At 42.0% G+C, this 72,089-nt stretch overlaps 1 long non-coding RNA gene across 2 annotated transcripts; it reads right to left on the minus strand.

Annotated features, from left to right (window-relative positions):
- Positions 1 to 368: 368 nt before the first annotated feature.
- On the minus strand, positions 369 to 39,052 carry LOC142826549 (uncharacterized). 2 transcript variants are annotated; one of them, XR_012900754.1, is made up of 3 exons: positions 38,957 to 39,052; positions 33,124 to 33,260; positions 369 to 495 (listed from the first exon to the last, which is right to left on the minus strand). It is a non-coding gene; the product is annotated as an uncharacterized LOC142826549 (long non-coding RNA). The 2 variants fall into 2 exon arrangements; XR_012900752.1 differs by lacking the exon at positions 369 to 495 and adding an exon at positions 29,575 to 30,822.
- Between the last annotated feature and the right edge of the window lie 33,037 nt (positions 39,053 to 72,089).

A 72,089-nucleotide genomic window follows, 5' to 3' on the forward strand; every position in this document is an offset into this window, starting at 1 on the left:
CTGTGGGTTGCCTTGCTCGAAGCACACCGCCTTCGTCTGACCCGTGGCTTCTAGTCTTGGCTCAGAGATGAGGGCCAAGCTTCATGCATTCTGTCTTCCAAGGTGACTCCTCTTTGTTCTTCACATCTGGACCAGCTGCATTAGGGGAGCGGTCGACATCTCCTGGGCCATCTTCCCAACCCCATGTAACCCACCGACACAGGAGAGCCCACAAGGACCTCCAGTCTCTAAGGAGCCACAGAACTACTTGTTTTTATTAGAGCAGTATGTGTAATCACCCCTGTAGTTTATCATCTAATTAAACAACAATACAGGGATCACAGAGTATTCTTTTAATTCAGACACATTTTAAAGCTAATTACATGATGTGATGGGATTGTATAAATACTTTTTTTTTAAGGTAGAACGTAGTTCATAAACTCCATTTCTGCTGTTAGGATAAAAAAAAATTGTACTTCCTCCAGCAACACATTCCTCTTCAGGCCTCCTCTTTTCCTGTAGTAACAGGAGAAAAAGAATAATGTCATTTAAATTTTATCATTTAAATTCTGTCACAGTCACCAGCCCCAATGTAACTCATTTCATGCATTTTTAGGAATGGTCTCAATAAGATGGCCTGCTGTTTTTTCTAAGAATTACGTTTTGTAAAGTCCCAACTAACAGTAACTAAATACAGTTCATCCACACAATTACTTTTATTAAGTGGAAACTCGGATATAAATCTTTTCTATTTAACCACTAACCTCAAATGAATACAGCATACTGGAAAAATCTGGCTATTTTATTTGAGTGACTTACTTTCCACTGGCTTCAGTATGCCCTTCAACATTTACTCTTCTGCTCAGTTTAGCCACAAGCAACTTTTGGTCGATTTATTTTTTCTATTAATACAGAAGAGATCAGAACTCACTGCCACAGTGTATTGAAGTTTGCCTCATCTTGATTTGTTTAATCTGGAATGGAATTGATCTGCTCCAGCTCCAGGCTAAGGCACTTTGTAAGTCGTACACAATAGACACTACATTGGGGCAATGCATTGTCACGGCAGATCATAAGAAGGGTCCTAAAATGTGTTTGTGTGCAGAGATGAGAGGAAAGAGATTAGGGAGGAAAGATATTGTCATACTATTATGCAAAGCCTGCTGAGAGAGAAAAAAGGGATTCTCTGAACAAATAGACCAAAACTGCAAAATATTTATAAGAAGTCAGCTGCATGCAATAAGGAAAAGAATGTTCATTTTTATAAATGCATGGCCAATATTAGAGATGAGTGTGTCTTTTTATGAAAATGCAGTGCTCAAGACAAATGTTATATTTATTTTCATTTATCCTCTCTTTCTTGGGTGTTAAGAAGAGAAATGTTTTTTTTCCAGATAAGAACAACTCCCACCTCAAAAAACAACCCCACAGTTACCAAACATGCAGAATATGTAATAGAATTTATATGGTAATTCATTTTGTGTTTACTTTCCATACTTTTGTCTGGAAAATTAATTGATGGGCAGGAATATTTGCTGAGACAGTGACTTTCAAATGAATAGTGCAGAACATTTTGGAAAGTGTATTTTAAATGTGTAATTATGAGTATTTGCACCAGAAACCTGATCCAAAAGCACAGATTTTCTACTGTGCCTACCATCCACTTGACGTAATTGAGGGAGATCACAAAGCCGTTGCTTGTGACTCCCTGATTCTTGGGTTAGTTCTACAGCACACCGATTTAGCATTCCTTAAGACAGTCTTGGGGACTGCTATAAATTATGGCTTCAGAAAAGGGAGAGTGGTCCCAATGGAGTATCTTCCACCTGGAGATCATTGAAGCTTCCCCCTTCAGAGCCCTGGCATAGGAGGCAAGTCAGGACAAGAAGATGGGGTGGCATAGCAACTGGCAATGCCGGGTCTATGTCATCTGGAGATACCACCTCATTCCCGTATCAGGGGAATCCCCTGCTCTAGAGCTCTAGCTGCTTTCCAGATGTCCTCCTCTCTTCTGCTGCCAAAGAGGCCAGATTGTTCATCGGAATCTGACCATAAGAATTCATGACCAGAAACAAGAGATATGATGTGTGTGTCCCACACACTATTTGCAGACCAAGAAAAAGAGATATTATTCAATTGAATAATTGAGGCTAACCATCTGAAAAAATGGTGTGACCCAACAATTAAGGATTTTGGCTACCTATGAGGGGCAAAGGTCAAGGCTGAGAATATCCGATTGCCTCTAGAGAAATCCATCCACATCTTGAATACTGCATGCCTCATCTCAAAAAAAGATATCTCAACACTGGAAAATGTTCAGAAAAGGACAACAAAAATTATTAGGGGTTTGGAACGGCTGACATGAGAAGAGATTAATAAGGCTGCGACTTTTAAGCTTAGAAAAGAGGAGACTAAGGGGGGGATATGATAGAGGTACATGAAATCATGACTGGTGCTGAGTCAGTAAGTAAGGAAGTGTTATTTACTTGTTCCCGTAAGACAAGAAGTAGGGATCATGGAATGAAATAAAGAATTAGCAAGTTTAAAACCAACAAAAGAAAGTATTTCTTCATATAACACACAGTCAACCTGTAGAACTCCCTCCCAGAGGGCGTTGGGAGACCAGGACTTTAACAGGGTTCAAAAGAACTAGATAAATACTGGGTGGATAAGTTCATCAATGGCTATTAGCTGGGATGAGCAGGAATGGTATCCCTAGCTTCTATTTGTCAGAAGCTGAGAAGGGGCAACATCAAAGCTCCTGAGCACCAGAGATGTCTGGCACAAGTTAAGGGGAGTGATTTATGACAGACAGATGCCCAGACTAATTTAGAGAGAACTACACAAAACTGTGGCAAGGCCAGCTTTTCTGTGTGGATCAGAGATATTGGCAACCAAAGAGAGGCACTTGAGATAAAGTGAAGCTATTGACATGACATATTTGAGGGCAGTGAAAGAGGTGATTTTGCCGTATCACATAAAGAATGGTGTCTTCAGGAATGAGACCAAGTTCTGCATTAACCAGGAGAGCTGACAGATTTGACAAGCTCCTGTGCAAGGTGTAGGCTCCAGTTCTGTGCTCCTGGAAGGGGTGAGGTCTCAGGCGGAAGGGGCAGGGCTGGGACAGCTAGCCCTCAGCTCCACCTAGAGCATGCCACACTATGCCCCCCCCCATCAGTCAGCCCTCATAGTTGCACAGAGCATGTCATGGCAACACTCCAGCATTGATTTAAAGGGCACCAGGGCTGCTGCAACTGCTGCAGTACTAGTAGCCACAACTGGAGCCATGGGCCTCTTTGAATCAATGGGACATTGGGCCATTGCCCCCTTGGCCTGCCTCCATCAGTGGACCTGGCCTTATCAGAGAGAAGCTGCAAGAGAGGAGCTGAGATGGTATGGTCATGTATGAAGGATGGATTAAGGGAATCCTGATAGGGAAGCATTTGAGACTAGAGTTTATGGGTGAAGAACAAGAGGAAAACCAAGAATTTGTGGACTATGTATCGGAGGATTGAATTGATATGGAGCGGCCACTCGACCAGCAAGCTTGGAAAACAGTGACGGTGTGACCTAATCCCAACTAATTGGGAAAGGGAAGGAAGATTTGAGAAAATTTTGAAAACAGTTTGAAGAAAAAAAAATGGCCTACTTCATCAAATATATTTGCTGGGAACTGTTTATTTAGCTCTAATCCAACCTTCTGAACACCAGAGTGTCAGGAGTTGTTTTCAGTATTTATTAGAGAAGGACGGGGTCTATACTCTGTGAAATTCAATAGTCACTAGTCAATTTGACTGTCCATGTTGTTTAAAATATTTGAAAGTACGTAACAGTGAATATATTTGAGGAGTCCTGTGGCACCTATAGACTAACTGAAGTGTAGGAGCATAAGCTTTCGTGGGCAAAGACCCACTTCGTCAGATGCATGTCACATCTGACGTGCACAGGACTCCTCATCGCTTTTGCAGATTCAGACTAACACGGCTACCCCTCTGATACTTGACAATATATTTGAGATATTATTTTTATTATTCATATTGCCTTGTAAATGTACATGGTATATTACATAGTTTGGACAGCTGCCGGAGGAACAATTTAAATTGGACAGATGCAATAGAAGGAATTTCACAATGAGACACGAGTGTGGAAGCAAACAGAGGCATTGTCACTTAGGATGGAAGGCAAGGCACAATATACGAGTTGATGATTAATAGCAATAAAGATTAGGAAGGAGGAGAGGTGTCAAAGACAGGTCATATTAAACACAAATAACTTCTCAAACAACAGGAAAAAGCAAGATTTTGTAAAGTTGACAGTGTGTTCACTAATTCAGATAGCCATTGCTTCTTTAATAATAATACTTAGCACTATGCATCTTCAAAGTACTATGTTAACATTGGCCAATTAAAGTTACACTACCGTAGGTATGTTATTTCAGTTTTAGTGGTGGGAAAACTGCGAAACAAAGTGATTAAAGGCCTAATCAATGGCACAGCTGCCATTTATTTCACTGGGGGCAGGCTCCAAAACTAAATGATTTACGCAAGGCCACAAGTAAATTGGTAGCCAAAGTGAGGTTAGACCTGAGGAATTCCTGGAAATCCTATGGATAGACAATTAAAGCATGCTGCCTTTTGGGGCCCTGATCCTACTTCTATTGAACTGATGGCTCAAATTCCAGTTGTCTACAATGGTGCGGTACGAGGCCCCGCGGACCTGATTTTCCAAGATATGCAACATGGGGAATTTTCAAAAGGAGGTAACAAGGTAAAGTGCCCAATTCCCATTTAAATCAATGGCATTTAGTTACCTAACCTTCTAAAAAATTCCAGTAGGTGCCTACCTGCATCTTTAGACACACATATCCATGAAAATCTGGCCCTAAGAGGCTAAGCCTAGAAACTCTTACTCATATGAATACCTCTAATGGAAGTACTCCATTGAAGTAAATGAAACTATTTGGCTGAATAATAATTAATCACACAGATAAAAGTTTTCAGGACTGGCTCATGCATCCTCTTTTTTCTGCCTTTCTGAAATGTATATCACAGTCTGATCTCAAATAGCTTACCTGGTGCCAGCTACTCAAGCACTGGGATGTCTATCACACTGACACTTGAAAAATCTTAATTTGGTTCCCCATTACGTTTGCAAAATAAAAATTACTTTACAGTAGAACTCTATTCAGCACCATGCTTTTGAATGGTATATCATAAGAGAGTGCTCCCTAAAAGGTTTAATACTTGACTGTAAAACATATTTAATAAAATTATAGAAGACAGTAATATTGAATTATTACCTGTCTTTTCCAGGGTCATAAAACATTTTTCTCTGCACTCTAAGAACACATTATTTCTTTCACTATGAATTCGATTAAAGTATTTAAAAAAAGTATGCATAGGGGAGAGTGTGACGTTATGATGTAGTGACTAAATTCAGCATACTCTAGCTACCAGGCACATTGCTAGAATCTATTTCACCTGGTTCAGAAATTTCAGCAATGGCTAATGTCCTCTTTACCTCTAGTAAACTCAACAAAGCCTATTGGTGTCTAAAATGAATGGTTAATTATCTTTTTATTACCTAGTCATCGCATAAAGTTACATGGCATGCTAGTTTGAAATAAACTCAAGTTGTATTGCAAATTAAAGGATGTTTAGGTCAAACCAATATGTCTTGTAAGCAGCCAGACTTAATTACAATGAATTAATTAACTATTGATTTTCAATAGCAATAGATTAATGTTTTTTAAAAAAACATTCGAAATCCTGATCATTCCCCATCCTCCATGGCACTGTGCATTTAGGACCAGATCCTCCAATGACATCCATACTGGCAACCCCCCTGCACCTTATCAAAGCCCCAAGGAGTGGGGATCAGCCACATCAGTCACTAGCACAGGGAACTAAAGCCAGTCCTGGATTAAAGAATTTTGGGGCCCTGTTCACCTTCTACCCACACACCCTCTATAAACTAGATGGCTCCTGTCCAGTATAGACCCTACCCCACACAGACTCCACAATGTTTTTTTTCTATCCGCCCTACACAGACCCCAGAGTGTCCCCAACCCTCCCATACCTCACCCCACACAGACCTCAAAACAACCCTCATACCCATAGACCCAGAAGCTCTGAGATACACACACACACACACACACACACACACACACACACACACACACAATATATATATATATATCTGTTCACCATAGCTCCACCGCCCAAACATCACTCACTCATGGCTAATGCCACAATTCTTGATTTCTTGCATGCCTCCCTTAGCCTTCACAACTCAGTTCACTGTCCCCCCAAATACTCACTCTCCACCAGTGCTTTCTATTCCCAGCACCCTCCACTTACTCCATAGCTCACAAGCAACTCATCCCCAGACCCTCACCCATCACACGCTGGACCCATGACACTTTGGCCATTCAGGGTACGTCTAAACTACATGGCTCCGTCGACGGAGCCATGTAGATTTGTTTGGCAAAAGAAAATGAAGCCGCGATTTAAATAATCGCGGCTTCATTTAAATTTACATGGCTGCCGCGCTGAGCCGACAAACAGCTGATCAGCTGTTTGTCGGCTCAGCACGCTAGTCTGGACGCTCCCCTGTCGAAATGAAAGCCTTTTATCGACATCCCCGGTAAACCTCATCCTACGAGGCATAACGGGGGATGTCGATAAAAGGCTTTCAGTTAGGCATGGAGCGTTCAGACTAGTGTGCTGAGCCGACAAACAGCTGATCAGCCATGTAAATTTAAAATTTAAATGAAGCCGCGATTATTTAAATTGTGGCTTCATTTCCCTTTGCCGATCTGTCTAATCTACATGGCTACATCGATGGAGTCATGTAGTCTAGACACACCCTCAGTGATGCTTTCCCATCTTAGCATTCCATCCTGTCCCAGGCTAGGGTAACCCATTCCAGTCCTCTTTGTGATCCCAGCTACCCAGCTCTTCACTCACATGCTCTTATGCCATCATGATGGAGGGACACAGAGTCACAGTACAGATCAGGTTTGGTAAAAGCACAGCCAGGTCAAATTCGAGTGAGTGGCATGGCACTGCCACACTGCTCAGTTGTTTTTTTCTCTTGAGTTTCTCTCCTCAGTTGCTGTAGCCTCCTGAGATGGGGAACCTGTGCAAGTACACAGAGTGCACATTGGTCAGGCCCTGGTTGGCTACAGACTCTATTCACCAATCTATCCCTTTGAGCAAATCACTTAAGCCTATGCTTTGGTAGTATTGATTTCAATGGGAAACAAGTTTGAATGCTTGGATGTTTTGGGACATATATCTGTCAAGGCTCATGGACTGGCCTTGGACTCATGGACCAGCTTGTGCTAGGAAAATTGTCATCACTGTTGGTTTGGGAGTCTTTTTAAAACATTTGTTTACAGACCATGTCCTGCTTTCTACTCAATTCACACTCTCCAAATGCAGCTCATCTGTCATCCCACTAGAATCTAGCCTTTAAGGTCATGTCTGCACTAGGAAACTACTTTGAAGTTAGTAAATTCAACTTCATAACTCCTGATTTAACAAATTCGAACTAGTGTGTCCCCACTACGGGGAAGCCTCAAAATTAGTCTAAGGCAGGCTCTGTTAATATGGATGTGCTACCTTGGAGTTCCAGGAAACATTGGGGAGTAATTAGTTTGAATTACTCTGGGGAGTAGTTATTCTGAAATAGCAGCACTGGAGCATCCACACTACTGTTATTTCAAAATAGCTATTTTGAAATTACCTTTTTTCTTGCTTTTCATCAGGAGTACAGATTTCAAATTCCATGGCCCATTATTTCAAAATAATGGGCTTGTTAGTGTGGATGCTCTGCTTATAAATTCAATCTTGGGGAACAGGAAGATTATTTCACAATAAAATCCTAGTGTAGACCAGGGCTAAATGTTATACTTTCAACTCAGTATAAATTGTCTTGAAATTCAGATTAGATCTACATGGGTGGACCCATCTGTGCAGACCTGATAGTAGGACTCAAGCCACAGTTTTGTAAATCTATACTGTGTATGGTTCAAATTTTGCTCTCTGATACAAATTCATACACATGCATGCCCTTGGCAGGGGGACTTGTGGGAAGAATTTGGTTAGCTATGTAATAAACACAAACCTGCTCACATTTAAGCCAATGGCAAGACTCCCAAATAAGAAAAAACATCATTGCTAATTTTCTGTTTTGCAGAATATTATTAAAAGCTATGCTGTGGTTCCCACTGAATAATAAAGCAAACTAGATGCAAAATATTATAAATAATAATAATATAGCTCAGAACAGAGAATAAAAATGAATAGCCTCCATCTCCCAGCACTCTGTCTTTAAATCAGCCGTCAGAAAACTCATCTGTTTACAATGAATTTATAATGTTTGGTTCCAATCATCTTCCCACTGAAGTCAATGGCAATTTTGCCACTGACATCCAGTAGAAAAGCTCTGTGTCCTATGGCTGGACATTCATGAGAATGTTACAGCATGACAAATGGCCTTTCAGTAGAACTGTCAGATTCCAAAGGATTCTCACGATAGACTATAGAATGGTTTTATGTTTCACCAGCTGTTTGCAGTGCTCATTCTCTTGAATGCCATTTTTCTAATTAAGCATAATTTGATTCATGGAAATGTACATGGACAATAAATTGCTATGTAAATCCCTTATGAAGTACACATCTTCTCATTCCATGCTGTATTTTGTATTGACCAGATTGTCTTCTGTTCTTGCACTGTTCTCAGGGAACACCCCTTTCTCTGCGCAGAGTTCACTTATAGAAAGAGTAAAAGGTATTTCTATGTGACTAGAAAGTAAACTTTACTCCACCATTTCTTCTATGAGAAAAATAATGTTCAGGTTTTATTATTATTAAATAGTAACCTGCAATATGAACATAGTGCTTAATAGCATCAAAATGTTCTTCCAGCATTAGTAAAAGCATTATGGAAATAAATTTTATTTAAATACTAAAGACCAAATTCTGATATACTTCATGGGGATTACCAGTACAATTGATTTAAATATGTACGACAAAGTATCAGAATCTGATCCTAGATTAAAAAAAACTATGATAACATAACATGGGATGCCTAAATTGTTTTGAAAACTTTGGCCTTGTTGTGAGTAGGAAAATACTCTAGATGTGATTTTCAGCCTTACCTATTGAGTCTACATCGAACTGGATGGGACATTGCTTTTCCTGGCCCATGAAAATCTGGTATTTTACCCATATTGGGAAAAAAATGTGCAAATCTCAAAAGTTTTCACATAAGAAAATAAAAAATAAAATATCTTGGTTTTAATATTTTAATTTTGTTTTTTTAAACATATATGATTATTTGTTTAAATTTGCAAAAAAAAGCAGTTTCAAACTAGAAAACTGGAATTGTTGATGGATCAGCATTTTTTGATGGAAAAAGTGTTTAGCTGAAACATTCCAGATCAGCTCTGGCTTTAGAAGTTAATTCCCATCATATATATAGTAGCCAAATGTCTGTGACTCTGTAATGCTGAAACATTGGCTGTTCCCTCTGGGCGGCGCTGTTGCCTCCCACCGTGGCTCTCAGCTGACTTCTGTGCCGCTCAGCTGGGCCGCCGAACGGGAGCAAGCAGCTCAAGCAGCTGTTTGGGCTCTGCGCTCCCCATGCAGCACCCCATAGACATAAATGCCATAGACATAAATGGTGGAGACAGGTCAGAGTGCTCACCGCGCAGTGGACCACCACAGGGAAAACAAGGTTTAGGATTTGAAATGTTTTTCCTTGATTAGTGAAAACTTAGTGGATTGCATGATAATTTTAAGTTAAGGAATTCTAGCGAAAACAGGCTTTAAACCCCTGACAGTAGAAAGCATGTCTGGACTTTAGATATGGCAACACAAGATGCTACATACAACTCCTGCTCCCCGTTAGGATTAGTGCCCATCACAAGGGTCCCTTCTGACTTTGGAATCAATGAACATATGAGTTGGTGCAGCTTCAAAAGTGGGCAGACCAGGTCCAGGAAGAATGAAGGCCAAAGTAGAAAGGAAACAAACTGATTCCATTCCTCTCCTAGACAGCCATTGCCAGCAGGGCCCCCTGGAGTTCTGACATGACTTTAAATCTGCCCTCCCTTGATAGCATATACAGGCAGTACTGACCCCATCCTTCACTGAGTAGAATCATTCCTTATGCTGCCATAGGGAAATGCTGTTTGCATCCATCCCACAGCCCTCCCCCTAAATGCTGACGCCATGGGTGCTCCATGGAAAAATATATAGTGGGTTCTCAGTACCCATAAGCAACCCTGCAGATCATTCCTTTCTTCTCCCTCCTTGTACCTCCTGTTCAGTGGTGTGCAGGAGGCACTGGGGTAGGGGGAGGATCTAAGGCAGGAAGAGGCAGGGGAGGGGGCCAGAAGGAGTGGGATAGGGCAGAATGGGAGCAAGAAGAGGCAGAGTGGAAGGTTGGGGTAGGGGTGAAGCTTGGAGCAGAGCAGGAATTGAGCAAACCCCAGAGAAAAAGGAAGTTGGCACCTATGATTCCCTCCTTTTGACTACTGAATTGAGTATGACATATGACATTTGTTCAAGACATCACCCGATCTAAGTATTATTTGTCTGAGTTGATGACCCATTTCAAGGTTACTTTGATGAGGATATAAATGCCATTGGATATTTCATTAATGTTTTACAAATTTCTATTCCACTGATCGAGTCCTGTTGGGTACTAAGGGGCTGGACCTAAAGTATAGCTCTACTTGTTACAAAATCAAAGATGTATTTGTGGAATTCAAAGGATAGAGGCAAAAGGAAATCACACAAAACTTTCCAGGCAATTGATTGAAGTGAAAATGCATGCATGAAGTAAATGGTAACACATAATATAGAAAAATATTTAGGAAATGGAAAAAAACATTTCCCGACTGAGGAGCTATTGACTATTACATTATGGTTCGCCATATGTTTATTCAGTTCAAACATGGTTCCAGATAAAAAAGTTTCTAACTCAATATGCCTGGGATTAAACTACATTTTAGGCCAGTCTGTAACTAAACTTCATCTACACTAATCCAGAATATGAATTGTATAGTGTTTCCTCCCATCTGCACCAGTCTAGATTCATTTTATAACTTGTAAAATAGTAAGACTAGAAGGTCTAGAATTGATAGTAATTCCAATATGGGAAAGATCAAGCATAAATAAAAATTTGTGTTCCATTCTTTTGAATCAATGTTATAATCCAAAGGAAAAACATTAGAAGGTACAGAGACATCTGTCTATGTATCCATAAACAACATACTGGGCCTTCTTTTAAACAAATCATTTTATATAAACAAAGTACCTATTGGATATTTGAAATTCTGACACTATTTCCTGGAGCTCTGGGTTAAAGCTCTGAGAAGAGTGATCTGTCTGGATTTTAGCCAAGGAGCTGTGGGACAACATGGCTTAGAGCTTTAGATGTGAGGACAAGGGTACCACAGCTTGGGTCTTGAGCCCCATGGGTAGATACTGAGACATGGGGCTTCTTCCCTGTGGAAGTCACCAAAGATCCTACCGGTTTAAAAATATTTACTGGAGCTCTGCTCTGGACAGCTTATGCTGAATTAAAACCCTGGCTATGAAGTAAGAACATGGTTATTCATCTACATAGAGAAGCTTCATTGCTTGATCCGTTAGATCTTGATCCTACTGTAATTTTGTAATTGTAACACAATTTTCATTGGCTTAAATAGATAAAGGATCAGATTCTTAGACAGCAGCTGGAATATCAGTCTCAGTCTAACACGCCTGCAAGGAAATCACAAATTTGGGACTAAACATCTATAACATGAGGCAATTTCAGAAACAATGAAAGTCTCTCTGGATTGTGCACTGAGAACACATTTGGGTATCTATAAACATTTATTGAGAGAAGCTATTACCATGTTTCCCTGCGATCACTTGAAATAGATTTATTATATAGAACAAAAATACTTTTTCCTAATTCCTAGCTGTAGTCCAGTTTTTACATGTTTTCCACACTCTATTTTAAGGCTTTCCAGCTTGAGTATTATGAAGCTATAACAAATCTGAGAGAGAAGAGAAAATGACATAGAATTTGTCATATAAATCAGCTAAGGGAAACTCATGGGTGGATTTTTCTATAAGGTCTGATAGAATCAATAAACCTTGATCTTCCCAAGTAAAATTATTATCTATAATACCTGAAAAGCACTCCAGATTACCTCTGACAAGAGTTCAAAGGGGAGACACTGGGTTTATTTTAGGTTTTTAATGGACTAAACAAAGGAAAGTCACACTTAAAATTGCATCCAGGAGGTCATACCAATTACTGTGTGGCAGAAAAGAGGGACGGTTAGAACCAGGTGTTTGTATGTTTGTTTAAAGGGGGAAGTGATTAGACAAGCATATGAACAGGCTGTTAAATCCTTTAATATCTTTTGTATACTAAAAATTGGGACCATACGAAGATCATACATTTTCAGTACTAAAGGCTGCCCGTTTACATCTAAATAAACACACACCAATCAGTAATGTAGTTTTATTGTTTAATTGTTAACATATCCCTAGATGACTTAGGTGAATGGAGATGGCATTCACTTTCAAATAATATCATTTAAGCTCCTCATAAATAGTGAGATCTATTCTAATTTGGCCTCCTGAGACCAATCTGGTGGAGCCATTTTAATGAGCAATGAGTTTGAGTCTTAATAGTTAAACATTTACATATTGGGATTAGGAAATACATTTGAATTCTAATGCACACATATATACAAAACAGCTTAAGCTAAGGGTATGTCTAGACTGCATCCCTCTGTTGAGATCTGTCGAGAAAGAAAGCCTTTTTCAACAGCTCCCTTATGCCTCCTTATGCAAAAAGGCTTTCTTTCTCGACAGTTCCCCCTCTATACTGCCTCGTTTTGCCGACAAAGTGCTGAGTCGGCAAAATGCGGTGGCCATATTTATGCAAATTAAGCATGAGATATTTAAATCCCTGCCTCATTTGCAATGTCGACCTGCCTAATCTGCATACCTCTGCTGACAGAGGGATGCAGTCTAGACATACCCTGAGATGTTTTTGTCAGAAATGTAGGTGGCAAATAATCTACTTATTTATTTTTCTTTAATGGAAACTATTTAAACGATTGTAATGTATTCTTCTTGGTATAGCTGTAGTGAATAAATTTAATTATTTAAAATATTATATTTCTTGTAGAGATAAATATACTTGCCAATAATAATAAACCACAATGATTGTTAATCTGCTGTATCCTTTAGTCGGACACAGTTCAGTGACACTTTCACTGATATGAATAGCTTTATTGTTCCTAGTTATTAAGAGAATAATTAATCTATGGACCAACAAAGGCTGGAAATGAAGCATAAAAGATATTATGACATTAAGCAAGCATTTTATACCTGAAAATGGACTGGAATGGATATAGGCCACTCATTTTTTTTATACTTGCATCTGCAGATATCATAATGAGCTTGTAATCAAAATAGAAAGGCAAAGAATGCTCACAGAGAACCCAACTAATCTGAATGTAAACAGGGAAGATCTTTTGGGAAAGCATCTGAGAAAAATCAGTTAACCACTGAAAAGATATGAATGAATGAGAAATATAGCATGACTGATCTTGAGATACAGAGACTTTTCTAAATATATTTAGTATCCCTTGAAAAAAGTTTATTGAGGATTTGGCAGTGTGTGAGGATCAGATTTCTCAAGGCATTTAGGTACCTGAAGACGTGGGCAAGTGCCTAATGAGATTTTCAAAAGCCATTAGGCACTTGCCTATACACATGAGTGCCTATACACTTGCCTATACACATGAGTGCCTATACACATCTTCTAACACTGAAATACCTTTATAAAAGGCTGTATTTATGCACTGGGTTTATCACAGACTTTTAATCTGAGAGATACAGTGAGTGAAAGTGTTATAGGCCTACTGAACACCAGAAGAGTAGGAAGAGGTGTAGAGAAGTTGGTGCCCTGCTTACACATACAACAAAGTATACATACCTTTAACTAATCAGATTGCTTTAATTAATCTGTCACATGAAGGAACCTTGAAACAAAGTGAGAGTAATTGAAATAAAAGGGTGGAAGCTTGGCACTACTGTAATATTTTTGTTTACTGGGATTAACTGTTATTGTTATACTGGGTTCATTTACATAGCTATGTAGATGTATCAGGCACTTTACAGACACATGCAAACACAGGAAAAGGCGTTTATAATTTATTTTCTATCTGATGATTTTGCCTTTTATGTTTTTAACCAGCCAATTACCCGTCATAAGATGGGATTTTCAGGTTTCTCCTCCATGTCGGTCTTTTATCCTGAGACTCCAGTATCTTGCTCCATGTCTCCTTCTCTCTCTCTCTTCTCCTCCTACTGCTTCTCCCCCTCTCTCTCTCAGCTCTCCTCCGCCTTCTGCCTATCTCTCCGTCTCTCTCTTTCTCTTCTCCCCCTCCTGCCTCTCACTCTCTCTCTGCTCTCCTGTCTCCGTCGGGGATGAAGGAACGTCCTGGCCCCACCCCCTGGCCATGTACATCACCACCCCGTCCCCCTTCACCTCCCGCCGTGGTGCTCGGCTGACTTCTGTGCCACTCAGCCAGGCTTGACTTTTGTGCCACTCAGCCAGGCTTTTTCAGGGGAGCAAGCAGAGCAAGCGGCCGTTTGGGCTCCCCCACGGTAGCCCGGCTGTGCGGCGCAGAAGTCAGCCGAGCAACATGGCAGGAGGCGAAGGAGGATGTGAAGGGGGGCAGGGTGGTGACATACATGGCCAGGCCCTGCCCCCTGGCATGTATATCACTGCCCCACCCCCTTCACCTCCCGCCATGGCGCTTGGCTGACTTCTGCGCCGCTCAGTCGGGCTGCCACGGGGGAGCAGGCAGTGCAAGCGGCCATTTGGGTCCCGTGCTGGGAACTGCGGCACCCAAACAGCCACTTGCGCTGCTTGCTCCCCCACGGCGGCCCACCTGAGTGGCGCAGAAGTCAGCCGAGCACCAAGGTGGGGGTTGAAGAACGTGACTCAGGCAACAGCGTTGCCCAGAGGGAACAGCCAGCATTTCGGCGTTACAGACTCTCAGACACTGGGGATATGTCTACACTACCCCCCTAGTTCAAACTAGGGTGGTTAATGTAGTCATACGAACTTGCAAATGAAGCCCGGGATTTGAATTTCCCGGGCTTCATTTGCATGTTGCCGGGCGCCACCATTTTTAAATGTCCGCTAGTGCAGACTCCGTGCCCGCGGCTACACGCGGCACTAACTAGATACACGCGCCACGAGGCGTACAGATAGTTCGGAGTAGGAAGCCTAGTTCGAACTATCTAGTTCGTGCCGCGTGTAGCCGTGGGCACGGCGTCCGCACTAGAGGACATTTAAAAATGGCGGCGCCCGGCAACATGCAAATGAAGCCCGAGAAATTCAAATCCCGGGCTTCATTTGCAAGTTCGTATGACTACATTACACCCTAGTTCGAACTAGGGTGATAGTGTAGACATACCCTGGGCTACTATATATATGATATAGGGAAGGTTTATGGCACTATAGGGTTTGGTAGACAAAACTAAAGTAATTTTTACACTTTTCAGTGATAGGATTTTTCATTTCCACTAGAACATGATAATTGAGTTAATTTTCCCACATTCATAGCTCCTTTATAGAGTTTGTTCTTCATCTGAAGTCTCTTTCTGTCTGTTTCTTGTCCAGCCTCCTGTAGTCCTCTTGTTCTGACACTAGTTTATTATTTGAAAATAGAGGTGCAAACCATGGGGTAGACTAGAGCATGAGAAAGACATGTTGTTGGTTTCCCCCCCTGTAAATATTCCCCTTGCAGTGGCTGCAGACTTCATCCTTGTCAATGCAACCTGTTTTTCTACATGCTTGCACCTCTGCCTCAAAATCCTCTGCTGTTCTTGGGAATGTCTGGGAGACTGATGAGTTTTCTTCTATTAGGTTAACATAATTCTCTGTCTGAGATGGAAGGGGATAAAGGACAGAGTGTTTGAAACTCAACACTGCTTCCAAATTAGCTTCTCTCTTGCATATGAAACTGGCTAATCCCAACCTTTTTTCATCCGAAAGAAGTCTCTCTCTTAGCTCAGAAAATATTTCTTCCCAAAAAGCTGTGTTCTGCCCTTCTATAAATTCACACAGCTCTCACAGAAATCATTAATTTTCGGGACAAACTTTGAATTTTGCATAACCATTTTAACAAAATAAAAGTGAGATTATAAACATTCTTAAGAACCTTCTTTTGTTTGAAGCAAACCACAGTATCTTCACTGAAACAACTATTACAGGCTGTTCACCTCACTCAGGTCCCCTGCAGCTTGGTTTACTTGAGAAAGGCTGAAACATTTGGAAGAAAGAGGTGGGGTGTTCCACTCACTAATCAGATTGTTTTGAAAAATGGATGAAATACATATGGGGTAGGGGATAAAAATAAGATAGAAACATTCATACTAATTCCATGTCAAAATTCAGACAGTTCACAATGTCTACTCTATAGCGTAATGGAAGCAAACAAACAGAGGAGTATTATAAAGTGGCATCTATTTGTAGGTAGTCCCCTGGTAGTCCCCTGTGGCAGGCATAGTATTTTAGATAACATAGTGTGATCTTGCTTGCTTGCCACCAAAATCCTTTGGTATTTGTGGGTGTGTGCATATGTATGTGATTTTATTACGTATTTGTGTCTTTGCCAAAATAAGAACTTCTTGTATTGCTATTACATAGAGATGTTTATACCCTGTCTCTACCATCTTAAGATAAACCTTTTACACTGTAGCTATGGATTTATTCAGAAGTGACTGTAAAATTGGCCTTGACTTTAAAGTCTGGGTTTAAATCTATCTTGTGACAGTGGTTGAACAATACAGGCACATCACCTGAGTCCTCAAAATAAGGTTTAGGTGATACATAGATCTAGTGCTAGCCTTCTGCACAGGAGTTAGTTTTACCCAGCATATTACCCAGCTGAATGGGGACTTCCTTCCTATCAGGGCCAGGTCAATGATTAGACCAAACACAAGATCCTGTCCAGTACTGTATTAAGAAATTGATGGGTTGATGGGATCCAGACAGTCTTAATTTGGTCATGAAGTCCACAAGGGCTTCAAAACTTAGACACTCTTACATTGGATGTTAAGGTCAGAAAGGACCACTGAGATCATGTAGTCTGCTCTCCTGCATGGCACAGGATATAGGACTTCACTGATTTCATTCTTCTTTGAACTAGAGCCTCTCTCTAAGAAAAACATCCATTCTTGATTTAAAAAGTATTGGAGTGGACAGCTGCCTATAGGTCACTTTGACACTGTGGCTCATAACTTCAACTTCAGCCTTATTCATTAACAGGGATGATTCAAAGTGATACAGAAACAGAGCTCGTCAACTCAAATTTAACTGTCTCTGGACATTTTTTAGAACCTAAGGGTGAGCCTACACAGCAGTGTTATTTTTCAATATTGGTCGTTATTCTGAAATAACAATGAGTCTACACAGAAATTCTATTATTTTGAAATAAATTTAAAAAACTGACAGCTTATTCCAACTTCTGTAAACCTCATTCCACAAGGAATAACACCTCTTCTGAAATAGCAGTTTTGAAATAGCTATAGTGTGGGTGCCTCACTGCTGCTATTTTGAAATAGCTCTTCCCCAGGGCCATTCAAAGTAATTACTCCCCAGTGCTTCCTGGGGCTATACATCGAGGTAGTGCATCCACATTAGGGAAGCCTGTCTCAACTTATTTCAAGGCTTTCCTGAAGGATAGATACGCTATTTCAAAATAAGCTGTTTCGGAGTATTTCTTCCAGAATAGCTTATTCTGAAATAAGTGTGGACGTAGCCTAGCAGGCAAACTAAACGAGTCCAATGAAAGGGTGGAATATCACTCCATTTTCACTCTCATGAATCTTTGATGCCCAAAATGTGTGCACTCCAAGGGCCTATCTCCATTACAATCTTAAATCTACCTTTGTTAGATTGACTTATAGTCACTACAGCAATTACAGGACTGACTGATGTCCACACTACCCTCTTTCTCTCCATGGTGCGTATGCTCACCAAGAGCACTTCCACTGACTGAAGAGGAGCTGAGTGGGGGCTCAGAGCCAGGGTACGGCTTTCTGCAGGAAGTCCAGCTGCTCCCTGGGCTTCTTGCCTGAGGCTCCTCACCTTCCCATAGTCAGTCAGGAGTGGAGCATGGGGGGAAGCAGCGCAGGACTTCTTGCCTCTGACAGGGAGATCTGTACTTGGAGTGAAGTCAGCTGCTATGCTCCTGGCAGGGAGCAGGGATCCCTGGTCCTGGAGGGCAGCAGATCTCTGAGTAGGGTGCCTGTGCAATAACCCAAACCTGGATGGCAGTGGAAACCTGTTCAATCTGCTTGGGGAGCTGGGAATTGTCCACATGGGCACTGAGGTGCCCTAACTACACCGATATAAGCCCTATAGCTCTTGTGGAGCTGAAGTTATGATATCAGTGTAGCAGAGTACTTACATTAGCAGGAGCAATGCTGTAGTATAGGCTACGTCTAGACTGCAAGAGTCTAGACTTCTAGGCTACGTCTAGACTGCAAGCGTCTAGACTTCTAGGCTACGTATAGACTGCAAAAGATCTTCTGAAAAAACTTCTTCCGAAAGAGATCATCCACACTGCAAAAGCACATCGAAAAAGCGATCTGCTTTTTTGAAAGATAGCGTCCACTCTGAATGGACGCTATCTCACATGTAAGCTGTGATTATTATGGATGGAGTGGCCACCAGGGCACCTGTGCTTTTTCCTCTTTCCTCTTCTTCCAAAAGAACTCCCTCTTCCCCGTCCACATACACCTTTTTCCAAAAGAGCTCTTTCTCAAAAAGGCTTCTTCCTCATAGAACGAGAATTACCAATGTTGGAAAACCTCCTCCATTATTTCAATTTTCTTTTAAAAGAACGTGATTGCAATGTGCATGTAACTGAAGATTTTTTTGGAAAAACAGTCGTTTTTTTGAAAAAACTCTGTAATGTAGACTTACCCATAGACACTGACAAAATTTGGTCAACAAAGGTGCCTGATGTAAATTTAACTGTGTAATGCAGACCATGCCTGTCTCTGTTTTGAAGGGCTTTTTCCTTCTCACTCATTAAACAGTAAAGAAATAAATCTTGAACAGGCTAAATATCCTTTGCACCAAAAAGGAAAAAAAAATCCACAGGCTGCTAATAACTGGGATCTTTGTTTGATATAATGTCACTTGCTCTCAAACAATTATAGGCTGATAATTTGCTTCCTTTTTGATATATTGATCCATTTCTCTCAAAGCCGTTAGAGAAGATTATCCCCAAATGATCTGAGAATTTAATCATCTGTCTCAGGTGTCACTGACAACCTAAATAAGCCATGCTGTTCTCAGATCAATGCAGCAGAAAGGGCTTTAGTTTGGTAACTCTCCAAACTATTCTGCTTTATTCTCTTCTATAGACCCATTTTGTGGTGCTTTATGGTGAATAAATAAATAACAACAAATTAATTAAGTATAATAATAAATGCATTAAACAAATCAGTAACAAACCAAACAGCAATGGAACAAAGTAATGAAAAGTTAACTAGATTAGCACAAAGATTACATGGGGCTTTGCACCTCCCTTATGTCAATGTACAGGTGAAACCTTCTGTTTGTCGAGCTTCATTTTGTTTTCACAGAAAGCAGCACTGCCTCTTACTACATCATTCTTCCTCCTTAGCCTTCTCAGATGCTCTGCTAAGATTTGGACATGTAACCAGTGGCTGAATAGAGAGAGGCAGGGAAACTGCTCACCAAATTTCTAAACAGAAAACTGCCTATTAGCTATATTAAACCTCCTTCATTATGCTTCATGATCATCACTGAACAGCTGTGGGAGGACCCACCCAATGGCAACAGAACTAGAAAGTATGAGCTTCACTCTTTCTGTCAAACAAACACCATTAGAAATGCAGTGTAACACACCATAAGAGTCTGCTAGAGTTTGTCACTGTGGGAAGCTCATGCCACAATCTATAGCAGGCGTGACCAACCCTTGGCTCATGAGCTGCATGCGGCTCTTACCTCCTCCTCCCCCCCCCCCATCAGTGCAGATGGTGAACATGGCCCACACCTCCCAGCTCCCCTGTGCTCACCAGAGCAGAGAAGCCACCCAGATCAAAATGGCAGATCCAATATGGCAGCTATGGCTGCTGACAGGAGCATACTGAGGCCAAAATACCTCAAAAAGACTTCTTAAAGGGCCAGGTTTTTTTTGTGGGTTTTTTTTTGGCTCTTCAACATTTTGGGGGCTCCTTTTCTTCTTTTGGGGGACTTTTTTTTTTTGCTTTACAACTTTTTGCCCTGGCTCTTTGCACTGGATCTAGGCTCTTTGTCTGGAACAGGTTGGCTACCCCTGATCTATAGTGACTAAAATCAGGGGTTGGCAACCTTTTCAAAATAATGAGTAAAACTACATCAAAATTCAGAACAAGTGGTCAACAAAGAGAAGTATAAGAATGCCCATTTGTATGACTGAAAATGTACAATTTAATATAATTGATAATTGACATGATGATTAATAATAGCATAAATGAAACATTGTACTCACAGACTTTAGTTAATGGAACTTCTGCTGCTGGGGGTGCAGTTTGTGGATGTGGGAGTGAAGGAGTCAGGGTTGGGGTTTATGAGGTGCTCAAGGAAGGGGTTGGGGTGTGTGGGAGGTGCAGGAGGCGGGGTAGGGAGCTGGGGGTGTTAAGTAGAGTATGTGGCAGGTGGGATTTGGGACTAGATTACCTTAACTGTCTGGGGCTTGGTTGCTGCATCTGGGAAGCAGTGTCTGGACAAGCAGCCAGGCCAGGATCACTGCAACCAGATCATGATCTCCCATCCTACATGTGCCACAGTAGGAGGGGGGCCGGTGCCGGCCCTTCCTGGGTCCAGATGGGGATCAGATCACAAGATCTGCTGCAGGATCAGGGCCAGGTTAGGGTTAGGGTCATTTTGCTAGTGCTGCAGCTACAGAGAACAGTTCAATTTGACCAGTAAGAAAGGAAATATTAATCAAATTTATTAAACAGATTAAGCACTTTAACTTTCTCATGTTAGTTTACCAAACTTCATTTTAAATAAAGTGAAATATTATGTTCAACACAAAAGATTTTAAGATTGTCTTTATTTATGGTAGGGGTATGGAATCTTTTTTGAGTTGGGGCCACTGACCCACAGAAAAAATAGTCAATTTAACCAAGAAGTCTGAAGCAAGCAACGGCTTGTCTGTACATGGAAGAAGGAGAAATCATTTTTCCAACCAAGAAGACTGGTCATTTTTCTATGCAATTCTGCATTTGCACAAAAATCATTTCCCCATACCTGATACTGCAGGAAATAAGGAAACTTTGGCTGCCCTGTGCTGATCTGTCTTTCTGCAAAAGCATCAGAGTGTTGGCACTCGCTCTTGGCTAGGAATTCAAATACTTAGACTTTCTAAACTTGCTATGATAAATCCTGCAATAAAACCCTATGAATTGATAAATCATTATCAATGTTCACCTTTCAGCTTAGGATGTAAAGGAAGAATGAAATTTGCTACCAGATGTTGTTTATTTTGTTGCATTTAATACCAACAATTGTTGGGAGAAAAAGAGAAAGAGAAAGAGGATACGTCTACACTAGCTCCCTAGATCAATCTATTGAGGGCAACTAGAATTGCAAATCAAGCCCGGGATTTAAATATCCCGCACTTGATTTGCATGTTCCTGGCCGGTTGCCATTTTAAAAATTGATTAGCCTGAAGTAACTGCCCGTGTCTACACACGGCAGTAAAACGGAATTCCGGAATAAAGCCCTAAATTGAATTAGGTGGGATTCCTCGTGGAATGAGGTTTATCACCTAATTCGATTTACGGGCTTTAATCCGGAATCCCGTTTCACTGCTGTGTGTAGATGCGGGCAGTTATTTTGGGCTAGTCAATTTCTAAAATGGCGACCGGCCGGGAACATGCAAATCAAGCGTGGGATATTTAAATCCCGGGCTTGATTTGTAATTCCAGTCACCCTCATTAGCCTCCCTAGATCGATCTAGGGGGCTAGTGTAGACGTACCCAGAGAGAGAACCTATACAATTTCAGAGAAAGAGTAATAAGGCAAATTCATTGTATTGTAACTTGTATCTGGAGTGTAAACAGGTGAGGAAAAGAAGTAAATTTAGCCCATGATGTTTAAGAGCTAAGTTTCTTTGAGAAAGGAAAGAATTGCTTCTTTGTGTTTGATGTATTTCATAATAATTCAGAAAAAGCAAAAAGTGATCAGTAAATATTCCTCTTTGGTATTTGGAAAGAAGCCAGTATTCATACCCTCTGAGGTTGATGATGAAATACTTTAAAGGCAATGTTAAACAGCAGTGACTAAAGTTAGGCAGGTTAAAATCAAGTGGTCCATATAACTTGTATTCAATGATTTTAAAAGAGGTGGCTAAGGTCCTCACTGGATCCTTAATTAAGAAGTTTTAAATGTATTTTTAAGACATCTTGGAACACTGGTGAAGTTCCAAAAGATTGGAAGAAAGTTAATTGTAGCTAAAAAAAGTATTTTAAAAGGGCAAATGAGATGACCCAAGTAATTACAGGCCTGTCAGTCTTTGATCATGGGCAAAATAATGGAAAGGCTGATCTGGGATACTTTTAACGAATAATTAAAAGAGGGTAATTGCATTAATGCCAATCAGCAAGAATTTGTGGTAAATAGATCTTGAAAACTAGCATGATATAATTTATTGATGAAATTACAAATTTGGTTAATAAATGAAATAATGTAATGCAATAGACTTCTGTAAGGCATTTGCCTTGTTACCACATGAAGTTTTGATTAAGAAACTAGAACACTGCAGAATAAACACAGGGCATATTAAATGGATTATATTATAAACTGGCTAACTGAGGTCTCAAAGTATAATTGTAAATGAGGAATCTTCATCAAGGAGATCTGTTTCTAATGGGTCTTGCAGGGGCTGGATCTTGGCCTGATTCCATTAATATTTTGGTCAATAACCTAAAAGGACGTATATAATCACCAATGATTTAGCAGATGCTCCAAAGATTAGGGGATTGGTAAATAATAAAGCAGATAGGTCACTGACACAGAGTGGTCTGGATAGCTTGGTAAGCAACATACAAACAAACAATATGTGTTTCAGTATAACAAGGTCATAAATCAAGGAACAAAGAATGAAGGCTATGCTTGCAAGTGGGGAGACTATCCCAGGAAACAGTGAAAATGACTTGTGGGTCATGATGGATAATCAGCTGAACATGAACTCCCAGTGTTGCTGTGGCTATGTCTAGACTACATCCCTCTTTTGAAAGAGGGATGTAAATGAGACATATCAAAATTGCAAATGAAGCCGGCTTTTTTCGGAAGAACCTGTACTCCTCAAAAAATAACAACCCTTTTTTGAAAGATCCTGTACTCCTCAAAAAATTAAGTTTACAGGATCTTTCGAAAAAGGGTAGTTTTTTTGAAAGACCCACGTCTAGGTGGCGGTTTCACTCTCGAATTACCCATTTTTGAAAGAACACGTCGCCGCCATTATGCAAATGAAGTGTGGGAAATTCAAATCCCGGCTTCATTTACAATTTTGATATGTCTAATTTACATCCCTGTTTCGAAAGAGGGATGTAGTTTAGACATGCCCATTGTGACTAAAAGGGATACTGTGATCTTTGGATGCATAAGCAGGGGAATACTGATTAGGAACAGAGCTGTTATATTACCTCTGTATTTGGCATTGGTGCAGCTGCTACTGGAATACTGTGTTTATTTCTGGCATCCACATTTCAAAGAGGATGTTGAAAAAATTGGAGCTGGCTCAGAAAAGAACTGTATGAATGACTAAAGTACTGGAGAACGTGCCTGACAGCGAGAGTCTATGAATCTGTTGATATGATTATGATAGCTTTCTCCCAAGTGAGAACTGTATTTAAGGCTGCTCAATACTTCTGTATTGTAAAAGACCCTCATCTAGGCTCATTTTTGCCTAAAGTCTAAGGTATGGCTGTTCATATGGAGTTAGGTGCAATGACACTAAGCATCACAGGTGCCTCAGACTGTAACTCACAGACTAGGAGGGGAGCCACCTGAGGTAACTGGTGGGAGATTCTGATAGGAGTGATGTGTGCTGAGACTCACCCATCCCATGGATATAACAGACCTCTTCTGTGGGAGGGAGCAGGGAAATCAACTCCAGCCGGTTGGAACATGGGAGGCTGGGGCAACACTCCACCCCAGCCTCGCTTACTTGGAGGATCATGGGGAGGTGCATTCACACCTCCCACCCTGCATACAGGCCTGTATAAGCACCTAAGTCCAAGCTGCAGAGAGGATCCTGTTTGTGGTATTGTTTTATAGTTGGGAAACCTCCTTGGAGTTAGGCACTTATGTCATTTTTGCAAGAATCTGGGCACGTGGAAGAGGAGGACTTCCCTCAGAACTTTTAGCTCAGTGGTTGGAGTACTCACCTGGGCTTCAAGAGCCTCCCAGTTCCCATCCACCTGAAAGAAGGAATTTGAACAAGCCCCCTCCCCTCTGCTAGTTCTCCTAGATGCCCAGGGACTCTGTCCCTACTTCCTGTGGATGAACTCTTGCCCTTCCCCCCCCCCCCCCCCCCACCATGTTGCTTTGGAAGGTGCTTGCCCCCTCATTTCCCCTGCATCACTTCTGAACATAAGGTAGAGGTGGTAGGTGACTGTTATGAGAAAGATGGAGGCAACCATCTGTAACTAACAAAATCATCGAAAGTACAGGACTTTGGTCAGGATTGGGGATTTCAGCTACTCAAACATCTGTACATGATTACTTTTGTCCAACTTTGCCTTCCACTTTCATATTCTGAACCACAACAGCCTCTCCCTTAGTACATTTCTCCACCTTCTGTAATAAAAAAGAAATGTCTCCAACACATTCCAAGAAGTTATTGGATAATCTGCACCCTGCTGTGTTATTTTCCCAAAAGATGTGCCATTAGCGATTAGCCTTTACCAATTAGCTGATGTATCTCCTCAGTCAGCTCCTTGAGTATTCTAGGACGCATGTCATCAGGCTCTTGTGATTTTCTATTATTGTTTCCCCTCTCCCTCTCAGTTAATAATGGGCCTACTCTGTTATTGGTGTTCCTTTTGCTTCCAATATATTTGTAAAATCAACAATGTTATTACAGGCAGTCCCCGGGTTACGTACAAGATAGGGACTGTAGGTTTGTTCTTAAGTTGAATCTGTATGTAAGTCGGAACTGGCGTCAGCCGCTGCTGAAACTGATCAGTTTCAACCGCGGCTGAATCTGGATGCTAGTTCTGACTTATATACAGATTCAACTTAAGAAACCCAGGCGTCCCCAAGTCAGCTGCTGCTGAACCTGATCAGCGGGTGATTCCAGGAAGCCTGGGGCAGAGCAACTCTGCCTGGGGCTTCCTGTAGTCAGCCGCTGGTCAGTTTCAGCGCGGGTCCTCGGCTCTACTGGAGCAACCCAGCAGCACCCCAGCTGCTCTGCCCCAGGCGTCCTGATTCCGCCGCTGCTGAAACTGACCAGCAGCGGCTGAATCAGGATGCCTGGGGCAGAGCAGCTGGGGTGCTGCTGGGTTGGTCCGGAGCAGCGCTGCGGGACCAACCCGGCAGCCCCCAGCTGCTCTACCCCAGGGGTAGGCAAGAAAAGCCTGGTCTGCTGGGGGGGGGGGCACTAGCTGCACCCCCCCAGCAGACCAGGGGGACAGGAGCAAAGCCGAGGAGCACCCCCGCAGCGGGACAGCCCAAGCGCGCCCGGGCTGTCCCGCTGCGGGCGTGCTCCGCGTCTTTGCTCCTACTTTGAAGTAGGAATAAGAGATCCTCCGGAAAAGGGCTTTTTTTTAAATCCCCCGCGGATTTCCCTATTATGACCTGGAAAATTAGCATGCCCCTTTTGGAAAAGGGGCCAGTGTAGACGTAGCCTTTATGTCTCTAGCTAGTTTGAACTTGTTTTTTGTCTTGGCTTTTCTAATTTTCTCCCTATGTACTTGTGTTATTTTTTATATTCATTGTCATTTGTTGTTGGTTTCCATTTTTTGCAGAACTCTTTTTTTTTTTTAGATCATTGAACATCTCCTGGTTAAGTGAAGGTGGTCTTTCAACATACTTCCTATATTTCTTACATAGAAGGGAAGTTTGTTCTTTTGTCATTAATCATTTCTCTTTGAAAAACTACCAACTGTCTTCAATTGTTTTTCCTCTTAGATTTGCTTGCATGGGATCTTACCTAACAACTTTCTGAGTTTGCTGAAGTCTAGTGTCTTTAAAGTCATTCTTTTGTTGTTGTCCCTCCTGACATACCTAAGAATCATGAACACTTATTATTTCATGATCACTTTTACCTAAGCTGCCTTCCACTTTCAAATTCTCAACCAGAATAGACTCTTCCGTGGTATATTTCTCCATCTTCTGAAATAATAATAATAAAACAGAGTCCAATGCTTTCCAAGAATTTGCTAGATAATCTGTAAACTGCTATGTTATTTTTTCAACAGATATGCCATCAGTGATTACTCTTTAGTGGTTATCTTTAAAAAGTCATGGAAATCAGAAAAGGTTCCAAAAGACTGGAGAAGGGCAAATATAGTGCCAATCAATAAAAAGGGAAACAAAGACAACCCAGGGAATTACAGACCAGTCAGTTTAACTTTTGTACCTGGAAAGATAATGGAGCAAATGATTAGACAATCAATTTGCAAACCTCTAGAAGATAATAAGGTGAGAAGTAACAGTCAGTATGGATTTGTCAAGAACAAATTGTGACAAACCAACTTGATAGCTGTCTTTGACAGGGTAACAAAGCTTGTGGCTATGGGGAGCAGTAAATGTTGTATATCTTGACTATAGCAAGACTTTTGATACTGTCTTGCATGATCATCTTATAAACAAATTAGAAAAATACAATCTAGACAGAACTACTATAAAATGGATGCATACCTGGTTGGAAAATAATTCCCAGAGAGTATTTATCAATGATTCACAGTCATGCTAGAAGGGTATAGTGAATGGGATACCAAAGGGATCAGTTTTGGGGGAAATTCTGTTCAATATCTTCATCAGTGATTTAGATAATAGAAAAGAGAGTATACTTATAAAGATTGAGGATGATACCAAGCTTTGAGGTGTAACAAGTTCTTTGGAGCAGTGTTTTTCAACCTTTTTTTATAAAGTACCTCTTTTTAAAAAAAATATATAAGTACCCCTAGTACCTACAGTTTTTAGACACACACATTTTTTTTCTATCATTGCAACACATTTGTTTAAACAACTTCATCGTAGCTGGGCAGGCATTGAAATTTGGGTGTGAAAGTACAAAACTGATAAAGCGCTGTAAAACTTAAAACCAAAATTCAGTTCTCTCCAAATTTCAGTTGTGTTGATGTACCTCCCAGACTTCTCTTGAGTACACATGAGGGTACTCGTACCATTGGTTGAGAAACACTGCTTTGGAGGATAGAATGAAAATTCAAAATGATGTGGACACACTGGAGAAATGGTCTGAAGTAAACAGGATGACATTCAATAAGGACAAATGCAGTAAGGACAAATGCAAAGTATTCTACTTATTCACACATAAAGAATGGGAAATGGCATTCTAGGAAGGAGAACAGCAGAAATGGATTTGGGAGTCATAGAAGATCACAATCTAAATAGAAGTCAAGAGTGTAATGTTGATATAAAACCACCAAATATTGCTCTGGGATGTATTAGGAGAAGTGAAGTAAGTAAGAAACTAGAAGTAATTCTTCTGCTCTACTCCATGGTGATGTGGCCTCAACTGTAATATTCTGTCCAGTACTGGATGCCACATCTTAGAAAAATGTGAAGAAATTCTAAAAAAATGCAGAGAAGAGCAACAAAAATAATTAAAGGTCTAGAAAACATGCCCTTTGAGGGAAGACTGAAAAAATGGGTTTGTTTAGTGTGGAGAGGAGAAGACAGAGAGGATATAATAACATTTTTCAAGTGCACAAAAGGTCGTTACAGGGAGAAGGGAGAAAATTAGTTTTCTTTTTAAACTGAGTATAGGACAAGAACCAATGGGACTGAATTGTAGCAGGGGAGATTTAGATTGGAAATTAGGAAAAAGCTTCCTAACTGTCAAGGTGGTTAAGCACTGGCATAAATTGCCTAGGGAGGCAATGGAATATCCATCACTGGAAATTTTTAAGAGCAGATTAGACAAAAACACCACTGTCAGGGGTAGTTCAGATAACAGAGGATTACCATGAGTGCAGGGACTGGACCCAGATGACCTTTCAAGATCCCTTCCAATCATATGATTCATATCAACCTTGAAGCACTCCATGTGCATTGACTTCAATGGTTCTATGCACCCAAGATGGAATTCATCTATGCAAGAGGGTTAGTGGAAGGCTTATCACAATTTATATCTCATGTCGGCCATTGCATTAGCCCTCTGCATAAAGTGAATTTCACCTCCAAGAAAAGGATCCATGTCATGAAAACTATATATTTCAGACTACAGGAGTGAGGTGTGGAATGTGCTTTTGTGGCACTATTGTCTAGTCATATAGTTCAGGATTATGGAATTTCTTCTCTTTTTTATTCCCCCCTCCAAAAACAAACAAACAAACAAACAAACAAACAAACAAACAAACAAACCATCCCCCCCCCAAAAAAAACCCAAACACTTCCCACCAACAAATCAAACAACAAAAAGCAGGAAAGACCATTTGAAAATAAGCAACCAAAACCCCATGTTAAAACAACATGAAAATTGCAATTGTTAGAGTACTAAAAAAAATTAAGATATGTTCAAATGTGCATTCCTAACTCTGTTTCCTTATGCATATGGATTATAGAATAATTTTAACTAATATTCCTATCATGTCACATAGTGGTTCTCAAAGTGTGGTCCATGGCAGACTAGTGGTCCGTGATCCTCTTGCAGGTGGGCGATGGGCTTGGAGCTCATTCCGCCCCTCTACCCTGGAGCAGGGAGCCTGTACTGGTGCTCCAGGCCTGCCCCCCACATGAAGTTGGAGCACCAGTGGCCAGCGCCAGTGGAGTGCCACTAGGGGCAAGGAAAAGAGGTGAGCCTTGTGGGCGAAAACTGGTTTGCAGGGAAAGGAAGTGGTTCCTTGAGCAGCACAGGAAACTGCTCATCTAGAGGTTTTTCCCACTGTTCCCATTGGTGGGAATCAGCCAATGGGAGTAATGGGAAGGGGCAGTTCCTGGGAGTGGCAGGAGGCACAGAGCCAGACAAGTGCCTCCCATTCCCCTCATGCCCAGACACCACACTTCTAGCTTGTTTCTGCACCTTTCCTTCCACTCTGACCCCTCCCCCACTCCTGCAGCCAACCTCTCTCCCTCCCAGGCACTCATACTCCCACCCCATTCTACACCCAATTTGTCATCATGAGTGGCTAGCTGGTGGTCGCAGAAAGGTCTGCATTGAGTGTGGAGGGCTGTGGGCCTGAAAGTTTAAGAACCATTGATGTAGCATGTCTGGTGTGGTAATTTATCTTTTTCTAAAAGTGAGTTTTAAAAAGTAAAAGTAAGTTGTGTAAAACTGTTTACTAAATAATGACACTTTCCAATTCCATAATTGCACATCTTAATTACATAATTAGAGTACGTACATGTAATTGGGCAATAAGGATATTTAATTTAATGTTGATTACCATGCATAAATTACAAACTAAATAATCTTAGGAAATTGCAGTGGAAAAAAACTGGCATACCAGCATAACAACTGCTTTTCATATCTGTTGTACTAATTTTATTTTTTGGAGATATTTCCTAGGTGGTACAGTGAGTGAATGCTCTCAGATTTCACCTCAGATCCTGTATTGTATAAACAGGGACTGAGGAACTGTGTATGAGTGGAGGAATGGTGTAGGGAGGGGGTGGGGAACCTTCTGTTGGGGGTTGCATGCAAGCGAGAAGCCTGTGACTGACAAGCACAAAGACAACTCTCCACATTGCCCTTGAACACCAGAGTTTATGGGGGTGGGGGCAGGCTAATAGATTTTATGTGCACCAGCCCTGCAGGTAGGTGGCAGAGGGACTGGAGTGCTATCATGGGCTCCCCAATGTTGAGCCTCAGGAGCAGACCCAGGTGAGCCAGGCCTGGCCTAAGGTTCCCCACCTCTGGTGAAGGGGGCATACAGCTGTGGGATGGGACACAATATGAATTTAGTGGTCCAAATTGGACGTTAGGATGGAGCACTAGGTCACATCTATAGTAGCAACCATGAAACAGCCTTCCACTGCTGAGCTGTGCATTCCTCTGAGTGCACAATGCATTTATTCAGGCTGTCATATCCAATTTCTGTATAGAAATCTGACTGCAAGTTACATTAACTGCCCCATGGCTCTATACTCTGCTCCAGAAACTGGCCCAAACTATGGTGATCTAAAGGTGAGAGGTTTCCCTCTTGTTGATATACTTGAGTAATTCCAAGGAAATGTTATCAGACCTACAGGAAAGTTAGGTCTCGTCTGCTCACCACCTTCATTTAAAACAAAAATAAGGCTAAGCTAAGAGGGGTGATGGTTGGACCTAGCTGGGAAAACCACTTGGGGTATAGGCCCTTTTAGAAATAAGGGCTTGATCCCACCACTGGCAAACAGGTTACAGCTACCAGCTGAATAGAATCTTCAGTAGCTCTAAGCACGGTCTGTAGTGCAGCTCTCCAGTTGCTTCCAGTGATCTGAGTTCTGCACCAAATGGCTGGCATGGAGTCCAGCAGTGTAGGAGAGTACAACGGACACAAAAGATATACTCATCAACTCAGTCAAGGCATCGGGTCACAACACCTGTGAACACAAGATATAGCAAGCAATGGAAGACACCAAGACCCTACAATATTCCCCTATAACTTCTGGATGTAAGAGCAGAGGGACTGGATAAGGACCTAAATTGACCTGACACTCACTTGATCACCATGTTCTTGAACACAGGCAGCCCTGCTGAAGAAAGAGAAGTGTGAAGGTTGGCTGATCTCTTTTGTCCTCTATTCACCCAAGTGGATAGCCTTGCCTTCAGTGCCAGCCTCATCCTGGGGCTGGCCCTTCTCATTGTCCTCAATATTTGCTCTTTCTCTTCCCTCCGTGGCCCTGACCCATTGACCAAGGCAGAAGCCAGAGCCAGGCTATCATCCAGGGAGCCCAATTTCATAGAATCATAGAATACTAGGACTGGAAGGGACCTTGAGAGGTCATCGAGTCCAGTCCCCTGCCTTTGCAGTGGGGAGCCCCAAACCCACCATATGGTGGAGGTGACACATCCTGGAGGGTGCAGACCTGAGACAGGGGCTGTTCGTGGACCTCTCAGGCCCCTACCCAAGGAAAGTGGAGGGTTTGGGGATTTCCCCCAGCAGTCAAAGCTCCCTGGGTGACTCTTACCAGTGCCTGGATCTGGCTTGCAGCCTGGCCAGAGAACAGAGTCTTCGAAGAAAGAGGAGGTATGGAGATGTGGCCAAAGAAAGGGAGGTGTCACAGAGTCAGGGCCTTGTGCTGCTCCCCACTTCTACTGAAGATCCACTGCTCCTTGTGCAGTAATGTTGGGATAGCTCTTCCCAGTCTACCTTCTATTCCCAGTGTACCTATTTTGCCCTTAAATAGTACCTGAGGTCAATTATATCTTCATAGTGAGAATAACAAGACACTAAATCTGGACAAAATAATCTGAGGCTAAGCATAGAATTGTCTTGTCACAAACCAGTTCAACTAGTCAAATACACAGAGAGGTGTTGGAATTATAATTCACCCACAAGTTCAATTCTGATGCTGATGGCCACAATTGAGATAAGGGATGGCTGGGACATTATCAACCGAATATTCAATGAAGGTTCCAGTCCTGCCTACTTGTTTTTCCCTTTGATATTTTCATACTCTCTGCTCCTTGTTTCCCGCACCTCTCTTTTTTCCCTCCTGCCTCTCCCTTCTCCCCTATTTATTTTGGGTCTGCACATCCTAAACTCAAAACTCTAGTCATCTGAAAAAGCGGGCTGTGCACACAAAAGCTCATGATACCATCTACATGTTTTGTTAGTCTATAAAGTGCTACTAGACCATTTGTTGTTTTTTAAGTTTATCCTGTATAGACTAACTCGGATACCCCCTGAAGCCGTAGAATGGTTGCAACACAGGTTTGCAGTAGAGCACAAAATGCACTCTGACATTGAATTGTTCAGTTTAAAATAAGCCCAATGCACTGCAAGCAACAGAATGGCAGAATACAAAGTATTTAAGCATCCTGCTGTGAATCTGTAATTGGTGGCTAATGATGAGATATAACCTAGGTAGCACGGTAGCTCTTTCTAAGGATTACAGTGGGACTATATACCTGGTAATGCACATATGTCAATGGTATGGAGTCATAAAGCCCTATTTTTTATGTATGTTTGTTCCAATATATGATTGCATTTGAATTTAATTCGATTAACAAAATCAGCCAGGCTTATACCACCATGAAAGTATGATATATATGGGCAGATTCTTGTATCCACTAACACTGCTCTCCACATTGCACCTGTAAAGGGTTTTAAAGTAAACTATATTTACACCTAATTTAGTGCCCTTTTATGTTGCCAGAGTAGTATAAGGAAGCCTTCGTGTACCTGGAAATCTATTACATAAAATGGATAAACATTCATTTGACAGCTCAAACCAGCAGATGTAATTCTTTCATATGTTTATCAAAAGCAGCTATTAGAGAGCTACACATAATCTTAGCTGAGCTACAGGGTGGCAATTGAAACTAATTTTTGAGGGAGCTAATGTAAAGGTAACTTGATATGCTAACACTGAAGTATCACAAGGAATATACTCATACATTATTACAGTATGTATTTCAGTTAATTTTTGAAGGGGTACTTTTCTATTCTTTTAAGTGGAAATGGAGTAAAGGTAAATAGCACTGTGAAGAAAACTTAGAAGTTGCCAATTGAATTAATTTTGTATTCCCTTTGATTTTCCTAAAATTCAAAGCCAGAATTTAAGAGCCTAACTTTGTTTCTTCTACTTTCCCCAGCTCTAATCTTCTTCAATTAAAAGACTAGCACACACAACTGAAACATAAATCAGAACAGAGCTGGCCTAGAATTAAAATCTTACCTTACCACTTGCCAAGAATGACACGCCACCCATGGAAGTGGATTTGCTGCATATCTCTGTGTCATTTTTTGAATGACAGCCTCCAAAAATCAGAACGTATAAGACTGACATTGTACCATGTATCAGGGTTTTAGATGCTGCAAAGATATGGACAAATAATTAGGGACAGTACTCCTACAGGTATGGCTGCAGGCATTCCACTTGTCCCTGAGCTCATCAGATCTCAGAATGAAAGTGTTGCTAGTGACACAAGAGGGAGAATTATTTCCTCTGAATACAGCTGGTTGCAAAGTGAACATTTATTAATAAAAAAAGATGCATGCTTCCTCCAGTTAAAAAAAATGAGTAAATTGTTTGTTTTTGAAGACTAAACTTTTTGTTTCCACACAAAGCTTTTGAAAAGAAAAAAAAGTTTTTGTTGATGGGAACTGGCACATTTTAAATAAAGCAATAATTGTCTTTGAAAATATTTATCTTCAAAAGAGATCACTTTTTGTTTAAAAAACACCTTTTCAATCTGCTGAGATGTAAAACTGAAATCTCAGCTATTTGTACTAATTAAAACTACAATTAGTTCTGCAGCAGTGAGGATATATCCTGGTCAATTTCAATTTTTGGTAATTAAATCCTGTCTATCTAACATGCTCCTCAGCTTTCAAATGGACATGACATTCTTCAGTTTTTTTCCTAAACTGGTGTATAGAGTTTCTGTATACTATTAAACAGCTGCTATTGCACATCTCACATCATTTCAGCAAAGTATGAAGTAATTGCCCCTTTGTAAATATTTAAAAGTTATTTTGCAATTTGTTAGATAACGGGTACTATTTGCTGTAAGTGTAGGTTAGTAACATTTGCTATACAAATAAGGAATGATTCTCCATGATTAACAGATTGTGGAGCAAAATCTTCACTGTTAGAGGCACCTAAATCTTCCAGAACTACCTGTACATTTAATAACACTGGTTTTGAAGTATCTGCATTTTTAAACCACTTGAACTTATTTCTAGTGAAACTTCCCTTTACTTTGTGGCTAATCCTGTGCCATGTTAACAAAAAGCCTTATTCTGTCATCTTAACTCCCTTCCTTTCTAAGGCATGTTTAGTCATGCCGTAAGGCTCAATGGAACATGACAGGAGACATCTCTTTTAACATACTTCACTAGCTAGTTTAAATTAGCCAAGAGGCGAGTTTGTTTGTTTGAGATGTATGTCTGTTATAATAATTTAATTTTGAAATATCTCTGTTACTTATGGGGCTAATCCTTGTGAAGTGTTGAGCACCAGCTATAATGGGAATTAAATGAAATCAATTGGAATTGAGAGCACATCATGGAATGGGGACCATAAATATTAAAAAGAGTATACATTCAACTTTTATCTTTAAATAAAGTGCACAAAAGAGAACTCCTCTTTTATATATTTTTCTTAGACTAAAATTAGTGAATGTAGCTAAATTGAGTATCAGATGAAATATCTTTGTGTTTCTGTGTACTACTGACATGACCCAACATGTTGAAAGATAATAAATGCAGTTACCATCTATAAATCATTTTGCAAGAGTGAAAGTCTGGATTTTCAGATGCTCACCAGTGTTTTACTTGGCTCATCCAGCAGTGCTTTAAAGTCTTGTGCCATGATGGAATGATAATTGGGTGTTGATGAAAAACATCAATCATCATTGCATTATGATTCAAGTTACAGTTCTTTTACCTCTAAGATGTGAGATGTTGTGAAATAAACCATTTGAGTATGGTGATTGCATTTTAAACATCATCCCGTAATGTATGGGCCAAGTGTGAGTCATTCCCTAAATCAATAGAGCTTATTAAAAACTCTAGGATTACCTGAAAAGGATTTGAAGGGTTTGACAGGAAAAGAAAAAACAAATCTGACTCCCTTCTAATATATATGTTCTTCTGTTTCATATCCTGTCTAATGCTTCTGAATCCCTACAATAGTCATTCCTTTGCTGTACCTGCTGGGACAAGCCAACCCAATTTTAAAGTATGTTGTAGCAAAATAGATTGGTGGATGTGTTCTGTTATCAGCAATTTAAATGTTTCATCTGCGATGAATGAAAATCAAGACAAACGTGCCCAAAGCTGCACACATCTCTTTGATGAAAAGCAATTAATCTTTGCTCATAACTGAAAACTAGTATTCAGTTAGATAAAATAGCAAGGTAAAACTGAAGGTACTATTGTTATTTTGAAGACTATAGTAGTAATAATCAGAGATGGCTGATCACTGGAGAAAAATGAGGCTCACTAATGTCACAAATGAGTAGGTGTGGCTTGTGTTCTGTGGGTTGCAGTTCCACCTTTTGCAGCTGAGGGACTATTGGTCTGGTGGGGCTGAAGCTGCTCTGGTCTCCTGGAGGATGGAGAACAAAGGTCTGCTACTAGCATATTGCTGACCATGTCATTGCAGAATCACAGATGTTACAGAACAGAAGTACAAGTACAAGCTTCTGTAAGCCTATTTCATGGGGGTTCTAAATTGGGACAGCCCCCCTGCATATTGGATGGGTAGGGTTGAATGCAGGGGGAATGGAGTCAATGGATAAACCAGGCTATAGGAAGAGCTTTGTGAATAATAGATTTTGCAGTTTGCTGGTTATTCTGAAAAGAAATTGAAAAAAATCACTGTGGGTCAAACCAACATTTTTGGTAACAAAAGTGGAAAACATCATATCAGATTGAACTAAACATTTAAATTGATCCAATATATTTCAGTTTGATGAAAAAATAAAATTAACAGAAATCTGGGAAATGAAAAGTTGTTTTGAACCAAAAAGATAATCAAAATGTTTCAGTTCGAAAAAAGTCAAAGCAAAATATTTGGCAAAGTCCTTAGGATAGACACCACATATACTGGAAAAAGTTATTTTGCTGGTGGAGTTACATCACCTATCAAAACAAAAGCTGCACCAGCTAAGAAACTCTTGACAGTCTGAGTAGCATCTACCCAAGTGACATTCCTAACTGGTGCAGCTATGCCAGAAAAACTTTGTAGTGCAAACTGGGCCCTAAATTTAAGGATAAGTGAAAAGCCCAGTAAAGACATGATAGAGGGATAAATACTTTTTTCTCTCATTCTGGCCAGAGATTGTCAAGTGTCCCAATTCTTCTTTTCGCCTGTCTTCCAACTTCCCTTATTCCAATAAAATGATTCTCTGAGACACCTCTGGCTATAGTGTCTCTCTAGTCTTTTTCCCAGTGAAAATAATATGATCAAGATGCAATGAGGTCAGCAGAGAGACTGCTAGCTGCAGCTCCATCAGTTATTGTGGGCACAATTTACCACCGATACTAATTTCTTGCATTTCTCTCATGGGGTAGCCATGTTAGTCTGTATATGCAAAAACAAGAAGTCCCTGTGGCACCTTACAGCATGTCTACACTAGGAAACTATTTCAAAACAACTCCCAAAATAACAAAATCAAAATTGCGTGTCCCCACAATGGGGAAGCCTCAAAATTAGTCCAAGACAGGCTCCGTTATTGTGGATGAGCTACCTCTACTTAGAGTCCCAGGAAGCACTGGGGAGTAATTAGTTTGAATTAGTGTGGGGAAAAGTTATTTTGAAATAGCAGCAGCAGAGTGTCCATACTAATGCTATTTCAAAATAACAATTTTGAAATAAGCATTATTCCCTGAGAAAAGCAGGAGTTATTATTTTGAAATAACTAAACCATTATTGCAAAATAATGGGCTTGGTACTGTGGACACTCCGCTTATTATTTCGCAATAAGGATGGTTATTTCAAAATATTTCCCTATTGTACACCAGGGCTCAGATACTCAGGGTACGTCTAGACTACATGCCTCTGTCGTCAGAGGCATGTAGATTAGGCTACCGGGCATAGGAAAATGAAGCGGCGATTTAAGTAATCTGGCGACAGAGGCATGAAGTCTAGACGTACCCTCACAGATAGTTTTTGTGGATAAAACCCACTTCATCAGATTAAACTGATGAAGTGTGTTTTACCCATGAAAGCTTATACCCTGATAAATCTGATGAAGTGGGTTTTACCCACAAAAGTTTATGCCCTAATAAATCTGTTAGTCTCTAAGCTGCCACAGGACTCCTCATTATTTTTGCATTTCTCTGATACCTTTCATCAGATGACCTAAAAGCATTTTAAAATACAAAATTAATTAATCAAGCCTCACACAACTTGTTGCAGCTAGGAGCTGATTTCACTTTGGACAGGACTGAGGAAGCATGAGGCTGCTGGTAAATTAATACACAGTGAAGCCTACTTCATCTCTTTTGTTTGCTATCATTGGCCGATGGCCATAACCCACCCCTACTCTGTTGAGTTTCTGTGGTTCCAGGATTTCACACCTAGCATTTGTTTCTTTTTCGGTTTTGTGATGTGTAGGCAAAGATTTGGCCACACTTTGGCCCGGCCTTCCCTGGCAACCAGGGGGATAGCTGGGGCTGCTTTCCCCAAGACAGAGGAGGGCTGGTGAGTGTAGTGAGCAGGAGGGCATAACCTCCTAGTGGACTTGAAAAAAAAATCTCAGATGCATGATTCCAGGAGCTGGGGCTTTTTAGAAAAATATCATGAGATTTGCCATGTCCTAAGCAGTGGTCAGATGGTGCTTATAATACCATCACACATGCTTAGGGATATGGAATTCAATTCTTATTCATCTTGAGCCAGATTTTCAGAAGTGTCCAGCACTTAGAAGTTCCTTTTAAGACACTCATGGTCAATATGCGGGGGGGGGGGGGGGGGGGGGGGGGGGGGAAGAGTTCTGAAATCAACATGTTGGGAACTTTTTAAGTTTTGGACACTTATTTGGGTACCTAACTGGGAGCTGAAAATCTGGACACAACTGTGGGTACCAGACTCTTTTGAAAATATGGCCCCTACTCTCTCTCATGCAGAAGAGGAAAACTGTTTTTTTTTTAAACAAACAAGCAAAAAAAACCAATCCTCTAAAACCCTCCTGCCTTCAAACTTCTGCCAATTTCACAGTGAACCTAAAACTTTAATTTCATAATTTCTTGGGAAGTACAGATATAAATGGATGATTTCTATGCCTAGACATGCTACATCTTGGCAATGTCTGTGCTGGGTTTTTTATTTTTTTTCTGTAGTTTACAGTTTTCAATTAAGTTGCATTACCTTAAATTGTAGCTAGATTTTTGTATACAGTACATGGTTTGTTTTGTCAAATGGTAGAGTAAGCCAGGCTAGTACAGATATACTTACCATTATCTTGTTCATATCAAAGAGAAATATATGTTGGCCTAACCAAACTCTCCACCATTCTGGTTTATTGCAGAGATGCCACAGAGCACAATAACTTCAAAGAGACCTTATTATAGATTCTCCAATATTCATTATATACTTAATACTTACAGCATAAAAATAGGTAAGCATAATGATAAGTGGATTAGTCATCTTTGCTAGCTATAAAGGCTAATTATAAAAGGATTTCAGAACAAGTCCAATGAAAGAGCTACTTCTAAAAATGTGATTAAGATATTAAGAAACTGTCCTCTATTTAGTTTTTGTAAACTAACAATTTTGCAAAGAGCCTTCTAAAATACAGTACAACATAGGTAGCATACTCATAAACATCTTGCCTTTCCCTTTTTAGATGAATTTTGCTTTCACTCTTGAATTCTATTTTCTACAGTTTCCAAGAAAAGCTGAGCCATACCAGGCAAGAGTAAAAAAATGTATGTCAGAAAAAACCTCCAAAACCCACATACATTCTTTCTGAGTATTCAGGGAGGGTACTGAACAAAATACCTCACCTGTCTGGCTATCTGTAAACACAGTCAAAATACCCCTGAGTATTAAAACCAACCTGTCAGCAAATAGCAGGAGACAGGAGTTTAGTGCTCTGGGTGTGTGGACACCTGTGGTTTTGCCAGACACCACTGAACACACTGTATGCAAGAACAATTTATAATGTGACAGAATATGCTGAAAAAGGACAATGATGAAATAACAAACCAAACAGGTTCTCTCACAGTTGGACGTTGACCCTGATTCAGTCCTATTGCCTATGGCATTAAACTGAACTCAAAGGGCAAGTTTTCACTGTAAAAAAATTGCATTTTTAGCTGGTGTTAGCTAACTTGAGTTAATACAATGGTGGTGATGTGACAATTCCATTTCTAAGTGTTAGCAATCTGAGGTCAACCCCAGCTTCTCCATAAACTTTAATCTGAGCTACAAACACAAGAAGTTGCCATGTTGTCATTATTTCTTTAACCCAAGCTAGCTAACACAGGAACCCCCTTTTTTTCTTCTTTGAAGACATACCCAAAGAGGTGCCTCTTGTCTATGAATCTCCATTTTAGGGCTGTCTGACCCTTGATGGGTTTAGATAAGTGTTTCTCAACCTTTTTTTTTTTATAAAGTACCTCTTTTTTTAAAAAAAACTTATAACTACCCCTTTTAAAAACATTATAAGTACCCCCACTACCTACAGTTTTCAGACACACATTTTGTTTCTACCTTTGCAATACGTTTGCTTAAACAACTTAATCATAGCTGAGCTGGCGATGAAATGTTTGGGTGCAAAAAGTACAAAAATAATAATGCGCAGTAAAACTTAAAACCAAAATTCAGTTTTCTCCAAATTTCAGTTGCGTTAATGTATCCCCAGACTTCTCTCGAGTACCCCTGAAGGTACTCATACCACTGGCTGAGAAACACTGGTTTAGATCACAAAAGCACTCTCTGAGTGACACTGAAGCTTATTTTGCATGGGATGGAACTGAACCAACTTCTGTAGTTCAATTCACTTGAACCTCTAAGAGAAACCTTACCAGTCAGCTCCTCTTTGACAAGAGTCCCACTTTCTTCCCAAAATCATCAGGATTCTCATTTTTACCATCAATATATAGTCATATAATTTACTGTCCTCTTCTTCCATACAGAGTCTTAGCATTTTCAGGAAAGCATGCAAACAAGTTTTGCAGCTCTCTCCAATTTCTGCTTTAACTGACAATCTGTGATATCTATATCTATATCTATATATACACACACATCCACACACTCACAGACACTCTTCCCTTGTTAATGCTTCCCATTTTATAGTCTTTAAGGGGAAAGATGTTTATCTGTTTAAATATCTCAGAACTAGGAATAAAAACCCTATCCAAATAAACACCAGATGTTCACGTGTATTGGGGGTGAATACATCATTCAGAATTATCATTATTCCTAACTGCATTATTTTAATTGGTTCATGTGCCATATTCCTGTAATACACTGGGAGGGCACTAGATTGTAACAGAGGATTTTAGGTTTAAGGCTTGCTTTGTTTATCACTTCTATATAGTCCCCTTCTCAAAAGGTGACATGCTTTATTTAAATAAATACATTCTAAAATAAAATAAGCAAAAACAATGTAGTTCAAGCAGCATGTGAAAGTCATTTAGTCATAGTCTGGAACCATCAATTTTCCCTACATTTCCTAGGCTTTGTTGGCACTACACAGCTTTTCACAACATGGCCATGTCGACACGGCTATGTCACTGGAAGTCTAGCAATGTGAATGCTGACTGTTGGAACTTTTGCAGACAAAATACTTGCACCCCCTCCAAGGAGGGCTTGATTGTCAACAGGAGCGAGCCATCTACACTGCTGCCTGGTAGAGCATCACTTCTGTCTGGGGGAGGAGGAAGGGCTTTTTAAAGCACTAGTGAATGACTAAATTGTGTTGTTCATTGGCAGTGTAAACAAAGCCCTAGTATGTAAATGATCTCAAGCTGCAAAATTTAGATGTGGATTTTGAACATAACCCTCCCAAAAATCTGGGAGTGTTTAAATCCATGTGTGTTTTTTTTTGTTTGGTTGAGCCCATGTAGAAATAAAGCTCATAAGTGAAATTCAGATACAGATGTATGTTTAGATTCTAAAATAACTCACTACTATACCTTCCTTCACAGCTTTCACAGTGTCTCCTCTGTGCTGTATCCCTCAATGTTTGGGATATTTGATTATGCAGTCTTGTTGGAACACTTCTCTAATTACAAGTTTGTTAAGTTTGAAGACTACAGATAGAGGGGAAAGTCTGAGTTTGCTGGTCAGTGAAACCTACAGATTGTTTTAAATGTATCCATTACAGAAATACCTGTGCTATATATTGTAGCTAGCGCTCATCTACTTTGTGTATCTAAAAATGCAGAATTTAATAATGCTTAATGTTTCTCACTTCCTCCCAGGGTTTAATAATTTTTACATTTTACTGCAGTACAAAAATACTTGTATGAACATACTTAAAAGTCTCTAAACAGATTAACAGAACCTGTGAGAGATTGTTAACAAGCTTTCTCTGTTTTCTTTTTATGTTTAACACATTTAAAGAGGAGCAAAAATCATTTACAAATCATATAATTCCAAGACTACTCAAAAACAGTAAGCAATTTAAAATAACAAATCCACAGGAGAGAACAAAGGCTAAAATATATTGAACTGAGGAATTCCTAGAAACCATATTATTTTAAATGTAGTCCTAATATTTTATCTTATGCATGATGAAGAATGTTAAAGGAACAGGCATATGAAATTGCAAGCCCAATATCAAGGATTTTTAATGACTCCATAAATTTGGGGGTAGTACCTTATGATTGGAGAATTGAAAAATAACTGCTATACATTTGAGAGAGTTTGTGCATCTGTCTGTGTGTCCATCTGTCAGTCTGTTGGTCTGTGAGTCTGTTTGTTCAATAACTGCTCCTAAAGTGATAAAAACTTGAACCACCAAATTTGGTATGCAGGTTCCTATTACCATAACATAAAGCAAGGTCAGGGTTTGGTTTTTCCAGTACAATGGGATGTGTGTGGAATGCAATTGTATCTCATCAAGAGGAAAGGGAGGAGTGTGATAGCAGGGACAGTTGTACTCATGAATGACCACAGGGTGGGATAGTTATACCTCAAAATGACCACAAGAAGCAGCAATTGCCCCAGCCTCAGGAAGCAGCTGCCGGCTGGCCAGCATGGCCCCTGTCATGACAGGCCGGCCCTAGGGACAAGCCAGCAGGCAACCCCACATCCTCCCCTAAACTCCCTCACCCTCTTCCCTGAGCCTCCCATACCTCCCAACCCTTTGCCTTGACTCCTGCACTTTCACCCCATGTCCTAACCCCCCACTTCCTGCTCTGACTCCTACACCCACCACCTCCTGCCTTGAGCCTCTTTTTATCCCAAACCTTACTCCTGCACACACACCCCACCTCCAGCCTCCTGTCTCAACTCCCAGTACATCTCTAATCTCCTGCCTAGGGTATTCCTACACACCCTACACTTTCAGCTCCCTGCCTGAAGGACCTGAGCAATGCCTGTTGAGTCTTCTAGTTGTACCTATATTTAAGAAGGGGCGGGGGGAGGAGTGATCTCAGAAGAAAAAGTGATCAGGCCCATTAGTTATATGTGAATTTATGCAAAATCTTATAATTAATTTTTTGAAAGTGAGAATTAAAGCCCTATGGTAACTGGAGTGAAAATACAAAATGCTTTAAGAAAAGCTAGATCATGCTAGACCAACTTGATTTTTTTCTTTAGAAAATAACTAATTTTCCATACAAAAGAAAAAGCAATACATCTAATATACCAGGATTTAAGTAAACCATTTGATACAGTTTCATCTGGGAAATTATTAAATTGGAGACAATAGAGACTAATATCAGAATCAGAAGGTGGATGAAGAACTACTTAATAGGGGTCATACTGGAAGGTGAACAAAAGGAAGTTATTAGTGAAGTTCCACAAGGATTGGCCTTTTAATCAATCATTAATGACCATGGCACAAAAGTGGGAGTGTGCTAATAACATTTGACACAAAGTTGGGAGGTATTATCAATAGAAAAGACGATTGAAGCACCATATAAGAAGATTTGTATGACCTGGCTAACTAGAGTAATAAAAATGGGATGAAATATAAACTACAAAGTGCAAGGTCATTCAGGGGTTCAGCACCCTCAGCTTCCCCAACTGCGGGGGCGGGGGGCATCGATGGGACACACTTCCCCATCCTTGCCCCGGAACACCAGCCTCCCAGTACATCAACCGCAAGGGCTACTTCTCTGTCCTCCTGCAGGCTGTGTCTGACCACCGGGGCCAGTTCACGGACATTAATGTGGGCTGGTCCAGCTAGGCACATGACCTCAGCATGTTCCGCAACTCCTCCGTGTGCCAGAGGCTGCATGCTGGGACCTTCTTCCCCGACCGCTACATCAGGGTTGGGGACGTGGACATGTCCGTCTGCTTGGTGGGGGATGCGGACTGCCCCCTACAGCACTGGCTGATGAAGCCGTACACGGGGCACCTCAACCTTCAATGACAGGCTTCAATGCCAGGCTCACCAGGGCCCGCATTGTGGTAGAGGGGGCCTTCGGATGCCTGAAAGCCCGATTTAGATGCCTCCTCACCCGCCTTGACCTTGCCAAGCACAATAAAGCTGACCTCCCTCCCGTGGTGGCAGCATGTTGTGTGCTGCACAATTTATGCGAACGTAAGGGGGAGGCTTTCCTGACAGACTGGATGGCTGAGGCTGACCGCATGGCTGGCCAGTACGTGCAGCCCCGCACCATCGCCATCCGGGAAGCCCAGCAGTGGGCCGACCAGATCCGGGAAGCCCTGCGGGACAGCTTCCAAGTGGAGGAGGAGGACTGAACTCTTTCTGCATGCCCCACTGGGGCCTTCTTCCACCCTCCTCTCCTTCCCCTTTCCCCTCCCTAACCCCCCTTCCTAATGTCAAATAAAGACACTTGTTTTGCCAACAAAAATCTCTTTTTATTTTACATAACTGGGGTGGAGGGAGGGAGGGAAGAGGCAGGGTGGGAGAGGGGAGGGGGAAACCTGGGAGGAGGGAGCTGGAAGGAGGAGGAAGGGAACGGAAAGCTCAGGCTTGGGGGTCCTGCTAGCTCTCCTGTCTCACAGCACTGTGGGTGCAGGGGATTCAGGGGGGAGTGGGTGTGGAGGGTGGGGCAGGAGGGACGGGGTGTGCAGAGGAAGTGGGAGGGGAAACAGGGATGGGAGGAGGAGTGAGATCTGGGGCAGCCACAGGGGCTGGAGCAGGAGGAGACAGGAACCTGTCCACCAGGGTCTGGAGGTGACCTCTGAGGGCACAGCCCTGCTCCTCCAGCGCCTCCAAGCTCAGCTGCCATAGCCGCAGGTCCTCCAGGACCCAGTGGTACTGGGTGCGGAGCTGGTGCTCCAGTAGCCGCAGGTGCTGCCACTGGTAGTCCTCCAGGTTTCTGGTGCGCCTGCTGGCCCGGGTACGGGTGGCTGTTGCAGGCAGGGTGGTGCACCCTGCAGTCCCAGGTGCTGCGGCTGTGGTGAAACAAGAGCAGTGGTCAGTTCTCCCTGGGGACACAGTGGCTGAAACCCAGCCCCCCTTTGCAGGGTGAGGTCAGTGTTTGGGGAACGGGCCAGGGCCCCTGCATGACACCCAGCTGCTGCTCCATGGTGGGCAAGGCCCAGGTGCACAGTCCCTGGGCTCCCTCTCCCCCCACCCCCATACACATAAGGGGAGCATGATGGCACTCACATGTGGATCCCGCCCTGGCCTCAGACGACACAGCAGATGGGCTCTGAGGGGTGCCTCGGGGGTTCTGGGTCCTGGGCAGGCTCTCTTCAGGCTTCCGGCTCTCAGCATCCTCCTCCTCCTCCTCCTCCTTTGTGTCAGGGACAGGGCCCTCTGCCCGGGGTCGATCACCACCCAGGGGGCATGGATTGCGTGAGCCCCCAGGATGTGGTCCAGGGCCTAATAATGAGGGCAGGCCTCTGAGTCGGCCCCTGGCTGGGAGTCCCTGGGGTAGGCCTGCCGCAGGTCCTTTATTTTGCAGCGGACCTGCTCCTGGATCCGCATGTGGCCTCTGGTAGCCAGCGTGGCAGTCATGCGGCTGTAGATGGCCGCGTTCCTGTGGCTAGTGTGGAGATCGTGGACGCTGGAGGCCTCCCCTCAAACCTTGATGAGGTCCACGATCTCCGCACTAGAGCAGGCGGGGCCCACCTTTTGCGGTCCCGGGCAGGCTCCTGGGAACTGCCAACGTGGTCCTGGGAAGAGGCGGAGGGCTGGGTGGCAGCAGGTGGCTGGCTCATGTTGTGCCAGGTGCAGGGTCTGCTGGCTGGGTGCTGGCAGGCTTGCAACTGGCACAAGTACTGTAGCCAGACCGTGCCCCTTTAAGGGCTCCAGGGCCAGAATGGGGGCAGAAGAGTTTCCCTGGTTTGGCCCAGAGTGGCCACCAGGGCAACCTGGGAAGGGCTAGCCTCCCACTAGTTCGAATTAAGTGGCTACACAGCCCTTAATTTGAATTACCTAATTCGAACTAGGCATTACTCCTTGTAGAATGAGGTTTACCTAGTTTGAATTAAGCGCTCTACTATTTTGAATTAAATTAAATTCGCAATAGCGGTTTGCATGAGTAGCCCCTATGAAAGTTAATTCAAACAATCGGCTGTTAGTTTGAATTAACTTTGTAGTGTAGACATACCCTCTACACAGCAAAGAGATTTGGAATAATGACCGTTATTTCAAAATAACTATGCAAGCATCTACACAGCATTATTATTTTGAAATAATTTTGAAATAATGGATGGCTTATTCCGACTTCTGTAAACCTCATTCTATGAAGAATAATGCCTATTCCGAAATAGCTATTTCAAAATAAGGTGTGTGTAGACGCACCGCTTATGCTGTTTTGAAATAGCCCCTCACCAGGGCCATTCTAAGTTATACCTCCTGGGGCTCTAAATCGACATAGCACGTCTACATTAGGGAAGCCTGCCTCGTACTAATTTTGAGGCTTCCCTGCAGTATAGACATTCTATTTCAAAATAAGCTATTTCACAACAACATTCCAGAATAGCTTATTCTGAAATAACTGTGCAGTGTGGACATATCCTTAGGAATTTCTTGATCTTAAGATTTCCTTCATGAGGGCTCTTTAAAATGTTGGTACAAGAAAGGACAAATGTTTAATAAATTGCACGTAGTAGTTCTAAAAAGATAATTACCATTATCAAAGAGGTTTCAGAGGACTTGTCTTGATAATTGTCTAGGACCCAGCGTAATATCATCAGCTGCTTAACAGACATCCTGTTTTTTTATTATAATATTGACACATTCACAGCATAATTTATTATATAGTTCTAGAATATAATATTTATACAATCTGTTATCCTAATTGAATATTTAGTTTTATAGTCTCTTATTATTTATTAATTGCTTGTATCTGAATTTCCAAATACCGCTTCATCACTGGAAAAGAGCAACAATTATACATCATTTATAAATTAATACACAGACCCCCCCAAAAGAAGAGAGGCTTACATTGAAGAATGAACCTGTCTGAAAGTTAGCACTATTCCAGAAGAAGAGCACTTAAAGACATATTTGTATGCCTGTCATTGTTTTTGCCCTTATTTTATTAAATATTTTCCTCTGGTACAATAAATTGTTGTATAAACAAAGCTAGAAAGCATAAAAATTCCATAGGTGCTATATAATTTAAAATGTTTTGGTAAAGTTGTATGCCCAATGAAAGCAAAAATGAAAGTTACTGGTTAGGTACCACAGTATGTACTTTGTGCCTATATGCATTATAGTTCTCAGTTAGAGGACACACAGAACACCTATCAAAAGCACATCACCTGAATAAGCCTTTCCAAATAAAATTCAAAAGGCACAGAGTTTTAGTGCATACGCAGGCAAAACTTCTATTTGACAGCAATGGGTGTTTTGCCTGAAAAAGGTATAAGTTGCTATAGTTGACCCACAGTCAGTATTTCATGCACAGAATATTCCTGCCTATTCACATCTATAAAACCCATACTTATAAATATTTTCACAAATGGTTTACAACTTCTGCCAGTGCTGTAGGAGCCTCTTACAGAGAACCAAATATGCCGCAGTTGCTCATGAGCACAAAGAACCATAGTTAAAAGGCTTCCTAGACTAATTATTTAAATTTAAAACATTTTCTTAAGCAAGAACTTGGCAAAGAGCAAGCAAATCCAGATTTTGTACCATTTTTAACTCCATGACAGTAGCTCATAATTTATTTAAATCATTTTCATTTCTCTAGGAAAATATCTATTGAATGATAGTATAAAACGTTTATTTTCAGTTTCAGCCTGATGCATTTTGATAGGCCAAGATGTAAAACTCTAAACTCTTGGTTTTCAATGGATGTGGCATCCCTATTTAGCATTACTAGTTGGGCTAAAAGAACCACTACAGTAATTTTAACATTCATCTTTATTTTAAAGTCTGTGCAATCCAGCACAACATCAGCATGAGATGCTTGCCTAGCATTTAATGCTGGCAATATTTTGCTGAGTCAAGCCTTTGAAGCTACTGTATCTGCTGCCAATGTTATTTTTAGGAACTTTGTTAAACCTACATTGTTCCTTTCCAGCTAGAAAATAAAACTGCCAGACTAATGGGGGAATTTTATTTTATTTTTTGAAGCAACACTGCAAGTCTGTAATAATATTAACCTTTCTCCATGGTCTTTATTTGCACTGCTTTGGATACAAGTATAATTTACACTTTACACTGCTAGAGCATTGTAAAGGAGTCTTGGTGTAAGCGTGAATAACCTCTGTTTTGCAAAACACAGAGGTAATGTGTGAGAATCTGTGGTGCTGGAACCAGCAGGCCCACTCACCGGGGAGAGGAAGAGAGCAGGATGAGGGAGGGAAGTGGAGTAAGGGGGTGCAAAGGAGGCAGTTGCTCCAGGGCCCAGAGTTTCAAAGGGGCCCAGAACTCCTGGCTACTGCCACAGCTATTATAGCAGTGGTTGGTGCCCCAAGCCCCTTTGAATTGTCACAGAAGTGCTGGAGCACAATTCCAAGGGCTGGGGGTGGGGGTGCTGCAGTCCAGATGGGCTAAGGGCTGACTGCCCTCAGCTCCACCCCTTCTGGAAGCATAGAACTGCCCCTCCTTCCCCCCTCACACTCCCCACACCTTGCTCTGGGGCCTGCAGTGGCTTTCGGTCCTGCTGGGAATCAGGGGAGGGGTCCCACTCACTTTTTTCCAGAGTGAGACCTGCCCAGGCAGTTGTGGAAACCACACAGCCCCTTCCCCTCCTTATGGTGTGGTGAGGCTCAGAGTAGTCCCCAGACTGTGTCCCCACTCTGTGGGCTTCCTGCCTGTCCTAGAACACATGGATGTGAAGGGTCCATGCGAACTCCCCACTACAGTCTACAAGTCTTCCTGACCTGGCTCCAGCTGGGGGAGCGCCTCAGAGCTTCAGTCCGGCCATCATAAAAGCCATGTGGGCAGCTGTAGGGAGCCATGGCACGAACTCTCCTCCTGTCCTGGGTGAGATACCCAGGGGAACAGGGGCATGGGCTGGGGGCTCCTTCTGGCTCATCCCCACAGCAAGCAGGGAGAGAAGTGGGATCCCTGGTCCTGCTCCAGCTTCCAGCCTGCACCTACCCCAGCCTCCCCACTTTTGGGAAGATTCTGATGCCCTTGCTAGGAATGTGGTAAAATATGCAACCACATGCATCCACTATCTAACATGTACCTTATACGTGGTGTAAATGAGCCTAAGAGATTCTAACCCAATATGAATTACAAGCTGGGGTAGCAGAAGTATGTAAAGGAGGTATAAACTAATTTTCATGTACACCTTCCTGACACTCTATTTAATTGTTTTTCCAGTTATTGCACTATCCACCCCTTGACTAGCGTGACCAGATAGCAAGTGTGAAAAATTGGGATTTGTGGGGTGGGGTGGAAATAGGCTGCTACATGAGACAAAGTCTCAAATATCAAAACTGTACCTGTACAATCAGGACATCTGCTCACCCTACCCTGGACATAAATTATACTGACATATGCTCAGTCACACAGACTCACAAGTATTTTACATTGTCTTTCAATGGCACTGGATCACTTTCAAGAGTAGGGGTGCTAAAGGTAAGCCCCAGCCCTTACCCCTGTCCATGCCCTTCCTAGCTGGGGCTGGAAGCATGGCCCAAGCTCTGGGAGGGAGGACATGAACACAGGAAAGGGGACCAAAGATAAGGCCACATTCATAGGATGATGGCTGGGATCACTAGAGCAGAGCCCCAGATGCAAGGCGCCAGGAGCAGTGTTAGTGATTGAGGAATGGGGTGAAGGGCTGGTGTCCCAGGAACAGGGCCCCCTACATACAGGGCTGGTGGTCAGGACCTGAGTACTGGGTGCAGGGCCGGGGTCCTGTGTTGGAGGCCCATGTGTGGGGAGCAGAGCGCAGGTCTGGGAGCAGTGCACTAAGCACAAGGCCGGGAATGGGACCTCAGCTACAGAGCCCCAAGCAAGGGGCCAAATGCATCAAATGTGGGGATGCTTCAACACTCCCCACAGTGCTAGGTTCCATGCCTATGTTGTCTTATAAATTTGCCTCTAACTTTAGAACACTGTCCCAAGGCAAGCCTTTGAGCCAGACTGTACTACAAGTACAACTATGCTGCAGGACTTGTCCAAAAAATAACTGACTTCTGTTAAGCTCAGGACCACACTTAAAGTCTCACTCATCCAAGACTACAAAATGGAACTGTGCTTTAACTGTGTTGGGAACAATTCTGTTCTGACTGGGTTGCCTAACAGAGCTGAGCAGGACATGGCATTTGCTCTGCTTTCAAAAGAATTAAGAAGTACTAACGACTTTTAAGGGGAATATGACAAGAATGCGGAGAGGGGGGAAGGCAGATTCTAAATGTAGTTTTTAGCTTATATTTGGTTGAAGCTCTGAGTAGTCAAATAGAATTCTTCTGACCTAGCTTTCTATTTGGAAATTTTCAAAATATGATCATGAGAGGGAACTCTAAAGAGAGAAAATAGAAAGGTGTAATAATGTATCATACATAACATATCACTGCTCCATTATTGATTGCATGATGTATTACGCCTTTCATTGTGAACCACAGAACAGGTAGAGGCATGGTAGACTAATTTGGTTTATATATTCAGCTGTAAGGCTAGACACTGCATCATTCTTTTCAGAAAGCCGTGACTCTAGGCATGTGGAACTCGTAGTCATGACAACAATACCCCGCTCTGAATCTGAGTTTTAACTAAGAAACAGCCTTGTCTCCATCACTTCCTGCTCATGACCTGACTTTACTTGCTCTCTGGGGTGGGGGCTGTGCTTTCATGAATGATCTATTGAACAGAGTTACAGTGCACAGTCCACACTGAGCTTTTTCTTAAAATTTCTTGCTAGTGCACTAATGTTGGGGTAGCTCCAATGGTAGCAGCAATGATGTGAGTGCTAGTGCAGAAATCCTGCCAGCAGCTGTAACCCTTTTATCACTTGTCTGGAGTTTCTCTGAGGGGAATTAGATGACCCAGTGGTAAAAACTCCAACATATTTTCTATGTTAGGACAACCATTTCTGCTACCACTAGTGGCACAGCAACAGTGTTAGAACAATGGTGGAATTTTTATGGAAAAAACAAAATCAATAACTGGTGATGAACACCTATGACTCCTATGGAAGTTAATGGAATTGAAGAGTACTCAGCAGCTCTGAAAATCAAACTCACAATTACTATGTTGAAAGCTCTCTCATCAAACATGGTAAAAAGCAAAGGTTGCAATATTGGTAAATACTACATGGTATGGCCCCAAGTAATAAGGGACAATCAATTTCAGTTTATGCGGTTTGTCTTCAAACTGAAGCCTATGGACTCTGGTGGTCTGTGCAACACCTTTTGGCAGCTCACCATGGCTATTGGGTGAAAGCCCAGCTGGGGAAGACAAGACCCAGCCCTGCTGTTTCTGCCTGAGGCCCCACCCCTGAAGTCAAGCCCCACCCACCCCCAACCCAGTCCTGCCTGGCCACATGGAGAGCCAGGGCTATTATGATACCACTCCCACCTACCCCGCCCCGGCCTGGCCCTCCCCAGCAACCAGAGAAAGCCACGCTGTGCCACCATCACCAACCCCATTAGCTAGGCTGCCTTTCCCGGGGGCCAAAGGAGCTGGGCTGCAGTGTCATGGTTTCAGCCTTCCCTGGCAGTGGCTCCAGCCTTAGTAAGTCAGTCATGTAGGCAGTTTTGGAAAGGCTGTGCCTTCCCTTGCTTACATTACCGATTGCCCATGTGGTTGACTGCATGTTGTTAACTCTCTATGGGTATGTCTACACTACCCTCCTAGTTCGAACTAGGAGGGTAATGTATGCATACCGCACTTGCTAATGAAGCCTGGGATTTGAATTTCCCGGGCTTCATTAGCATAAGCGGGGAGCCGCCATTTTTAAATCCCCGCTGCTTCGAACCCCGTGTAGCGCGGCTACACGGGGCTCGAACTAGGTAGTTCGGACTAGGGTGCCTATTCCGAACTACCGGTACACCTCGTTTCACGAGGAGTAACGGTAGTTCGGAATAGGACCCTAGTCCGAACTACCTAGTTCGAGCCCCGTGTAGCCGCGCTACACGGGGTTCGAAGCAGCGGGGATTTAAAAATGGCGGCTCCCCGCTTATGCTAATGAAGCCCGGGAAATTCAAATCCCGGGCTTCATTAGCAAGTGCGGTATGCATACATTACCCCGCTAGTTCGAACTAGCGGGGTAGTGTAGACATACCCTATCCTATTTGCCCTTGCGAAATCATCTGAAAAGACAACTAGATATCTTACATTTGTTGCCACAGGGATGGTGTATGATCACAAATCAAAGTGGATATGAATTCCATGATTGTGTAAGCCAGGCCAGGATTTACACAGCCCTTCTGTGATAGGTATCATGGTAGCACATCTTATGTTCTTCAGTTTTGAGTTAGAGAAACAGACAGTGCTACTGTGTCACAAATTTGAGGCGTGTGTCTTGCAACCAATTTCTGTCTTCTCTGTCACCAAGAAGGTTAAAGCTTGCAGGAGAAATATCTGTATAGGATCTGTTTTGTTTGTGTTGTGTGTCTGTCACTTATTGAGGGGTAGCTAGGTTGAAGAAATAAAGTTGTATTTAATTAGTAATGTAGCAACCATGTGGTCAGTTTATTCCAGGATTGAGTTCCAGAGATTAGGCGCAGCTGCTAGGGCAAGGGTGGGCAAGATACGGCCCACAGGCTGGATGCAGCCCACCAAGCCTTTTGATGCTTTTTGATTCTGCCCACCAAGCCTTCCCTGCCAAGATAATGAAGCAGGCTCTCTGCCTGCTGCAAACCGAGGATGCTCAAAATAGCTGGTGGTTCCCTCTAGGCACCACACGCCCCTGGTGGGGGGGGGGGGGGAGAGGGAGACTTCACACAGTGCCCCCACACCCAGCCCAATAACCCCCTCCATAGAAAAGTGCAGCCCTTAACCACTCACCTAAACCTTGGAGTGGCCCTCATCAAAAATTATTGCTTACCCCTGCTCTAGGGTCATGTCTACATATAGATTAGAAAAAAAAAATCTACCTCTGGCCCAGGGCAGTTGTTTGAGGCTCACAGGGTTTAGACACCAATGCTGAAAAATGGCTGTGTAGGTGTTTTGGGTTGGGCTACACCATGAATTCTGGGACCCTCCATCCTTGCAGTGTATCAGACCAAGAGCTCCAGACTGAGCCCAAACATCTACTTAGCAATTTTGAACAGCACAGCCTGAGTTCCAAGAGCCCAACTCAGACAGCCATGGCTGTGCTGCGGGGCTCTCATTCCTGTACAGATGGATCCTGACAGTTCTCTCTCCTTATTTGGGAACCTCCTCTGAACTGTTCCCAGACACTTTCAAAAATATCTAACTGGCTAGTAATGGGTAGTAATGGTCATAAGGGAAAAGCAGTTCTGCGGGTATCTAGGGCCAAGTCCATGCAAGGCTTTAAAATTCAGGACAGGGACCTTGAACTGGATTCTGTACGGCTGTGTCTAGACTGGCAAGTTTTTCCGCAAAATCATCTGCTTTTGCGGAAAAACTTGCCAGCTGTCTACACTGGCCGCTTGAATTTCCGCAAAAGCACAATCTCATGTAAGATTGTCAGTGCTTTTGCGGAAATACTATGCTGCTCCCGTTCGGGCAAAAGTCTTTTTCCAAAAAACTTCTGCGCAAAAGGGCGAGTGTAGACAGCAGAGATTTGTTTTCCGCAAAAAAGTCCCGATCGCGAAAATGGCGATCGGGGCTTATTTGCGGAAAAGCGCGTCTAGATTGGCTACGGACGCTTTTCCGCATAAAGTGCTTTTGCGGAAAAATGTCCTGCCAATCTAGACGCGCTTTTCCAAAAATGCTTTTAACATTAAAACTTTTCCGTTAAAACCATTTCCGGAAAATCATGCCAGTGTAGACGTAGCCTACCTGTGAGGAGCATTGCAGGGAGTGGCTGATCAGGGTGATGCATTCACCATAATCCAAGTTTCTAAGCAAGTGAGAAATAATGCATTCTGCATTTTGTACCAGTGGTAGCTTCTTCAGGGCATGAGGCTGGTTTACATAGCCACGATGAGCTACACTAATCAAGTCTGGAGTTAATAAAGGCTTGATTCACTATGGTCACTTTGGTATTCAGTAAGGCATGCTCTTCTGACCAGCTGCAGATGGAGCTGGGTAATTATCTGATCATCCACTAGCTTGGAGTCCAATAAAGCTATGCCCTACCTCCTCCCTGTGAGCTCAGATGGCCTCCTAACAAGGGATATAAATAGAGGAGGCAAATTCTCCTAAATAAATGATAGTGATGCATGTCATTATAAAGTCTCATTTAATTATTGCTGTGTTATTAGATATGATATATTGGATCAACAAGGATTTTCAACATGTACTGAAATGAGTTATGTTGGGTTGATCCTACCCCATGTCGGTCAATTAAAGCTTTACTGTTGACTGCAATGGAAGTAGGAACAGGCCTCGAGTCTTCTTTATTCCTTGCTTTTTTAGTTGGTATAATTTATGCTTCTCTCATCATTTCCTCAAGAATGTCAGCTATATCAAATTGCATACAGTTAGGCAAAGCAAGAAAATAAGTGGAATCAGTGACTTTCATTTTAATCAGGCTAATTGTATGCAGTATAAGCTTAGTAAATGTTTAAGATGCTAGGTTTAACTCTTTTAATATCCATCCCACTTTTCTGTATACAATACGTTTCATTAAAAGTTTTAAAAAAATTTTAAATGCCTGATTTTCTTTGGAGCAATGCACTTGTTTCTGAGGACAAACAGCTTTGTGAGCCCTATCATCATATTTTTATTGTTACTCAGCAATTCTATTTTGATTAGTTAATATATTCTCTCTGATGTTTAATGGTCCTGATACCCTGATAAGAACTAAATGTGCTGTTTTTTATAATTGAAACAGAGAACGGGGCTGTGTTTGGCTTCCGTTATGAGAAGATACTTTGCATATACGGAAATCTTTCAGCTATAAACAGAAACATATATGATACCAAATTTGTGCTTACTCAACAACAAATGTTGATTTCCGGTTTCCAAAAAATTTACCTATACAATTCTATGTCAGAATTTCCTGTCACAAATTCTTTGTCCTTTGCCTATTTTGTGAAGGATTAATGTTGCATAAAGTACTGAATAATTTCAGATATAAAAGTGCTTCTGGAAAGTAACTTTCTTCAGGAGAGCAATAGAGTAAAAATGTTCTGAGCTGCTTTTGGCACTGTAACTGAGTCCCTTTTATAGCTTGCCTTTGTAGTCTGGAAGAGGTGCAGTTAAGAGCAATCTGAGAATTTTATTTTACTGCCCAAATCAGCAGATTAGCATATGGCAACTAGTAAGGGAAGCCATATATAGTAGGTGTTCAACATCTGTCATCATTGATACCTTACTTGACAAAAAGTACACAAGTCATATTCTTCTTGGGATTAAAGGATTCACTGGGGTAGATTCTGAAAGCCACAAATGGAAGTTATACATCAAACTCCCCCTGAAAGCCAATAGGCCAAATGTGCCTTTGAAAATTTCTGCCTGACTTTCTTGACTGCCATTGCAAAATCATATATGCAGTGTTGTAGCTGTTTTGGTCCAAGGATACTAGAAGACAAGGGGAAGGTGAAGGAATATTGTTTTATTGGACCAACTTCTGTTGGTGAGAGAAACAAGCTGAGCAACCAAACAGACCTGAGGAAGAGCTCTGTGCAGTAAACACAGCTGGGGGAGGAAACAAAGTGACACCGGCCACATGACCTCCCCACTGCAACTCCTCTCCATGCTACCCCCTAGCCCAGGAGAGGGACCCCACATCTTCCCACCCCCACTCCACCTCTTTCCGCAAATTTCTTCTGCAAGCAGTGAGGCCAGGATACTAGTGAAGGTCCAGGCACAGGCTGCAGAGGTGTCCCAAACTGGCAGTGGGAGGGGAAGCAGAGCGACCCAGCCCTAGCTGGCTTCCAGCTGCCTCACTCTCTTTTCTGATGCTGGGACCGGTTCCACCTCTTCCCCTGGCTCCCTCCTTCAGTGACATGTCTGGGAGCTTGGGGGAGCAGAGTGGGCTGGGTTGTTCCACTTCCTGTCACTGCCGGTGAGTGTGGGGATAGGCATGACCCCTGCAGCTGTGCTAGGCCCCCTGCGTGTCCCCCAAGCCACCCTGAGCCACACAGGGTAAAGCATGGGGTGGAGGGTACATGACCATATGTGCACCCACACACATGTTGCTCTGTGAACTTCGAAAGCTTGTCAGTCCAATCAGCAGAAGTTGATCCAACAAAAGATCTCACCTGCCTTGACTCTCTAATTGCATAATCATCTAGTTTTAACAAAAGACAGGACTACACAGCACTTTAAAGACTAACAAGATGCTTTATTAGGTGATGAACTTTCGTGGGCCAGACCCACTTCCCCAGATCAATATGTGGAAGAAAATTGGCACAACCATATATACCAAAGTGATACAATAAAAAAAAAAGTGAACACATATAAAATTGACGAATCAGATTTAAGAACAGAGGAGGGGTGAGGGGGGAAGGTTAGTGTCTGTGAGGTAATGACATTAAGGGTGATAATTGGGGAATCTATCTTTGTAATCATTTAGCCATTTAGTTTTAGGTGGTGTATCAAATGTGATGTATTTCTGGTGTCCTCCTGAATGTAGTAGCTGTCTGAGAAGCTTTCACAATTAATATTTGATGCTACAGATTTTTTTCTACAGTGAACCCTCGTTTATCGCGGTAGATAGGTTCCAAACCCGACCGCGATAGCTGAAAATCCGCGAAGTAGGGACACCATATTTACGTATTTATTTAACATGTATATTCAGACTTTTAAAACCCTCCCTTTACGTAGTACTGTTAACAAACCACCCTTTAATGTACAGAACACTTAATGCATGTACTACAGTACCCTAAACTAAAACAGGCACAAATATCTACTGGTCGGAGACAAGCAACAAACAATATTATTGGATGCAGTACTACGTATACATACAAAAGATTCATGGAAAAGATGCACATCCATTACATTTGTAGTAGTAGCCATCAGCAGCCTTACACCATTCAAATATGACAAAGTCAGACTGCATCTGATTTGTGTTTCATGTTCGATTTAATTTTACTACGTATACTGAATTATCGTATGATCACATTCTCTTTTCGTGTTTTATTTCTTTCTGTACTGAATTATATGTCATATGTAATGCAATGAACCATCAGTAAGAGCAGATATTACTAATTATTAATGGAATTAACGAAATATTTGGGGTCTTCATATATCGCGGCTATTTTCGAAATTTCCGGAAAATCCGCGATATATTTCTTTTATAATATATACATACGTAATGAAAAAAGTCCGCGAAGTCGTGAATCCGCGATGGTCGAACCGCGAAGTAGCGAGGGCTCACTGTAAATGCTTAATTTCTATTTTCCATCTGGATCTGAGAATTGTGGGTTCAGCATTTACGCTAAAGCTGGGAAACACAAGTGACCTACTGTGGTCATAATTGCTTTTTTGTTTCTTTTATTTATTTTATTCTTTATGTTAATGAGTTTTGTTATTCAAAACATGCCATTTATTTTATTTATTCAGTTTTTATCTATTGAGGTATTCACTTTTAGAAGTACTGATCCTCTAACGTATTTTTAAAATTTAAAGATTCTTTAAGTATTTTTAAAGCCTCACTCAGCATTGCCATAGTGTCTTTCCTAGCTAATTGCAAATGAGTGAAATTGTAGTGTTATGATTTCATGGGGCTTAGAGTGCTATCCATGTGAGAGGACCAAATTGCCAGAGACACCATTGTAAGGAGACATTTTCCTAACAGAGTTTCCAATTTGAACCAAACTGTTGTTTTTGGATAGATGTAAAGTCTTCTTATTCCCTTTCAGTTTACTGCTGTTTATTAAGCCATCTAAGGCTGTTTTTATATATCTCCGCTAACCCTCCCACTGGTTTTCCCCCCTGCGTGCTGCTTTAAATCCTATAACTGAGTCTGTGCTCTACATGCCTGCTTGCCTGATATTGTTTCTGTGGCTTGTTTGCTCCTGTCTTGATGTTTGTGACAGCAGAGACATCTCAAAAGGGGGTGGGGAGATGAGAACCTCCCCTCAACATGCCATCCCTGCCCTGCCTCTTCCCCCCGCCCCCAAGGCATTGTCCCTTCTCCCCTGAGGCCCTTCCTTTTCCCTGGAGACCTTGCCCCAGCCAAGCCAAAAAAACAGAAGTCGGGATGGAGAGCCTACCCCGCCCCTACTGGAGTGGGGCTGAAAGAGATCTCCTGCCAATATATCTCTGACCTTGACCAGGGCAGGTGGAGGGACCAGGCTCAACACAATTGCCCGGGTGGCTCTTATCCTGCTTCAAACTTAATAAATCAACCTTCAACCCTAATAGCACTATTTCTCAGTATCTACACTGCATCAGCATCTACACTGGTTCAGAGCAAGGAAAAGAAAAAATATGTTTGAATCAATAACAATTAAAACAACAGAGATCTTAAATGAATAAAATGTTCTTTGTGTAAAACAGTAGAAGATAAAATATAATTTGGTTTGGAAAAGGAATGAGATTATTAAATGAATAACTTTTATATACCAACTCTTCTTTATTGAAAAATATATTAGAACTCTAACTTCTAAAAGAACAACATGATAGAAACGATATATTGTTTCTACACATCAATGGCATCCATTGTCAGTATCCCACTATATTTTAATTAAATTCAGATTAAAGTGTTAGGAAGGCTAGGAAAGGAGGATGGGGGATTTTATATCACTTTATAAAATCAGGACCTCATAGTTTAATAAATATTGGTCCTAATATTTATAGATTTCATCGGAAAATGTTGTAAGTTTAGGTCACTTTTTACCAGTCTAAAATATGTATTTTTTTTAGCACCATATCACTTCTTTAGATTTTTTTAAAGAAGAAAAGCCTTCAAACATAACCCAGGAAGAAACAATTTTTGCTATAGAACTATGTGCCTAGAATATTACAATTTTTTGTAAAATGTGCATATTCTTGGTATTGTTCAAAAATGTTGCTGATAAAGGCAACTCAGGCAAAATAAATGAAACACTGGAATGATAAAGTCAATTCTTAAGGAGTAAAATAGGTTTGTTTTTTTCATCACCTCTTTGTTGTGCAATACTAATATTTGTGGTGAATTGAAAAAAAAGCAGCTTTTCTTAAATTGATTTTTTAATTGCAACAATAGTAAGTACTTTGCACTTCTAGGGTACTTGTAGACTACATGGCTCCATCCAACCTTGTTTCATGAGGCATACGGACAACAAAGGCTTCCCTTGTTGACCGCACTGCGTCTAGATTGCCGTGCTATGCCGGATCAGCTGATCATTGGCACAGCGCAGTGGCCATTTTTATTCTAATGAAGCAGGGATTATTTAAATCCCTGCTTCTTTGACTATGCTGAGTAAACTATTTTACATGGCTCCGTCAACAGAGCCATGTAGTCTAGACGTACCCCTATAGTTTTAATTTGTTGGAAATGAGGGGATTCACCACTTCAGCAATGCCATTGACTGGGTAAGGCAAGATACAACAGAAGCCATTCCAAGAGGCTTTAAGTGGACACCCTTCTCATTCCTTGAATACCTGGACTTCACAGATGATCTTTCTCTCTTTTGCATACCCAACACCATATACACAAGAAAAAACAACTTGACTCAATGAATTCAGTCAGCAAATTGGGCTGAAAATCAACTGCAGTAAGACAGATATCATGACCTTTAATATTGCCTTACCAACACCAGTATAAATAGAGGATGATAATCTCAATTGTTTAGAAACATTCACCTATTTGGGATAGCATGATCAGCTACGATGGTGGAACAATTCAGGACACCCAGAACAGAATCAATAAAGCCAGGTTCAGCTTCAGGAGCTTAAATACACTCTGGAGATCATCAAAATATAACACCAAAATCAAACTCAAGATTCACCAGAGCCATGTACTTTCAACATTACTTTGAAGTGCAGAATGCTGGGGAATGAGAAGGTATGACACATTCAAACTGTCTTCATTCCATACAACCTGCCTCAGAAGAATCCTCCATATCTATTGGCCCACAATACTCTCAAATAAAGTCAGTGCAGCAAAGAGGACGTGAGCATAATCATTGCTAGAAAGTGTTGCAGATGGATTGGCCACATCATGCTTCCGATGGAAACTGACTCCATCACCCGAGTAATAATAAGATGGACACCTGAAGGCAAATAAAAATGAGGCCACCTGAAAACAACATGGTAAAGAACAGTGGAAACAGAGCTGAAAAAAATTGGCACACAGCTGGGAAACCATAGAAAGACTTGACAAAAACAGACAGCTGTTGAGGAGCTGGTCTAGATGGTGGCTGGTCCTGCCATGAGTTCAGGGGACTAGACTGGAATACCTCTTGAGGTCTTTTCTGGTTCTATGATTCTGTGTCAGAGGTCACAGAGAGCTCAGTCTTGCACATCTTAGGGTATCTCTTCACTTACAAAATAAAGATGGGTCTTACGATGGGATTAGTAACCTGTATTAGCTATCCCATTAAAAGCCATAGTTGAGACAAAGCACTGTCATTTTACTGAAAGTAGAACAAGGAAAGGTCAGCTAGAGGCAGGGATATGGTGCTAACCTTACTTTGAAACCTTGTGATAAAAACGGAAAGTGCCTTGTCTCCATGTGTGACTGTCTTCACCCAACAGGTGCCTTTTACAGTGAGATAGCTAATTTTTTATACAAAATGCAGGACAATGTAGCACTTTAAAGACTAACAAGATGGTTTATTAGATGATGAGCTTTCGTGGGACAGACCCACTTCCTCAGATCAAGATATCCTTTGGTATATATGGTTGTGACTATTTTCTTCCACTACTTGATCTGAGGAAGTGGGTCTGGCCCACGAAAGCTCATCATCTAATAAACCATCTTGTTAGTCTTTAAAGTGCTACATTGTCCTGCATTTTGCTTCAGCTACCCCAGACTAACACGGCTACATTTCTATCACTAATTTTTGATAGTTATTTTGGTGTACAAAGTCCTAGACAAACTTCCTACTTAAGTAAATGAGAGCTTGTCCCTGGGTAATATCCATGGCAGAACAAGGAGTAAGATTCAGTAGTCTCCACTTGTAATGCACTGCTCTAAACCATGGGCCACATTATAGTAAATAACATTTTATCTGGCATGCTGGGGAAGCAGGAGCTGCTGGTAAATTGCAAATGCCAATTAAGAGGGAGGGTATTGGAGTGCAGGTGAAGGGTGCAGGGTGGGAGATGGGAGGAGAAGCTGTGGTGGGTTCTGGAAAGGGGCTTGGGTCTGGCAGTGAGATTAGATGCGGGAGAGGCTCAGGGTGCCAGATGGAGGAGGCAATCACCTCTGACAGCTCCCATAGGCAGCTTTCCATCCCTGCTACTCCTGGTGGAGGTGTGGCCAGTCACCTCTTCTGCAAGCATGCACATGCCCTCTGTCTGCAGGTGCTACCCAGCACAGCTTCCATAGGTTGTGGTTCTAGCCAATGGGCTGGGAGCATTCAGGGAGGGGGGGAATGGAGGCAGTGTGCCTGCAGAGCCACCTGGCTACACTTCTGCCAGCAGAGACAGGGAGCTGCTTGTGGGGGCTGCCAGAAGGGAGGGCCCCCCCATTCAGCATCAGCATCTCCCACACCCCAATCTCCCTCTTGGACTCAAATTCCTTCCCAGAGTATGCCCTGCTGCCCCTCCCACACTCTAGCCCCTGCCAGTCCTACGTGCAGAAAGAAATGGTAGTTTATTGAGCTTGCCCAGTTGAAGTGCCAGATAAAAGAGCTTTTACTGTATTTCCTTTTATATGTGAATATAGAGGCTAATGAGTTTGTGTACAAATATAGGTCATCTTGTTCTCAGGGCCTAAAATTGTGTAGAGCTTCACAATGAATATTTTAAAATGTGCAATGACCTTTTTAGAATATTTTCACTTAAAAAAAAACAAATGACATCATATATTAACTGATTTACATGGTGGTGCCGTTTATAGCCAGTATTCTATTCTCTGTCATGCACAGTGACCTTTTTTTTTAATTCCTGCTTGCAAAAACCTGATCATAATGCAGTACAGGTTGCATTCTGTAATTCACACTATCCTAGACAGATTGCACATAAGATGTGTGATTTGCTTGCGAATGTTTATACATGATTACTTTTAAAATGCTTTACAATGTTTTAATTGCTTTCCTTTCTGCACACTTGAAGGTTTCATCTTTCCTGCCATCTTTCCAGTTCCCTTTTATTTCTTTTCTATGTTTCTATTATTATAGATGTTGTAGAGTACTGCAGCTTTTCCGTTGACTTTATCTTTATGCACATTCTTATTTAGTCTTGATCTAGTAGCTGAGGGATAGATGCAAAAGTGATGAGAGTTTGGTTTAGCTTTGGCCTTTATTATCGGATACCCACAAGGAAATAAAGCTTTGATCTACTTCCTTAGAAAACTAATCCCAGTGATTATGTGGAGATGTGTGCAGTGGTAGCTACAGGGATATACATCTATAATCTCCCAGTGTTGAATACTTAATCCAGTAAAGATTCTTGGCAAGGAGATTTAAGGAAGAACAAAATAATTAAACTGTTCACCAACATTGTTTCCAGGAATGCAGCCTTGGTAGCTATATAAATTGCTGGATCTCACATTTATTGAGTTTGTAAATGGATACTTTAAACAATAATAAACTTCTATATTTCCAAAGTGAGGTAATACAAAATGGATTATTTTCATTGATGCTAATTCTTAAACATATACCATTTCCAGTTTCCATAATGCAGAAGTCTACAAGATTTTTTTCCCCTTTGGTAAGACTAGTGAGAATTTATATAGCACAGAAATCAGACAGAGCTTTCATTGAACCCAACTTTAGAGCAAAATTCTCCTCTGAGATTCATGCTGGGGAAAATTCACACCTGGAGTAAATGGAAGCAACTTCATTAAAGTTAATGCAAATAGACCCCCTTATCCCAGATCTAAATCTGTCCCATTAAACCTGAGCCTTCTCCCCCTTTATGGGCAATTCTGCTAACATCTATGAGGGATGAGAGTATATTGGGAAATCAGAAGATGACTTTGAAGGATTTTGCCTTTTCATTTGTTTCCCATGGCCTGCGGTATGTTTCATGGCATACAGACAAACAAATTAGATACAAACATAAAATATTTTTGATGGAAGATTGAAACATACTGCTATAATTCTGAGGATTAAGAACACACAAGAACCCCCAAACAGAAAGAGGACAAATGATACTTTCTAAAAATAGAGAGGCACAGCACACCCAACCTTGCAGTGGTTCTCACTTGCAGCCCTTCAACTCACAGCTGCAGCCCATGTGACATCGTCAGGGCCATACAGGTAGTGTTGGATGCAGCCCACATAACACACATATATAGAGCCCACAATGGTAAATATTGAGAACCACAGAAGCTAGTTGTCTACAAAACTGATGCCTGATTGCATAGTTCCCTACAGAACCCCCTGTCTTGCAAGCAGGAACAGAACTGTCCATGTCTCCTACAACTGCTAGTGTACAGTTCCAAAATACTCCTCCATACATGACACCTGTGCCAGCACTGCTTCTGTCTCCTCCACCGGCGCCTGTAGCCAGACAGAGCACCTGAGCATGGATGCCTCTACCCAGATCCTGGTGTGGTTTTGCAGGGACTGTGGCTTGCAATTCCCACTTATTGATATCCAGGCCGGGCAGATCATCCAATGCGAAAGGTGCCTGCTCGTGGAATTTCAGGCAGCAGGTGGGAGAGCTACAGGAGGATGTGGCTAGTTTGAGGAGCACCCGTATCCATGAGGAATTCCTGGACTGTGTTATGAGGAGACAGCTGAGGTAGCTGTCCCAATACACAGGACTGTGGACACACCACTGGTGGAGTAGGAGATGGCTCAGGGTGGACAGTGGCAGCTGGTTACTTCTGGCAGCAGGCACTGCTCCACCCCTGCTCCGAACCCTCCTGCCATGGTACTAGGAAACCATTATGCTCTTCTTTATACAGGAGATAAGCATCCATCCCCTACACCGGAGGAGGAGAAGCCCCGTACCTTCAAGGCTCGGAGGTCTGCTGCCACCACTGCGAATAGGAAACGTAGGGTAGTGGTAGTTGGAGACTCTCTTCTGAGGGGGACGGAGGTGCCCGTATGTTGCCCTGACATTTAATCTCAGGAGGTATGTTGTCTGCTGGGGGCCCGTATCCGAGATGTTACGGAAGCATTGTTGAGGATTATCCGGCCCTCTGACTACTACCCCATGCTACTCATCCATGTAGGCACTAATGATACTGTGAGGTGTGACACTGAGCGGATCAAGAGTGACTACAGGGTTCTGGGAGTACGGGTGAAGAAATTAGGAGCACAGGTGGTATTCTCTTTGAGCCTTCCTGTCGAAGGTAAGGGCCCGGGCAGAGACAGGTGTATCCTGGAGGTGAATGCCTGGCTGCGAAGATGGTATCGCCAGGAGGGCTTTGGCTTCCTCGACCATGGGCTGCTATTCCAGAAAGGACTGCTAAGCAGGGATGGCATCCACCTTTCAAAGAGGGGGAAGACCCTATTTGGACACAGAATGGCTAACCTAGTGAGGAGGGCTTTAAACTAGGTTCGACAGGGACAGCTGAGCAAAGCCCACAAGTAAGTGGAGAACATGGGGACATGGGAGATGGGTCGGAAATGGGAGGGAGCGTGAGCTACAATGGCAGAGAAAAAGGATGGTCAGGGCAAAACTGGGAGGCAAGGTCAAATCAGGATCTTAGATGCCTATATACAAATGCGAGAAGTATGGGAAATAAGCAGGAAGAACTGGAAGTGCTAATAAATAAGTACAATTATGACATTGTTGGCATCACAGAAACTTGGTGGGATAATAAACATGATTGGAATGTTTGTATAGAAGGGTACATCTTGCTCAGGAAGGATAGACAGGGAAAAAAAGGAGGAGATATTGCCTTATACATTAAAAATGAACACACTTGGAGTGAGGTGCAGATGGACATAGGAGACGGAAGTGTTGAGAGTCTCAGGGTTAGGCTAAAAGGGATTAAAAACAAAGGTGATGTCATGCTAGGAGTCTACTACAGGCCACCTACCCAGGTGGAAGAGGTGGATGAGGCTTTTTTAAAACAACTAACAAAATAATCCAAAGCCCAAGATTTGGTGGTGATGGGGGACTTCAACTATCCAGATATATGTTGGGAAAATAACACTGCGGGGCACAGACTATCCAATAAGTTCTTCGACGGCATTGGAGACAACTTTTTATTTCAGAAGGTTGAAAAAGCTACCGGGGGAAGCTGTTCTAGATTTGATCCTCACAAATAGGGAGGAACTAGTTGAGAATTTGAAAGTGGAAGGCAGCTTGGGTGAAAGTGATCATGAAATCATAGAGTTCACAATTCTAAGGAAGGGTAGAAGGGAGAACTGCAAAATAGAGGCAATGGATTTCGGGAAGGCGGATTTTGGTAAGCTCAGAGAGCTGATAGGTAAGATCCCATGGAAATCAAGACTGAGGGGAAAAACAACTGAGGAGAGTTGGCAGTTTTTCAAAGGGACATTGTTAAGGGCCCAAATGCAAGCTATTCCGATGTGTCGGAAAGATAGAAAATATGGCAAAAGACCGCCTTGGCTTAACCACAAGATCTTGCATGATCTAAAAATAAAAAAGGAGTCATATAAAAATGGAAAGTAGGACACATTACAAAAAATGAATATAGGCAAACAGCACAGGAATACAGGGGCAAGATTAGAAAGGCAAAGGCACAGAATGAGCTCAAACTAGCTACCAGAATAAAGGGAAACAAGAAGACTTTTTATAAATACATTAGAAGCAAGAGGAAGACCAAGGACAGGGTAGGCCCGCTGCTCAGTGAGGAGGGAGAAACAGTAACAGGAAACCTGGAAATGGCAGAGATGCTTAATGACTTCTTTGTTTTGGTCTTCACTGAGAAGTGTGGGGGATAGAACAAGAAGCAATGGGCTTAAACTGCAGCAAGGGAGGTTTAGGTTGGACACTAGGAAAAAGTTCCTAACTGTCAGGGTAGTCAAACACTGGAATGGATTGCCCAGGGAGGTTGTGGAGTCTTCATCTGTGGAGATATTTAAGCATAGGTTAGATAAATGTCTATCAGGGATGGTTTAGACAGTATTTGGTCCTGCCATGAGGGCAGGGGACTGGACTCAATTATCTCTCGAGGTCCCTTCCAGTACTAGTATTCTCTGATTCTCTGATCTTTTACACAGAAAGCTTCTATCAACTTAACTAACATGGTGGGTGTGCAAGGAATTGAGGACTAGGTTCACTCAGTAAATATCCCTTGCTGTGCACACTTCACTTTCTCTTTGAAGATGAAATTCTCCCATATACAGAGGGCTAGCGCAAGGTGAGCTCCAATTTCAGCTTTGATTTGAGTGGAAATGTTTTAAAGTGATTCTTAGACCTAGTTCTGATGAAGAGCACAAATTCTTCTCTCAGTTACACCAGTCAGTGGAGTGCCTCCAGATTCACTCTACCATTTGATCAGAATCAGACCTATACTTTCAAGTTATCCATCTCGAGCACTTATTACAATTTTTTTTACAATTATAACAAATACATAGTGGCTACGTCTAGACTACATCCCTTTTTTGGAAAAGGGATGTAAATTTAAATCTTCCCCACTTCATTAGCATAAAAATGGCTGCCGCTTTTTTTCCTCACAGAGCTTTGTTGGAAAAAAGTGCCAGTCTAGACACTGATCTTGTGGAAAATAAAGCCTTTTCTGAAAGATCCCTTATCCCTCTATGAAATGGCGTTTTTCTCCAACAAAGCTTCGTGCCGAAAAAAAGTGGCAGCCATTTTTATGCTAATGAAACGCAGGAGATTTAAATCCCCACTTCATTAGCAATTGCAATACATCTAATTTACGTCCCTTTTCCGAAAAAGGGATGTAGTCTAGACGTAGCCAGTATGTTTCTCCAAATGTTTTAACTTCGAAATTATCTTCATAGTATTTGGAATAGGAGAATAATTGTTTTAGATGATAGAATGCATTCTTTTAAGTATTTTATTTATCAACATTATGTCCATTCCCATCTGTGTTCAAGGGAATGGGAGGTGCAAGTTCACAGTGCCTCTGAAAGATAGGCTATGGGTGTCTACATTTAGGCAGTAGATGCAAGACCCCAAATTCGTGGCCCCTCTTAAATATGTTGGTCTTACAGAGATAGAATGAAAAGTTTGTCAGAAGGAGTACAAGTCAAGAGCCTAAAGTCAATGGAAAAATCTCCTTCGCCTTCAGTGGGTTTAGGACTGGGCCCTTGAGAAAGAAAACTACATGTAGAACACATACATATAGTGCAGGTTTACGTGCTGTGCATTTCTAGCAGCATTCTGTTGAGTGCTATTCTTATGAGCCCCAGTCACAGATCAGAACCCTATTGTGCTAGATGCTGTACAAACCCAGAAAAAAAAATGGTCTCTGCCCTATAATTGCTTACACTTAATCTGCACAGAGAAATTGACTGGCAAAGCCTCATGCAGCTACAGCTATGTGTACTCTATGGACCTTACAGCAACACAGACACTGTAAGAGCTCCTGTGTAACTTCTCTATGACAGTGAGGTTACATCTACACTGCAATGATATTTTGGGATACCAGAATATTCTGAAATAGTTATCCCGCATCTTCACAGCAAGCCTGTTATTTCGGGCTTACTATTCTGACTTCCCTGTAAACCTCATTCTGTGTGGAGTAAGGGACATTTCGGAATAGCACTTTATTTCAAAATTCGGTGATGAAATGATGAAATAAAGTATTTCAACGTAGCTTTGAAATAAGATGCTCAATTTGTGTAGCTCAAACTGAGTATCTTATTTTGAGTTACAGTGCTGTGTAGACGCACCTCGAGAGAAAGAGAGAGAGAACTCCCAATGACTGTTAGCACCACTATCATTTTTGTCATTGAAACTTATGCCAGTCAGGCTGTGTTTTTTCGCACCCCAACCAACAAAAGTGTTAGGCTGTGTCCACATTGGCATGATCTTGCGCAAAGCAAAAACTTGCTGCCTGTCTACACTGGCCGTGAGTTCTTGTGCAAGTACACTGACGTTCTAATGTATGTAATCAGTGCTTCTTGTGCAAGAACTATGATGCTCCCGCTCAGGAAGAAGCCCTCTTGCGCAACTGTTCTTGCGTAAGAGGCCAGTGTAGACAGGCAAAGTGAATTTATTGCGCAAGAAAGCCCGATGGTTAAAATGGCCATCAGAACTTTCTTGCACAAGAGATCGCCTACACTGGCAAGGATGCTCTTGCACAAAAGCACATCTCTTGCGCAAAAGCACATGCTAGTGTAGACGCTTTCTTCTGGAAGAGTTTTTGCACAAGAACTCTTCCGCAAAAGAGTTCTTGCACAAGATCATGCCAATGTAGACGTAGCCTTAGTGTAGACATAGCCCAAGTTATGCTGGTCAGTTTCTCCATGTTGACAAGTGCTGATATGAGATAGAAGATGTGGAGACTGACAGGAAACTGGTGCGCTCAGACCACCACCTATCATGTTGACAATATTGACCTGTTGTTTCCTTGTATGCCCCTAACAGGTAAGATTTCTGTAGGCATCATGATAAAGGAAAGCTTTAAGTAGACAGCATGAGGTGCAGCTTGGGAGAAAGTTTAAAGTTGCTTGTTTGAATGTTTAATAAATGCGTGATGAAGGCTGGCATTTTGGCAGACTGGAGGCAGATGCTAAGTAGCATGTTGACAGATCAAGAAGAGCCTAAAAATGAAGACAAACAGATTGTGTTTGATCAATGGCAAGAGAGGGGCTAGTGTAGCAATGCATTAGCTGAGATACTTCTGTAATAAATAAGCTATAAATGCTCCTCATAGTCTTCAATTGGGATAGCTAGCTAGCTATAGCCTGGTATGCTTCTTTCTTGCCTGCCCATCACCATTTTGTCTTGAGTACCTTGCAATTGTACAGGTTTCAACTGTGCGTCAGTGGGAAATCTACTATTTATATCACAAATTGACAAGTGACTCTGATTAAGCACCTGTTTCTGTAAACAATATGCATGCACAATCCCTAGAGTATATGAGTATGTTTTAATTTGTTGTAATTTGGGACTTATCTATTATTTACCAAAGCATTTTATCATACTTCTGCAATATATTATAAAGTCACAATTGAAACTTTCACATTCTGTGCAAATGATTTATAAAATAAAACCCATGAAATAGATCTGATATGCCACATACAAAAATAGGCAGAATGCACAGCCTTTGCAATGCCCCACTAAAGAGCAAGATGATATTTTTAGAAGTGCAAAGAAGTACAAGTCCCACTGACTTTCCATGGGACTTGTGCTCTTAAGTAGAGCTGGCCAGAAAACAAATTCCTTTTTGCAATAATAATAATAATTAATAATAAAATACTCAAGGCTTTGACATTTGGTTCCTGAAACCTTTCCATGTTTTTCTGCAAAATAATCCAGAATAACTCAGGCCTAGCTTTCTGTTTGTCTTTCTTACTCAAAATTCTATCCTAGACCTGAGAAACCTTCTCAATGAAAAAGCTCATTGACACAGATACACAGTAATTACTTGCTTAACACGTGCCTGCTTAACAAGTTTTCACGATAGCACGATTTTTTTCTGGGGGAACATTTTTCGAAGAACATGACCCGTCCCCGCAATAACACAATTTCCCTAGGGCTGGCTGGTGGCTGGCAGCTGCGCAAGGCTTTCCCTGCAAAGCGGCAGAGGTTCTCCGCTCACCGTGCTGTTCCCCGGTGACCCCCTCTGGCTGGATGCTTCGCTCCCTCTCCTCCGCCCCCTGCTTGCATCTGGTAGCTGGGTTTCCCCAGCTGGCCGGTCACGGGCAGCTGTGTGGGGCTTTGTCTGCCTCTTTACAAAGTAGTGGAGGTTCTCCGCTCACCACACAGTTCCCCGGTGACCCCCTCTGGCCAGATGCCTTGCATCCGCAGCTGCCGAAGCAGGGGGCAGAAGAGAGGGAGTGAGGCATCCGGCCAGAGGGGGTCGCTGAGGAATGGCGTGGTGAGCGGTGAACCTCCGGAGGCAGGGTAAGTCCCACGCAGCTGCATGTGAGTGGCCAGCTGGGGACACCCAGCCGCCGGCTGCAAGCCTCCTCCCCTGTCCTTCCCTTTCCTTCCCCAGAGCCAAACACCTCCCCTCCCTGCTATAACCCAGTCCGCTTTCTCCCCCAACCTTATGTCCCGGTCCTAGCTACTAACAAATGCAGGCTGGAGCTGCAAGCGCACATGCACTTGTAATGCAACCTGCACCTTTTCCATTATTTTCAATGGGAAAATTGACCCCACATAACACGTTTTCACTTAGCATGATCATTTTCTGAAACATATCTACTGTGTTAAATGAGAAATTACTGTATTTCCACAAAAAAAGGTTTTGTTTTGCAAATATTTCAGTTATGACTAATCAGCATTTTCAGGGGAGGAAAAAAAAAGTTTTGTTGAAAAATTCTTTACCAGCTTTACTCTTAAGTTACTTAGTCCCTTTTGTAAAGCCCAGCACAACCCCTGGGCAGCTCTGGGTGACGTTCAAGCTGCGGGGTCACCTACCACCTGGCACAGCCCTTGGCTAGCTTTGGGCGTCGTGCCGCGGGGCTGCCTACTGCCCGGCACAGACCCCGGCTGGCTGAGGGTGCTGTTCGTGCCATGCTGCCTACTGCCCAGCACAGCCCCTGGCCAGCTTTGGAAGCCATTTGTGCCACTGGTTCCAGGAGACTACAACTATCAGGAGGCAAAGCGGGCCAGGAACGGAACTCCCATTCATAACATTGCCTGTATGGGCAATAAGGGTTCAACTTATGACGGTCCAATTTATGACAGTTGTCCAGGAACCAATTAGGTCGTAAGTGCGGGGGTCGCCTGTTTACGCTCACCTTGTTATTTCAAAATAATGTTATTTCAAAACAACGCTTCAGAGTAGATGTTCCCTTAAAAAAAGTTTTTGAAAGGCTACAAACCCTCTTCCTTCAGGGTATAAAACAATCTCTTACTATTGGGGGCCAGGATTCTCTGCCAGGCAGGTTATCCCATAACTGGCTACTGCAATATTTCTTGCATCTTCATTTGAAACATCTATTAGTCTGTACTGCTGGTGACAGGGTTTTGGATTACATGGACCACTAGTCTGATCCAGCATGACAATGCCTATGTTTAGGATAGAGTTAATCTTTGCTTGAATTGAACCCAAAAGTGACTAGTGACCTTCCTGTTCTCTCAGCACTATGAAATCCTCTGGGAGGAAGCTGTCTGTAGGATGCTGCCTGTAGTCTGTCTACAAGTTCCTCAAGGAAGTTCAGGCATTGCTTGTTTTAGCATTGGTCTCTGCAGCTTAGAAATCATAAATCAGCTCAGGTTCAACCGGGACCCAGGTTCACAAACTTTTTGATGATTCTGTACTGAGTTTCACCTAGTTTTGTATCTGATGTGATTACAGCTTGCAAAATATTCAAATGGAGTATTTGGGCTGGCTCTCCAAAACACGATGCCTAATTACTGGTCTTGAAATATTAGCTACAAGGTCTTGGTTATATGATTGCAGTGAACCATAGCTTGGAAAACTTAGCACATTGCTTACTGGACAGTAGAATCAGTCTTTCATTCTGTGTTCTGAAATCGGAACTTTCCAGTAGCCATTTGAATATAACCAGGGAACATTTTCTCAATCTCTGAACCTAACCTCTATGAAGAGACCAATATTGGCCCATTTAGAGAGTTTAAGATTATGATTATAACAGGCCTCAGGACATACAGAATTAAATTCACAACTCATCCTATGACTTGGCTTTTCCTCAGGTACTGGAACACACAAAATCACACTCATCTTGATACAGCCACTCTTACCACACACATACGAACTGATAAAGTTATTTATTTCTCCTACAGGGTGTGAAGGAAATGAGAAGATGTTCAAATATCATTGTGATAATAGGAGTCCTATAAGCACAGAGATAGAAAAACAGCACCTTAGAAAAGTTTTCATCCTTAAATTCTCCTACATAAACTAGATATTTTTTAAAGATCATTTAATGAATCAGCGGGGCTCCTAAATTATTGTACTTGTGGTTTTTTCCACTCTACTATGTCACATTATCTTTAATTGAAGTGTGAGTTAGCACTGAAGGAAAATTAGAAAATTGAGAAGGTTTCCATAAAATCTTATCACAGGCGGGAGTTGATTTTATTAAATGGAAATTGTATGCAATTCATCTGACCAGAAAGGGCAGCAAATTTCCTTAACCTTCCCTTCCAAATCGGTGATAAGGAAACATCTTTCTCTGTTGATGCACCATTGAAATCAGTTGCAATGGTTCAGTTGCCTCAAATGGGAGCAGGATTAAAGTCTCAGATAAATAGGAAAGATCCCACACATACTTAGAAGAATAAGGGCTGGCCTAATCTGAGGGCGCCAAATGTCCTGTTTTTAAAGGGACCATCTCATTTTTAAGCCCTCCTGCAGATATCCCAATTTTTTCTTTAAAAAAATTGTCCCATATTGTCTGTCTCTCCCCTCTCATCAGTGCTGGTGGGTCTTGCTGCTGGCTAGATCCTAGAGGATCAGTCACTGGACTCCAGTGAG

Source organism: Pelodiscus sinensis, chromosome 1, assembly GCF_049634645.1.
Source record: "Pelodiscus sinensis isolate JC-2024 chromosome 1, ASM4963464v1, whole genome shotgun sequence".
Classification (NCBI taxonomy): domain Eukaryota; kingdom Metazoa; phylum Chordata; order Testudines; family Trionychidae; genus Pelodiscus; species Pelodiscus sinensis.